General features: G+C 32.1%; 1 protein-coding gene and 1 long non-coding RNA gene across 2 annotated transcripts; both read right to left on the minus strand.

Annotated features, from left to right (window-relative positions):
• Positions 1–27,585: 27,585 nt before the first annotated feature.
• On the minus strand, positions 27,586–29,999 carry LOC111698357 (uncharacterized). The gene is made up of 3 exons (XR_002764522.1): positions 29,661–29,999; positions 29,024–29,130; positions 27,586–28,470 (listed from the first exon to the last, which is right to left on the minus strand). It is a non-coding gene; the product is annotated as an uncharacterized LOC111698357 (long non-coding RNA).
• A 13,998-nt stretch (positions 30,000–43,997) lies between these two features.
• LOC111698361 (uncharacterized) lies at positions 43,998–60,301 on the minus strand. Its single transcript, XM_023468675.1, has 7 exons — positions 59,955–60,301; positions 58,570–58,622; positions 57,477–57,576; positions 53,340–53,474; positions 48,973–49,047; positions 47,537–47,627; positions 43,998–45,088 (listed from the first exon to the last, which is right to left on the minus strand). The coding sequence occupies exons 1-7, from the start codon at positions 59,972–59,974 to the stop codon at positions 44,879–44,881; spliced, it is 684 nt and encodes a 227-aa protein (XP_023324443.1). The 5' UTR covers positions 59,975–60,301; the 3' UTR covers positions 43,998–44,878.
• Between the last annotated feature and the right edge of the window lie 1,313 nt (positions 60,302–61,614).

Below are 61,614 nucleotides of genomic sequence, written 5' to 3' on the forward strand. Positions count from 1 at the left end.
TGTTTTGGTAGGATATATATATATATATAGGATATATAAGTTGGGATGTAAAACTCTAAAAATTACTCGAAATGATTTCATAATAAAATGATATTACCTGATACAGGGGTGTTTAAAAGATGGCATGTAAGCCTCCATTAATTTTGAACACTAAAAAAAACAATTTTTAACGATTGAAAAAAAATGTATACAAACGATGAACAAAAAAAATGAAAAAAACGAACGTTTACATCTCTAGTTTCTGACCAAAAGATAATCGATGACTATAGGTTGTAATATCTGAATGATTTGTTTGATATTAATTTGATTTTTTTACGGTCTAAGTCGAATGTTCCAACTTCCTCAATTTGTATAGGCGCTACGCTCTTCGGTATGAGATGTCTTTATAAATTTTCTCCTTATAGACGCAACAGATAGAATTCAGATTAGACGCGATCAAAAGCGCTTTTTTATCGCATTAAGCCTATAACCCCTTTCATTTTTCGCGAACACTCCCTTTAATCACAAACCTGCAAGCCCAAGCCGACGCGATGCTTTGAAGTCAAGGCTGTCTAAACATTTGATGAATAACTTTAATAATTGTCTAGAGTATTGAATCAGTGTCCTTATCTGCAATTGCAAAACAGTAGTGCAAAAAATGAATACAAATTCTCAATCCAGATAANCCCGCTTAAAAAAAGTAATTTTGTTTGGTCTAGAATTGTAGAATTGCCTGGTATTGTATAAACGAGAAAAGCTAAAATAAATCTTTATAACTGCCCAACTACTTGGCTACAAGCTAGAACCACCTTATAGTTGCTCTAAATACATTTATTTCATTTTTTTCATGGAATAATCTTAGGGAAAAATGTTTCATATCGTTTGTTTTCTTGGGGATTTTAGAAATCGACCTTTTATTCACTAGCTTGGGAACGCAGCGCTGCCCAGGTAACGAAAAGTTACTCCCGCCGTTTACCCGCACTTGGACGATTTTACTTAGAAAATTTGTTTTCGACCTACTCAAATTAGAATCGCAAAACCAAAGTAAGAATATTCCCGTGGCTCTCCCAAGTTCCCCAATCACAATTTGAGGCAAATCGGTCCAGGGGTTCCAGAGTTATGATCAGACAGACAAACTTTATATATAGAGATTCCCATTCCTATGTGATAAAGTATTGGCTCGAAGTGACATAGCACGTTTAAACTCTAAAATCGGAAGAAAATTCCTAGAATTTCTATATTTCCACATCCTGCTGAGTTTGAACTGTTAGATATGAAGATTTTCTGCTATTTATGTATTCCAGCTGCAGAAACTAAACTTTTTATTAGGATTATAATATTATACTCTAAATCTGAATGTGTAGCAGCAGCTACTAGTAGAACATCAGTTCAAATCTCTAGGGCTGGGCTTATTTAACTTTTTCTGCATCTCCATTTTATATGTTTTTATAGCCTACCTGGCTAGACTGGACAATTTGTTCGGTTAAATAAATGCGCATTTCTGCCTGAGTGGTCCGTTTATGTATTCATTGGTAGGCCAATTTGAAATAAATGACTCAGTAAAACTTGGTTTTTGAAAAGCTATGTGTTATCAAGGTTCTAATGCAAGGAAAGTTAATTGCAGTTGCGTACGTATACTCTGCGTACATATTGAAACCAGTTCTCTGGGCGGAATTTGTAAATAAGAATAGATGCATCAGTGTTCGTTTAGTATCCGAGGAGGTTAAAAGCATTAAATTTTGATAATTTTAATAATTCACATAATAGTTTCCTATGACCAAAATATTTAATTGATTTTTTATGTGAAAGATGGATCCCATGGCAGGCTTCGACATCCATCTTGTGTTTACATTACCGCCCAGAGACATTACACTGCAGTACAAAAGATGCGCACACCTCTGAAATAATTTTCCTTGCATTATAACCTTGGATGTTATGCTGTCAAAGGTTATTGAAGAGACTGTAAGAGTAATTTTAAGTGATCTTTCATGTACAAATGGCAATGCCCGATTCACAACGGTACTTTTAATCTTTATATAATCAATAAGGAAGAGACAATGTTGTTTTTCTAGGTTTGCAAGTGTTTATTTCTGATAATTCCTATATGTTTAAAATATAAATTGAAAGTAATAATTACATTCATATCTAATCTACAGTTGATAAGACAAAGCTTTCCATTGTACCATTGTTAATCGTACATTGTCATCTTTGCAAAGAGGGTTACTTGAAATTACGCTTACAGTCCCTTTAAAAAAAACTTTTCGTTGATAAAACAGTCTATTTTATAAACTATAGTATGTAAAATTCAAAATTCTTCAAACCTCATAAAATATATTAACTTTTGGTCTACGATGTCATATTTTGTTTCTCATCAATGTAAATAAAGAATATATTTTGCAACCATGCATAATTTGCTCAAGAAACAAAATAAACTGTGAAGAGGGACAACTGTACTGTTGTTGAGTTGAAAGGGGGGCGGGGGTATGATCTCGAAATGTGCAGTGAGAACTAATGCAGTCAATTTTCCAGGCAATAACAAGAGGGTATATATTTCCCAAACCCAATGGTCCCGGTCAACTTGAGTTCTCGAATTGTAAACTGTAAACTGTAAACTGTAAACTGTAAACTGTAAACTGTAAACTGTAAACTGTAAACTGTAAACTGTAAACTGTAAACTGTAAACTGTAAACTTTAAACTGTAAACTGTAAACTGTAAACTGTAAACTGTAAACTGTAAACTGTAAACTGTAAACTGTAAACTGCAAACTGTAAACTGTAAACTATTCACAGAATATTCTTATTATACACTGTTTGACCCATAAGGCGATAATAAATTGAATCCATTTTTTCAATCCTGAAAATACATGTAATTATGTAATTAATGAGCTTACTAATTCTGGGTATTTAGGGATAATCCGGTTTTTGAACAGTGCTAAAACAACGTTTTATCTTCTGACATTAAATGACAATTGGTTGCAAAGATATGTGAATCACGAGTTTTAATGGTTTTTAAACTAAATTTGAATCGAGAGCACTGCACGTGAAAGTGGTGAACGTGAAAATGTTTGGTTTGGCTGCCGGAAAAATCTTGGTCAAAGACGACTTCACAACGGAGTAAGCTAATTGTTTAGGGTTAATTGTGTTTGTATACAGGAATTTACTAAGTTGAACAGTATGTAACAAAAACATAATCAAACTAATTTTTAACTCTGGCAGACGAATTACCTTTGGATAACAGCTTTCTTAGCAGGCATCACCATACTAAAGAACAAAATTACTTTCAAAAATACGATATGTTAAAATTATTCTTGACGGCTACATACATCAAAGTGGGGTTGGAGAAAATTACTTTAATTAGCCATTTTTTTCTGTTTTATTCATAAAATTTGGAAGCTATTTTTATACAATTATAACCAAAGACAATTTAGTAACAAAAGAGAATGCATTTTTTTTATCTTTCTGATCTGATCTTTTCTAATCCATATTGCTGTGCAATATCATGGATTATATAATTTGTTTATTGCAGTGAATGATGTTTTTTAGGAGAAATTAATATTTTTTAAAGGGTTATGCACTGTTAAAATAAAATTACTCATCGCAGCTGCACCAGTCAGATGAGATTGTATTGCATTTAAAATTCGGTGATGGTAATGGATAAAACCTCTGTAGAGTAAAATAAGTAGATGGTAGTTCCACATTTATTGAAAATATATTTCGGTCTGGGTTGACCCTCGTCAGTTCTAACAATATAATGACAATCAAAATGCATAAAAAAATAAAAATTATTAAAAATTACAAGAAAATAAACAAACAAAAAAGATTATTCAAATAAAAATTTGGGCTGTCAAATATAACGGAAACGAACTCAGATTATGAGATGGAAAAAAAGATAATTTGCAATTATTCACTTTTTAAAAATATGTTTTAAGACAATCATTATTCCTTGAGATTGTTTCTGTCACAAAGATTAAAAACAAACTATTCAGATGCATGTGTATAAAGTGGTGGTGGGGGTCGATCTAATTGCTTTAATCGGGGGGTGTATTGTCAATTCGAATCTGAGAAAGTCTGGAGATACTCTGGCATAGCACTGGTGAGAATGCATACATTCTCATCTAACGATAAGTAAGTAAGTTTAAAACAAAATGGTTTGGGCGTTACCCCCTTTGCCCCCATGCATGCACCCTGATCCCTTCCCACCCTTTTTGTATTTAAAACAGACAGGTTGTGATGCTTAATCATTTTCGATAAAAAAAACAAACAATATTTTTCTTGGGTGTAACAGTGTCAATAAATCTTTCCAATTGGACATTTACGTCAATTTATTTATTTCCAAACTGCGGGGAACTGTTTGGAAAATAAAATATCCAAGTTTGTCAAGAACTAAGCTTATTAGAAGTCAGACAAAGGTTTTGTGTCACATGCATTTCCCTGTTAACAAGACCAAAGAAAAACGTCAACTATATGCACCAAAACAATTTTTTTTTCTAAATTGCTATTTTTTAAGATAAAACTTGATTCTCAAAGTCGTCCAACTAATCCAGAGTGTTCTTGTTATCACTGTATATAATATTAAAATGACTGCACACACATATATTATATATATATATATATATATCAATATGATTTGTTTGCATTAGGCCACACTCCAGTAAACAGGGAATCTAAAAGTTATGCGTAATTACTGGTAGAGCTTTGCTAGCTCCTTTCAGATGTCGTAAACCTTCTTGTTCACAAATTATAAATTATTTCAAATCTTATGTTTACAAAATATCTGCCTTGATATCTAGAAATATCTGACTCAAAAATCTAGAAATATCTGCCTCGATATTTAGAAATATCTGCCTTATTCCTAGAAATGTCTGCCACGATATTTAGAAATATCGGCCTTATTCCTAGAAATATCTGCCTCGATATTTAGAAATATCTGCCTTGATATCTAGAAATGTATGCCTTGATATCAATAAATATCTTGCTTATATCCAGAAAAACTTGCTTTTATGTTTTAAAATATCTGCCTAGATATCCAGATATATCAACATAGATATCGAGAAATATCTAGATATATCTGTTCTAATATCTAGATATATCTACTTAGGTATCTAGAAATATATGTCTTTATATATAGATATATCTGCCCTAATATCAACATATATCAACTTATTTATCTATAAATATCTGCCTTGATATCTAGATATATCAGCTCTAATATCTAGATATATCTACTTCGATATATAGATGTATCTATCTTAATATCTAGATATTTCTGGCCTATTATCTATATTTATCTACTGAGATATCTATATATATCTATCTTAATATCTAGATATATCTGGCCTATTATCTAGATTTATCTACTGAGATATCTAAATATATCTATCTTAATAACTAGATATATCTGGCCTAATATCTAGATATATCTGATATCTAAATATATCTATCTTAATAACTAGATAATATCTAGATATATCTACCTAATATCTAGATATATCTGGCCTAATATCTAGATATATCTGCCCTAATATCTAGATATATCTGGCCTAATATCTAGACATATCTGGCATAATATCTAGATATATCTGGCATAATATCTAGATATATCTGGCCTAGTACCTAGATATATCTGTCCTATTATCTAGATATATCTGTCCTAATATCTAGATATATCTGGCCTAATATGTAGATATATCTGGCCTAATATCTAGATATATCTGGCCTAATATCTAGATATATCTGTCCTAATATCTAGATATATCTGGCCTAATATCTCGACATATCTGGCATAATATCTAGATATATCTGGCCTAATATCTAGATATATCTATCTTAATATCTAGATATATCTGGCCTAATACCTAGATATATCTGTCCTAATATCTAGATATATCTGGCCTAATATCTAGATTTATCTGGCCTAATATCTAGATATATTTGGCCTAATATCTAGATATATATGGCCTTAAATCTAGATATATCTGTCTTTATATCTAGATATATCTGCCCTAATAGCTAGATATATCTGGCCTAATATCTAGATATATCTGTCCTAATATCTAGATATATCTGTCCTAATATCTAGATATATCTATCTTAATATCTAGATATATCTGGCCTATTATCTAGATTTATCTACTTAGATATCTAGATATATCTGGCCTAATATCTAGATATATCTGGCCTATTATCTAGATTTATCTACTGAGATATCTAGATATATCTATCTTAATATCTAGATATATCTGGCCTAATATTTAGATTTATCTACTTAGATATCTAGATATATCCGGCCTAATATCTAGATATATCTGGCCTAATATCTAGATATATCTGGCCCAATATCTAGATATATCTGGCCTAAAATCTAGATATATCTGCCCTAATATCTAGATATATATGTCCTAATATCTAGATATATCTGGCATAATATCTAGATATATCTGCCCTAATGTCTAGATATATCTGCCCTAATATCTAGATATATCTGGCCTATTATCTGGATTTATCTACTGAGATATCTAGATATATCTATCTTAATATCTTGATATATCTGCCCTAATATCTAGATATATCTGTCCTAATATCTAGATATATCTGCCCTAATATCTAGATATATCTGCCCTAATATCTAGATATATCTGACCTAATATCTTGATATATCTGCCCTAATATCTAGATATATCTGCCCTAATATCTAGATATATCTGTCCTAATATCTAGATATATCTGGCCTAATATCTAGATTTATCTACTGAGATATCTAGAAATATCTGCCTCGATATCTAGATATATCTGTCATAATATCTAGATATATCTGGCTAATATCTAGATTTATCTACTGAGATATCTGCCCTAACATCTAGATATATCTGTCATAATATCTAGATATATCTGGCTAATATCTAGATTTATGTACTGAGATATCTAGAAATATCTGCCTCGATATCTAGATTCTAGAAATATATCCCGTAATATCTAGTTTTTTAGCTCTTTTATGTACATCACATGCGATACTGAAGAAGAGAGTGATGAGTGGGGGGACCTAAAAAAAGCCTCCTAAAGTGTTCCCGTCTTCTGAAAATATATTTGAAATGTTATTGTCCGGAGTTTAGAAGCCAGGGATTAAAGAAATCTCTTTAACTGCCTCTGTGTCTGTGTGTACTACTTGTCTACAACAACATTTTTTCCAAAGATTCTATGTTTCTTAACATTATTCTATTCTTTCCATACTAATATTCAATTTTAAGATTCATTGATTTCTTTAAATCAATTCATCCAACAAACCTAAATTCAAATCTATTACTGTTAAATTATAAAAACGTTTTTATAAATCAAAACTTTCAAATCCCAAAAAAAAATATATTTCTCCGAGAAACAAATTTCATTGTATAGTTAAACCCATTCCACTGCAGACCCCTACAACTTTAAATTTACATACAGTGATAACCAGAAATCTTTGAAATAGTAAGACGACTTTTGAATTCAAGTTATAACCGTATAATACACTTGTGCAGCGTATACAGACCCATTTCACAAAATCAGTGTATTGCTGCCATTTCGTCTTCATATTCCATTGTTTTCTGATTATCATTGTATAAAAAATTTAAGACTTTTTTATTTCGTTAATTTTCCAACCAATTTTGAACAATATGTTTCTAAATGAATAGTATATACACGTCCTTCACGATTTTTCCAATTACTTTTTATTGTTTATCTTTTACAAAACAAAATTGAAAATAGAGTCCAAAATTAAAGAACGAAAAGTTACGACTTAAATGTTAAGTTTTAGCTTAAATGCCACTTCTGACTTAAGTTAAACCTGAATTTTAGGATTTCAGCAAGTTAACCCTATTCTTGCTGGGGGGGGGGGTCAATTTGAGCCCCCCCCCCTCCGGTAGTTTTTTTACATAACTCAAAAAGTATTGGTCTGAGGCTGTTGAAATTTTCTGACTTTTCTTACATACCCAAAGCCCTCCCTTTAGGCCTAAAACCGGGCTTTAATACTAACTGCCTGAATGACTGCTTTTTCCTGTAACAAACTAAATCTTTGTTTTGACCCACTTCCACTTGTCAGATTTTAATAAAATTTAGCTTTTTGGAAAGCCTTTGACATAAGAAAACGAATTGCACAAGGTTTGCGAAAAAAAATTGCAAATTTTTTGCAAACAACCTGTCAAAGGAAATTTGCACATTTTTAGTTTTTCTTGATTAAAAATCAGGTTATTTAAAATTTTGCAAAAAAGTTTGCATATTTGAAATGGCATAGTCAAGGGCTTTTCAAAAGTGTATAATTTTTCATTTTTTGGACCAATTTTTTTGCAAACATTTTTACTATATAACTGGATTTTGCGATAAAAAATTCAATTTTTCCAAATTTGCAAATTTTTTTGCAGATTCTAAAAGTAGAGCACAAGAGATTTCCAATCATGTATCATTTGTCATATTTGGACATCAAACATGGGATTTAGAGGGGGGGTCAAGTTGGCCCCCCACCCAGCATATCCTAGTTTTCAAGTACCCCAGCAGAGATAAGGTTAAATTGAAACCCGAAAATACCTGCATGTAATTTTGCGATATTAAAATGCATGAAGATGGTTTAAACTGACGATACAATTTTTAAATCTTCTTCCATAATATGAAATAACTAAATACATCGTGTACCTAATAAGAAATTTATTTGTTGTATTTCGCGCTGTATTTTATTAAAGAAATTGACATTATGAGACAGCTGATGTTGTACAATCTGATCCGAAATCTCCGGTATTCTCGTAATCTGATTGGTTCATATTTTCCCCGGGAAATTTAAATTTCCATTTAGGGTTAATATTTAGTAGCAACTCATTATTTTTCAGAACTTTAATCCTTTAGTTGAAATTTCGCTCATTCTTTAGTTTAAAACTCAGGAATGAAATTTCAAATGCAGTTAAAAATAATTTATTTTTGATATTTGCTTACATACAGGGTGTCTCAAAAAACATGGGAATTCAGTGACGAATTTGATATCGCCTTTGTTATAAATTAGCAATGTAATTCCTAATTTCAAAAGCCATAATATTATTATGTCTGTTTATTTTATGAAAAGGGTACAAGACTGTAAAGATGTGTATGTAATGTCTCCGCAAGATGAAAAGTGAAGACGGACAAGTTTACTATGTTTATATACTATAATTTTCTTGTTTTACTAAGTACACGTCCTTATGCAGTCAAAACATAAACAAACAAAATGTAAACATAGCAGACGAAACTCTTACAGATTACAGCTTTCTCAGTCTGTATCACCATACTAAATCAAAGAATTATTCAAAAAGACGATATCGAATTCGTCACTGAATTCAAATGTTTATTGGGACTCCCTGTACAAGAGCTGTCATATCCAGGGCCGAATTTAATGAATTTGAATAGATCGTTGAACTACGTATCGCCGGTACAATTCCTGAATCACTGAATCATAGTTAAAAATTCATTGAGGATTTGAATCGGTGATTAAGGATTTAAACCGGCGGTAAAAAGTTCAGCGACCTCTCAAATTCATTTAATTCGGTCCCCGACCGTGGAAATTTATCTCTACGATTTTAAAATATAGAAATTACAAATTTCTAATAAAATTATGAATTTCATTGATATTTCTGATGATAAATATACTTCTTCTCTCTAAACCTTTTCTAATCCAAGAATTATTCCTGGTTTCTTTTGTTTAAAACCTTGAAGTAATTTATCTTCATTTTCCAATATCAACATTCTCCTTCTTTCATCTCCTTGTCCTCCAGCCTTCATCAGGCATTTTTGGTTTAACCCTAGACGGTATGTGTTTAAACCCTGATGGGGAATCCCCCCCGTCCACCCTTCCCTGCACTGTAATTTTTGAGCATGAATCCAATATAAAAAATGTTCGCTAATCAAAACTTTTGAATTCACTAATCATTAATATTAAATTATTCTAACGTAAGTATGGAGACAAAATTCATAGCCTCATTTCTCATTTTTTAAAACATTTTAAAACTAAAACTTTGAAGCAAAGACTTGCTTAAAATGATTGCAAAAAGGCATTAAGCCCTTTTACATGCACACTGTACTGACTACTGACTTCCCCTTATTTGATCGCAAAATTTTAACGCACTATAATGTCTCTGAAAAACTAATTTGTTACGCAGTATTTTGCTCACTTTATATTTAACGTTAATTTGCAAATAATTCGTTATTCTTGATATTATGCACACTTAAACATTATACTTTTCAACTTTGTGAAAACAAACTTGATAAATCTATAGAATTTTTCAATTTGCTGGAACATTAAAATTTTTCAAGAGCATTTAAAATTTTGGAAACGAGCATTCAAGGATTCAAATCTAAAATGAATCATGAATTGTGTTTAAAATATATAACTCGAATTAAAAGTAAGTTGCTCCCAATCTTTTTTAATTATAAAAGTTTAAGGGACTGTAAAGGTAAAATGAAAGGGGGTATAGGCTGAAAGCTAATCACATTAGCTCTCGATCGCGACTCATGAAAGTTTAATCTGATATTCCTGTCTCGAGAAATTGATATGAAACTGTGTTAAAATTGTAACGAAAGTTCATATTTGTAAAATTTAGAAAATCTTAAACTTAAATCACATGACCAGAACTATCACCAATGGCAGAACAATATACTGATCACGTGTCTCCGCCTGTATCACGTGACCAATTTACTGCACTGCCATTGGTGGAACTTCTGGTCAAGTAATACGGAAGTATAAATAATATTATGAATTAAATCTATTAAAAATAGAAATAACAAATATAAAATTAAAATTGGAGTAAACCTCAGTTACAATTAGCTTTCTCTGGGATATCATAATTTTCAGATTGGTTGCATACTGAATTTGATCTATTTAAACCCTCTACTTTTATACAAAATTGTATATATATTAATTTTCGTATAAATTTGACACAGTTGTATATCAATTTCTCGAGATAGGAATATCACAAATAATTTTTATGGGTCGTGATCGCGAGCTAAAGTGATTAGCTTTCAGCCTATACCCCCTTTCATTTTTCCTTTACAGTCCCTTTAAGCGTGAAATATCAGTCCGATAGAATCTAATAATTCATGAAATCTTGTAAAACTTTGATTAAAGAAAATGTGATTTGTAATTTTAAAACATCAAAAATCTTTTCCATAAAGTATCCATAAGGAAAAACTTGTTTTTATTTGTGAGAACAAGTTGAAAGGTAGGAGTCAACCAATTAGAAAAGAGCATTTTTGACACAAGTTTATGTTTATTTTGTTATCGTAGAATTAAAGTTTGAAAATAAAACAATCCTTTCAAGTTAGTTCTATAATTTATTCCACGTGGGCATTTACCAGGACTCCGCCATTTTGAATTTAAATCAGCAACCACCAGGTTTGCTTTACTGTAAATATATTCATCAAGCATATTCTTGTGTACTAACCAAGTATATATAAAGATATTTCCTGGGGGGAGGGGGAGGGTATTTATGCCCCTTTCGGTGTAGGATTTCCTAGGGTCTTGGAGGGTGGGGAGGAATTTACTCGTTTCTGTGTAGTATTTCCTGGGGAAGGAGGAGTATTGATGCCCCTTTCTTTGGAGTATTTTTCTTGGGGGGGGGGGGGGATTTACGTCCCTTTCCTGTATAGAATTTCCTGTATGGGGGGAAGGGGATTCTTGCCCCTTCTGGAAATGCTTTGCATAATCTCTTAGGAAGTTATTGTGTTGAAAATTTTTGCATTTTCTGAATACATATTTTTGATATTTAATTTTCAGCATCTAGTAGGCCAATTATCTTAATGGTGAAACATTTGTGTTGAATAGCTCTAAGCTTCAACGACTTAACTCCACGGCGTAAACTTTTCAATCAAGGCTTTCAATCAAAATCTATTTATATGAAATGCCGTATTATGGAGCTACCTAACTGAGAAAAGGATAACCATTGTACTTGCAAATCCAAACTATTGAATTTAAAAGTAAGTAAATACAGTAAGCGAAGTTGTATGCGAAGTCGTAAATTGAAATAGGAATACAATTTAATGTACCATTTACATGGCAAATTTTGGAATTAACATTTAAATTTATGAATATTTTTTTAATTTCTTTTTCACACTAACAAATTGTTTGTATCGAAATTTATATTAAATTATATGATTGTAAAAAATTAAGTTTTTATATTTGTAAACATTAAAATAATTCAACAAGAAGAGAAATTGAAATGATACTGAATGCGGCTGGGTTGAATTAGTCAAATCTTTTCTGTAAAAATACCGATTTACAACTAAAAACATCCCGAAACAGCGCAAAGACTTTGCTAATTATCACAAATTCAGCCATAATTCACCAGACGATCCTCATATCCAACAAATGATTAAACAAATTTTAAAATACAAATTAATATCATTAATTTTAGTTAACTTTCAGCACAAAACATTCACAATTGAGTTAAGTATCTAAGGTTTTAATGTCGATCGTTAGACTCTCAAACAACCAAAATAACCAATGACGTCAAAATACAGCTGTACAGGCGTACACAATAGTCGGATAAACTTCCAACGCCTCGTCTTTATAATTAGCAAAGTCTTTGATACAGCGTAGTTTCAGCATTACGTAGATTAGCCCGTAAAATTCAAATCCGTCCATCACTTTGTTGAAAAAATTAGCTCTTTCGCCGGCTGGCAAGGGCTATTCTACTATTCTTTATCTTATTTGCAATATCAATTGCTGTAGGATTCTTTCATAGTAATGGAGCTATCTTAAATTCAAATATTTCGGCACTTTTCCTTGAAAGGAATAGTACTTTGCATTGCATTACATTTTGAGTTGCTCCGCTGCACTGGTCTATTTCTTGCTAGTGAAATTTGTTGAAAATGGATTTTTATCAGTGTATACACATAAATTTTTCAGCTGTGTCCAGAAATGCATATTAACCTTTAAGGTAAGGCGGGGGGGGGGGGGTATGCAGATAATGCAACACAGTTAAATAAAGTTAATAATTGGACAGAATGGACAGAAAAGAAGAATATCGGGGGAAATGATTATCTACATTAAAAAAATGTATATTTATTATTTGTCGCTTAAAAATTGTAAATTTTCAAAATATGAAATTATAAATCTAAAATTCGTTTTTAAAAAGATTTTGTTAAATTATAGAATTTACTTCATGCTTTACTTCAACTTTCTTTTTACCCAGGCCGTTAGTTAAAGTTTGTTTGCACTTGTTAGAGAAGCTAAAAATGTAATGAGGTCTGGAAAAGGATTTTAAAGGGACTGTAAGCGTAATTGTAAGAAACTCTCCAATTATGCAGCATGTCAGATTTACCCTTTAACCCCTTTTCTGAACACACATTATGGAGTTATCTTCCATTTTCTATCTTCCAATCGGGCCTCTTTAATTACAGTTTTAGAAAATGTATTTATTTAAATTTTTAAGAAGCTTTAACTTGTATCAAAAACATATGTTTATATACTATTTTCCAAGTTTGTCTGAAAATTCTAAAGAATGGTTACTCGCCACTCAGTGACAAATGACCCGGATATGTCTCGTTAATTTTAGGACTTTCTTATTGCACTGTGTGTCAGGATTTTATTTTCTCAACAGAATAGATTTGTTTAGAGGAAATAATTGAAGAAAAAGGTTGTTCAGGGGTAAGAACTGCATAATAGGGCTGTTCGGGGGCAATAATTGCAGAATAGCGGTGTTCAGGGACAATAATTGTAGAAGATCGGTGTTCAGGGACAATAATTGCAGAATAAAGATGTTATGGGGCAACAATTGCAGAATAGCGGTGTTCAGGGACAATAATTGCAGAATTAAGATGTTCAGGGGGCAATAATTGTAGAAAACAGATGTTCAAGGGGCAATAATTGCAGATTAGAGATTTTCAGGGGCAATAATTGCAGACTAAAGTTGTGCAGGGAAATAATTGCAGAATAAAGATGTCCAAAGGGCAATAATTGCAGAATACAGATGTTCAAGGGGCAATAATTGCATAGAAGAGATGTTCAAGGGCAATAATTTCAGAAAAGGGTTAAGACTGTTTTGAGTTGCATAATAAAAATGTTCAGGGGCAATAATTGCAGAATACAGATGTTAAAGGGGCAATAATGCAGAGAAGAGATGTTCAGGGGCAATAATTGCAGAAAAGGGTTATTTAGGGGCAATGATATCAGAACAGGGTTGGTCTGTGGCAATAATTGCAGAAAAGGATTGTTCAGGGGCAATAATTGCAGAATAGAGTTGTTCAGGGGCAATAATTGCAGAATAGGGTTGTTCAGAAACAATACTTGCAGAATAGAGTTGTTCAGGGGCAATAATTGCAGAATAGAGGTGTTCAGGGGCACTAATTGCAGAATAGAGTTGTTTGTGGGCAATAATTTTTTTGTGTGAGGAGAAAAACTAGTATTTATGCTGATTAAATGAGCAAAGTTGTTTAATTTCAGAGTAATAGAACACTTACATTTGCCCCTTTAGTACAAGTAATTTTAATCTATGAAGATTAAAGTCTGACCGCGTCAACCACGTTGCACCGGCTAGTCCAACTGATTGTCTTCTTTACTAACCCAATGTCCGTGCGGTGCAGTACAAACTGGGACCGGAAAGGTTGACCTGGATCGGAAATTTGAATGTACTACGGCTGTCCGTGAGAAGTAACTTAAAGTGATTTTAAATGGTGCGGAATATATGATGCACAAAGGTACCCTTATACACTTTTACAATTAATCGATGAAGGAGATATCACTTTTGTTCTAACTAAAATCTAAATAAACTCCACAATTGTTGTCATAAAGTGTACAGTTGTATTGACTGAGATACAGTTCCATTAATAAATTGTATCATATCAGAAGAGAAAAGTTAAGTTGTTGGGAAGAGGGGGGGAGTAGAGTGGGTAGGTTTGGACCAAGTTAGTTACAGCTATCATTGATGAGACAAAAGTTTGGAATTCCTTTCAACAAGTTCTCCAGTGGAAAAGTTTTCTGTTAATAAAATCCAGATCTTCATATTGTCTTTGTGGGTATACTATCTTTATTATAAAACAATATATATGATGCCTATAGCCGGCAAAACGACTGGACCGATTGGGCTGAAATGTTTTGTGGACACTCAGGGGTGGCCTGGGGGAACATATTTCTCCATAGAAATTTGTCTATAAATCAATGCTAGAATCAATAATTTATTTTTCATCATTATATTGAATTCGCAGACTTCTACAAATTATTCAATGTTGTCTGTTCAATAAAATTATTCAATGTTGTCTGTTCAATAAAATTATTCAATGTTGTCTGTTCAATAAAAAATCCAGAAAATCTACAGAAAATGTTTGTGAAGAATGAGAGATTACAGAAAAAAAAACTGAATAAGATTATTTATTTTCCATGATGCGAGTTAATTTCTTTTTCTCAGCCTTTTCCTTAACAAATAATTTGTTTACTGTAGAATTTGATTTACTTTTTTTGTCGTCGTTATTTAATAATCTTTAAAAACCCGATTCTCTAAACGTATGTGAAGAATATTAAATAAATATGCACAATGCAGTAAATATTGAAAAATCATAAACCCTTCTATCTATCTATATTTCTTGCTTGTAAACAAAGGGGGGGGTCAAATTGCCCCCCCCCCAGCGTATCCTGGTTTTCAAGTACCCCAGCGGGGATAGGGTTAAACGATTCATGTTTTAAATCTTGAATTCCTGGCATTTACCTTGACTTTTGAAATGAAAAATACATCCTTTTTGTCTATATACTTCAACCTTTTTTAACATACAGTTCTAGAGACTGGTTAACCAGACGTCTAAAAAACTTAGTAAAAACTTACAGTCAATGCCTTGTTCCATCGACCAATAGTAGATCAGCATTGGACGTATAATCATGAAACCATTTCCATCGACCAATAATGTGATGTACAACCAGAATCGTAACCAATGAAACTATGTAAAATAAATCTTTGTATAGTTAGTATATATATATATGTTTTTACACAAACTGCAACCCTTTGTGATTTAGTATAAATACCATGTAAAATTTATGTATTGCCACTCTTCCATAAGTTATTGTGAAATATACTTCTGACGGACTATAACATCTTCTAAAAAGTAAGTCACTTTATAGATAACTATCTAAGAGTCTTTTAGTACTTTAGATTATCCAATTGTTGAAGATAAAATGTTAAACTATTAGAACGATCAATATTTAAGGAAGCTATTCTAAGAGAATTCAATTTAGTCTTGAAGAGTTACATAAAAGAATAACTAAGTTAGTTTAAAAATATTATGCTTAAAGCACATTAGAGATCAAAAGTACTAAAATCATAATCATAAAATACGTGCATTGTCACACGTACCCACCCAAATTGATGACTTTGCGCTCAAACTCAGTAATTTTACATCATTTAATTGTTTTATATGTCTCAAATAAATCCTAAAAAATTTCTCCAGAATAGTACATTCTCAGTTCAACTACCATAGATTGCAGGTCACTCCCTTTAAAGAAACAAAAACATGATGTGATTCGTGATCAGACAACGCTTTCAAGGGTACCGCTGTAGCATGGCACGGCATAGCATAGAGCTAGGGTCACTTGAAATTACGCTTACAGTCCCTTTAAAGGCACTGGATTATGTATATGATATTCCTAACTTTGGACTCTTAGAATATAATATTCATGAATATATGATATATTCTCGACTTTGTGCAAGCTTTATATTCATGCTGTTTTACCTCCATAAATTTAGTTAAGCAGGCCTTTGTAATGTTGTTATTTTATCATGTTCAAACACTTTGTAATGTTGTTATTTTATCATGTTCATATACTTTGTAATGTGTTTTATTTTATCATGTTCATATACTTTGTAATGTTGATATTTTATCATGTTCATATACTTTGTAATGTGGTTATTTTAGCATGTTCATATACTTTGTAATGTTGTTATTTTAGCATGTCCATATACTTTGTAATGTTGTTATTTTATCATGTTCATATACTTTGTGACGTTGTTATTTTATCATGTTAATATACTTTTTACAGTGTTCATAGATCACGGGCAGCCATAGTACATTTGAATTTCCGATCTGGGTCAACCTTTCCAGTCCCATTTTGTACTGTACCTAGCTCTATGGACAGGACTAGCCGGTGCAACAAGGTTGACGCGGTCAGACTTTATGATTCATATAGGTTGAATTTACTTTTACTAAAGGGGCAGATTTGCGTGAGATGAAATAAACTTGAACTGTTCTAAATCAAGCAATGATGTAAACATATTACTAGAAAATATCAAAAGAAAGTAATGAAATACAATTAAAAGAATGGAATAAAATAAAAAAGTTATGAGATTACAACGTAAAATATGTTATACAGTTTTACCCAGAACTTCGGAAACATTGATAGAATCTATAAAATGTCGTCTTGACAAACTTTGATTGGAAAACGACATTTTATAAATACTTTTTGTGTCTCCAAAGTTCTGGGCTAAACTGTACAATCAACTTTTTGCTTAAACATAACTTCCTGAATAATCAGGGCCGTTTAGCCAAAAGTAAATAATCAATTTTAGTGAATGAAAACAACTTTTCCCTTCAGTAATAATACATTTTTTTTTCGTCAACGTTTGCTTTTAAACTCATTTTGAAATCTTGAACTCAGAAATCAAACACCATGGATACAGAACTAGTTGAAATGAAATGAAAAGTTTCGGTTTGTTTATATGCTGAAACAAATTCGATCATGTCCTGGGGACAAAAAAATCTCTTTAAAAAAAAACAAATTAAACCAAGACTATAAACAATGTTTGTAAACGCTAACTGGTTTAACCAAATAGACTATCAAGTACAATAGATGGAAACAGAGAAATGGACCAATTATACACGACGTCACAAGTGTCAAATATAACAAGGAAAACGAAATTTTCTCACATAAGTTGACATGCTTTCCAAGATTAAATAATATAGTGTAAAAAAAAGAAAATAAAGAACACATAAAATTGTACTTATTTACTGTAAGATAAGCATTTTATTTTAAAATCATCACTATTACTAATGATTTTGTCGTGCACTAAAACTAAGATGACACTTGTGACATAAGAATACAGCTGTTCAGAGTGTACAAATTCTACGTTGCCATCTATTGTACTAGAATCTATTTCGGTTTAACGAACATATAGTGTAAGCAAGGGCATAGTGCAGACTTCAGCTGCAGTGTTATAGAGGTAGTATTAACACAGACAATTCAACTATCCATCCATACTCTTTATAGTGTTAAAACCAAGAAACAATTTTAGTGATAAAATACAACTTTGCCAGACAGCTATAATCAAGTTTAATGATAAATTAAAATTTGCCCTACAGTAATAATCAAGTTTAATGATAAATTACAATTTGCACTACAGTAATAATCTTTTTTGGTGATAAAATACCAATTTGCCCTACAGTAATAATCAAGTTTAATGATAAATTACAATTTGCCCTACAGTAATAATCAATCTTACGATAAAATATCAATTTGCCCTACCGAAATAATCAATCTTACGGATAAAATACCCATTTGCTATACAGTAATAATCAATCTTATGAATAAAATACCAATTTGCCCTACAGAAAAAAACAATCTTACGATAAAATATCAATTTGCCCTACAGAAATAATCAATCTTACGAATAAAATACCAATTTGCCCTACAGGAAAAATGAATCTTACGGATAAAATAACAATTTGCCCTACAGTAATAATCAATCTTACGGATAAAATACCAATTTGCCATACTGTAATAATCAAGTTTATTAATAAATTATAATTTGACCTACAGCAATAATCAAGTTTAATGATAAAATACCACTTTGCCAGACAGTTATAATCAATTTTAGTGATAAATACATCTTTGCCATACAGTTATAATCAATTTTAGTGATAAATACATCTTTGCCATACAGTTATAATCAATTTTAGTGATAAATACATCTTTGCCATACAGTTATAATCAATTTTAGTGATAAATACAACTTTGCCAGACAGTTATAATCAATTTTAGTGATAAAATACATCTTTGCCATACAGTTATAATCAATTTTAGTGATAAATACATCTTTGCCATACAGTTATAATCAATTTTAGTGATAAATACAACTTTGCCAGACAGTTATAATCAATTTTAGTGATAAAATACATCTTTGCCATACAGTTATAATCAATTTTAGTGATAAATACTTCTTTGCCAGACAGTTATAATCAATTTTAGTAATAAAATACATCTTTGCCATACAGTTATAATCAATATTAGTGATAAAATACATCTTTGACAGACAGCTATAATCAATTTTAGTGATAAATACAACTTTGCCGGACAGTAATAATCAATTTTAGTGATAAAATATATCTTTGCCATACAGTTATAATCAATTTTAGTGATAAATACATCTTTGCAAGCCAGTAATAATCAATTTTAGTAATAAAATACATCTTTGCCATACAGTTATAATCAATTTTAGTGAAAAAATTCATCTTTGCCATACAGTTATAATCAATTTTAATGATAAAATACATCTTTGCCTCACAGTAATAATCAATTTTAGTGATAAATACATCTTTGCCAGACAGTAATAATCAATTTTAGTGAAATAATACATCTTTGCCAGACAGCTATAATCAATTTTAGTGATAAAATACATCTTTGCCATACAGTTATAATCAATTTTAGTGATAAAATACATCTTAGCCTTACAGTTATAATCAATTTTAGTGATAAAATACATCTTTGCCATACAGTTATAATCAATTTTAGTGATAAAATACATCTTTGCCAGACAGTTATAATCAATTTTAGTGATAAAATACAACTTTGCCATACAGCTATAATCAATTTTAGTAATACAATACATCTTTGCCTCACAGTAATAATCAATTTTAGTGATAAATACATCTTTGCCAGACAGTAATAATCAATTTTAGTGATAAAATACATCTTTGCCATACAGTTATAATCAATTTTAGTAATAAAATAAATACATCTTTGCCAGACAGTTATAATCAATTTTAGTGATAAAATATATCTTTGCCAGACAGTTATAATCAACTTTAATATTAAATCAAATATCTCTGCATTTGAATTAAATTAATGTAATCCAATTTAAATTTCCTTTGATGATACAAATCTTTTTTCTTCAATAAGCTGAGAGTAATTCACTAAGCTTTCCATCAATCTATCTATCTTTCTATCTATCCATATCCAAGGTACTAATGCAAGGAAAGTTATTTCAGAGGTGTACGCATTTTTTTAACTACAGTGTACTGTCTTTTGACGGAAAAGTAAGCACAAGACGGATGTCACAGCCTGACATGGAATCAATTTTCACAAAAATAATCGATGAAATATTCGGGTCATAGGAAACTATTATGTGAATTATCAAAATTATCAAAATTAAATGCTTTGTTCCTCCTCTGATACTAGACGAACACTGATGCATCTATTATTGTTTACAAATTCCACCCAGAGAGAACTGGTTTCATTATGTACGCAGAGTATACACAACCGCAATTTACTTTCCTTGCATTAGTACCTTGTCCATATTTATCTTTCTATTTTAGTTTTTAACTTCACATTTAATTAAAGAAGAATCATATTAAACATAATGTTTCACGTCTCATGATCCTCAGTTGTCGAAATTCTTTGAACAACTCTATCTATCTATCTATCTATCAATCTATCTATCTATCTATCTATCTATCTATCTATCTATCTATCTATCTATCTATCTATCTATCTATCTATCTATCTATCTATCTATCTATCTATCTATCTATCTATCTATCTATCTATATGTATATCTATCTATCTATCTATATTACTATCTATCTATCTATAAAATGAATGTTATTGGAGAACCTAAGTATATTGACGGGTTCACTTTATATCTAGGATAAATGATGTAAAGTGCTGATCAAGAAGATATCTACCGATCTTTATATCTCATCTACATAATCTACTTATCACATCTATCTATCTATCTATAACCCGATCTTTATATTACATCTACATAATCTACTTATCATATCTATCTATCTATCTACCGATCTTTACATCTCATCTACATAATCTACTTATCACATCTATCTATCTATCTATAACCCGATCTTTATATTACATCTATATAATCTACTTATCATATCTATCTATCTATCTATAACCCGATCTTTATATTACATCTACATAATCTACTTATCATATCTATCTATCTATCTATAACCCGATCTTTATATTACATCTACATAATCTACTTATCATATTTATCTATCTATATACCGATCTTTATATCTCATCTACATAATCTACTTATCATATTTATCTATCTATCTACCGATCTTTATATCGCATCTACATAATCTACTTATCATATCTATCTATCTATCTACTGATCTTTATATCACATCTACATCATATCTATCTATCTATCTACAGATTTTTATGTCACGTGTCTACATAATCTACTTATCATATCTATCTATCTATCTACAGACTTTTATGTCACGTGTCTACATAATCTACTTATCATATCTATCTATCTATCTACAGATTTTTATGTCACGTGTCTACATAATCTACTTATCATATCTTTCTATCTATCTACTGATCTGTATATCACGTCTACATAATCTACTTATTATATCTATCTCTATCTATAAACCGATCTTTATATTACATCTAATTAATCTACTTTTATATCTATCTATCTATCTATCTATAAACCGATCTTTATATTACATCTACATAATCTACTTTTCATATCTATCTATCTATCTATCCATAACCCGATCTTTATATTACATCTACATAATCTACTTTTATATCTATTTATCTATCTATCTATAAACCGATCTTTATATTACATTTACATAATCTCGGAAAAGAACGATCGATCCACCAGGAACGCGCCCAGCCCTACACACGCCTTAGTAAAAGTAAATTCAACCTATATGAAGCATAAAGTCTGACCGCGTCAACCTTGTTGCACCGGCAAGTCCTGTCCATAGAGCTAGGTACAGTACAAACTGGGACCGGAAAGGTTGACCCGGCACGAAAATTCAAATGTACTACGGCTGCCCGTGAACACTTACCAAATAAGTGCGAGGACACAATGATAGAATTCCCTCCTTCTAAGGGAATGTTATTATAATTTCAAGTCACCACTATAGTTTCAGTAGAAGTAAATATTTCCATTTACTGATAGCGCCGATTGAAGGATTTATAACTTTGATGATGAGATAGATAGAAAGATAGTACCGACATACTAATATCTATTGGTTCAGAATAGACAACAAAAACATGACTGAACCCTGATTGGATCAGAGGCGCTAATGGACGCGGCATACAAGTGTTAAGAGAGGGACGTCCCATCAATAATATGGAAAATATAGAAAAATCATTGTTTCTCTTAATTTACACATATTTCATTATGACTATTTTCCTAGCTCCATATTGTGGCTCAAGCAATGCAAGTCACTTTTGAAACCACAATTAAAGATAAGCAAATTTCATAAAGATGACGATTGATATCAGACATTATCAATGCCACTGTATAAAATGAGTCATAGGAGAGTTGAAACCATAGATAAAGATAGATTGCGCATAAGACGACATTTTTCATCTTGAAAGATATAAATATACAGAGATGTTTTAAAGATATTCCTATTATATAGATTAACTAAGTCGATTGTGATCATTGGCTGTTCTTATGTCATTGAGTACTTGTGGTGTACATAGTTCTGTAGAGAGAAATTTAAGTTAGTTTAGTCATTCTCATTTCCTTCTTCAATTCTCGACAATATGATATATTGCTCAGTGAAATAATTTAATATTCTTAAAATAAAATTTTTAATAATTATGAAATTCATTAAAACACCAAACCACCCCGCTTATCATTGAAGTACACGTTGATCCCTAGAAGTATGAGTTCGCTGACTGTACAATTCTTGGTGATTTTGCGTACATAAGCTATCTATGTTTATTTATCTATCTATGGTTGAAACTACGTAGAAGTAACTGAAACATGAGTGGCTTCATGCAAATACAAAATAAATATAAATAGTTTCTCTTGTTGGCCAAATCATCTCTTTCCGTCACATTCCTAATTTGCGATTATAGGTATGTAAACATGTATACGTAGTATTTGATACGAAGCAATTTTGAGGGAGGGGGGGAATCTTTCATAAATGCTAGCCCAAGAATCAGGCTATATAAAGGACGTTTGAATAAAATTGTTTATAATTATCAAATAAAAATTTTGTTTTGGAGAAAAATGTTTGTAATTTTTAGCATTCATACACATTCCCTAGGGTCATGCAAAGTCCCACACAAAATGTGGGCCCGATCGGTTCAGCTGTTTTGACGTTTATTGGATACAAACGGACAGACAGACAAGCAAAGTATACATAGATATGTCTGACAAATTGAAGTCTGGATATATCTGTAGTATTTACAATGTTATATATTATCGTTTGCTTCCTTCCTTGATAAACACTTGGCAACTAACAAAGAGAAGAGATAAGTTTAGAGAGGAATTAAGTTGAAAAAAGTGAAAACCCGTAATTTTGTTGTACTGTTTCCATTCTGCAGGTGTACTTCACACATTTGTGATGAATAACCTTTTGGGCCCTGGAATTTTCTCTTAATTCCTTTTCTGACAACCATTTTAGCATAAACTTGATAAAAAAAAGAAAGTGTAACGGATATGTCTAAGGATACTGCATTATTGTGATAAGGATAAGGATACTGCGTATAACTTGTAAACTTTTTCATGAATTGTACACTTTGAACTCCTTTTCAGGCTGAAAGAAACTGGACATAACTCATACCGAGCGATCAGTCTTATTTCCCTTCTATTCTAATCTCTGTTCTGTTGCTACTAATAGTTTTCCGCACGGTTTCATAATAATACACTCAGATCAATTTATCATAGAAACAGATCCAACCAACTAGGATACTTCTTCATCTAGTTTCAAGACTGGGCTTAATTTTAATTGTTGCAAATTCACTATCGATTCAGAATCAAAAGCAGCAAATATTACCATTCACTATTAGCTCCTATTAAAGGATTCATATGTCTTATTGGTTAATGAGATAGATAAAGAACGATAGATGTTACCGCCATACTATTTCTATTGGTTATATGTCCAAAAAACATTGCCATCTAATGAATATGATTTAAAGGAAACTGTGTCTGATAAGCATACACATAAAAAGATAAGAATTTTGTACGTCTCTTTTTGGTTCTTAAAGGGAGTGTTCGCAAAAAAGGAATGGGGTTTACGTCGAAAAATAAGAGCTTTTTATCGATCCTAAATTTGTTTGATCAAAACCTTTTTAAATGGAGTGTTCGCAAAAAATTAAAGAGGGTATAGGCTTAGGTCGAAAAGTATTGGATTGTGACACCGCTCATACTAATCTCACTTCTATCTTTTGCGTCTATAAAGAGAAAATTGTTAAAAACGACTCACACCAAAGAACGTAGCGTCCATACAAATTCGGAGGGTTGAAAAACATTCAACTCGGATCGTAAAATAATCAATTTAATTCCAAACAAATCATTCAGATAGTCATCGGTTATTTTTCGACGCAATCGTATAAAGTTGATATTTCAAAATATTTTTGATTTTTTTTTTAATATTTCGCTGGCGCTGGATTTTCGAACATTCCTGGAAAATATGAAAATGTCATCTTTAATTAGTATGTTTTTCTGTTCGTTTTTTAATTGAAAATTGGCTCTTTATTTTTAAAACCTTTCGTTCCTAAGCAAATCGAATTCCTTGTTAAGAAAAAGGTATTCCATCCATAGACCACTAGAAAGAAATGGCTATACATGTATTCTATCCATAAACCTCTAGATAGAACTGGATGTATGGCAGGTATTCTATCAATAAACCTCTAGATAAAACTGTATGTATAGCAGGTATTCTATCCATAAACCTCTGGATACAACTGGATGTATGGCAGGTATTCTATCCATAAACATCTAGATAGAACTGGATGTATGGCAGGTATTCTATCCATAAACCTCTAGATAGAACTGGATGTACGGCAGGTATTCTATCCATAAACCTCTAGATAGAACTGGATGTATGGCAGGTATTCTATCCATAAACCTCTAGATAAAACTGTATGTATAGCAGGTATTCTATCCATAAACCTCTGGATACAACTGGATGTATGGCAGGTATTCTATCCATAAACCTCTAGATAGAACTGGATGTATGGCAGGTATTCTATCCATAAACCTATAGATAGAACTGGATGTATGACAGGTATTCTATCCATAAACCTATAGAAAGAAATGGATGTACATGTATTATATCCGTAAACCTCCAAAAAGAAATGGATGTATGGCAGGTATTCTATCCATAAACCTCTAGATAGAACTGGATGTATGGCAGGTATTCTATCCATAAACCTCTAGATAGAACTGGATGTATGGCAGGTATTCTATCCATAAACCTCTAGATAGAACTGGATGTTTGGCAGATATTCTATCCATAAACCTCTAGATAGAACTGGATGTATGGCAGGTATTCTATCCATAAACCTATAGATATAGATGGATGTATGACAGGTATTCTATCCATAAACCTATAGAAAGAAATGGATGTACATGTATTATATTCGTAAACCTCCAAAAAGAAATGGCTGCGCAGGTATTCTATCCATAAACCTGAGCCTCTAAATGAAAAATATCGGGTCTTCGACAAAATGTATCGATCTCCGATAGATCTCCAATGATATTAATTTATTTAGAAGTCTCGGAAGCGTTGTATTCATTTTTATTTTTTCAACATAATCTCATGAGACGGGGGGTGGGCATTAATTGACCCCCCCCCCCACGGAAGAAAAATTTACTTTTTACAGAAATACCCACTAAGAATGAGACTAACGACCCTCTGTAGTAAAATGCTGTCAATTTTTTTTTGGCTTTTGTTTTTTGCTTAACAACTGGTTTTTTTAAACTGTACACTGTAGTGTACAGTTTAAAAATATATTTGAAACATTTCTCTGCTCTGGTCACATATCTCAAGGATTTAGGTTTATAAAACATTGGTATTGGAAACCTGTCAGAACTATCAGATAATACATCTTTGATAACACTGTTCATAAATATAAAAAGTAATATATTCACTATTCACACTTATATATATATATATATATTGTAGAAGCCTGGTTTTTAGTTATAAGAAAATATATATAGATCTATATATATATTTGTTGTTGTTCAAAGAATTTGACTACTGAGGATCGTCATGAGGCGTGAAATATTATGTTTAGTATAATTCTTCTTTAATAAAATGTGAAATTTAAAAACTGAAATATATATACATGTAAATATAATAAAACTCCTATATGTAAGATGTTAGTTATAGCTGGCCAAACGGCTGGATCGAATTTGATGACTTTTTGAGGAAACCCAGGCAGGTACATTTATAAAAAAAAACATCGGACTAAGGAGGAAAAAATATATTTGAATTTTCAGATTAAAATTTTTGTAAATTCGCAATTTTTTCTCAAAAAAATTCCCAATTTTTTTTTGTTTAAAATTCATAATCTCACAAAGTCTGGATACATGGACGAGGAGACTGCTAACTATATTGAGGTCAAGTAGGGGGGGCGGCACCTGCTTGATTCAAATCAGTTTGAATATAGGGTTACAGAGAAGAAACCCAACAAAACCGATTACCAATGCATTCAAAGGAAAAACAATTCTTGTCCTGCAGGAGCAGTTGTAAATAATGAGAATGACAAGACATGAAGTTAAAGAAAGCTCTGGAAATATAGAAATATAGAATTCATTGTTTGAAATATCTAAGGTCTACAACAGCGGGTTGCAAAGATATAGGGATTAAACTGTATGATCTTGTAGAATTCCTAGTTTGCACTAGTCCGAAGTTTATACTAGTCCGACGTTTGTACTGGTCCGACGTTTGTGCGTCCGACGTGTGTACTGTCCGACGTTTGTGGCTTCCGACGTTAGAACTGATACCATATATATATATACATATATATGTATATATATAAATATACATATATATATATTTATGTATATATATATTGTGACATTTTTAGTTAATTAGTAATAACTTTTGGTTTGCTTTAAATAACTAGAAATAACCAGTAAAATCCTCTTTGTTGCCAAAAGAAACTACGTCCTAACTTTTACGAAGCATTCAACCCTCTATTGTTGCTAAAAAGATTTCTAGGCCTCTTCAGGCTGTATAGAGTACACACCCGGCCTTCTGCGCAAGAGAGGCATCATTGTAATTTCTCAACCATATATAAACATTGTATTTTTCATTATACTTTACTCTGTGACCAACCTGTAACAATCTAGGTCCCGATCAATCTCCCAATACTTGACTCTAACTCTAATGATCAGTCTTCCCAACTAAAACTCTAGCCAAAACCCTGTCTCTATACGTCTGTCTAAAACAACGATTGCTACTATACTAATTTATTGATACAGGTAGATATGGGTTGACCGGACTGGCCGGTCAGGGTCAAACAGAAACATTTTTTTGAGATTTAGATATTTATTATCTCCGTATCGAGATTATTTTAAATTTTACAAAATAGTTTACATGGATTAAATAATACAGTTTTACATCAAACTCGTTTACATATATTTTGTGAGAATTATATAGGAGTTAATTTACGGATAATTTTTAAATTAAAATTTGGTATCAATGCTACTTAGATTATTTAAAACATACGAATTGAGAAATGTACCAATGAAGTGGTGGAACATTACATGCATAAAATAGGTTGTTATTGATGAGAAAGGTTTATGTGGATTTAATAAGAATATTCTACAATTGTCTCGTTTACATATAATTTGAGCAAGTTATGTAGAATCAGTTTGCGTCTACATTTTACATTTTTAAGGTAAGGTTGATATCTAGGCTACATACACTATGTAAAAACATACAGATTGAGCGCTCTACCGACGAAGTACATTGATGGTTCTTCGTTGGTGTGGCTGCAAATTATTTTAACTATGTAGTCTTATAGTTATATAACCGACGTAAGGTAAGAAGCTATGTAATTAAGAACCATTCTAGCGCGGAAAATTGATGGTTCCTTGCTGCATATTATTTTAGGAGCTTTATAACCAACGTAAAGGTAAGAAACTATGTGATTAAGAAACATACTAGCGCGGAACATTGATGGTTCCTTGCTAATACAAAATAACTTGTTTCAGAAACATTAAGTTTCATTTCTTTCGTGTTTCTCTTGTCGTTTAGGCTGCATGAACACGGTAGAGGGAAAAATATATATCAGGGAACTAGACTCACTAGATTATGGTTTAATCTCTTCATATTCCTCATATCTTTAGGATTCTAGAGTGAAAATGTTGCTCGTTTGTATTGGGCAACAAATTAGATGGGACGACGTAGAATAGTTGTCCCATTATCTTGAGACATCTTGGTTTCTCAGCGATGAGGGTTTTCTCCGTTTTCCGCCAGTTCGGGAGGCGTTCTCTACGACTGAATTAGTAAAAGAGAACATTAGTTTATTTAAAAAGAAGATTCTGAGTGAGAAGAAAAATTCAGATCTCAGCTCAATTCCTCTTTATTTAGAGATCTATTTCGGAACATTATCAATAAAGAGTTATTAATTGAACCAAGAATTATTTGTAAGAACTAAATTGAAAAAAAGCTAAGGTTGGATATTTACTACGACTAGATTTTGCTGAGAGAAATATACTTCTGAATAGTTACGATTTTTGTAACATTACTTATGTGGAGAAGAACATGATGTTTAACTTAAATATTCAAGGCTTTTTATACCGAATAGTATTTTAGAAATACAAAAAGAGGTTATTAAATTAAAATAAATTAAACCAAAAAAAACCAAAAAGGAGTTTAGGTGAATAAGAAGATTGAGGTCGCTTAAATATGACAGTAACCTGTGTAAAGCAAGACTTATAGCAAATGAAAAAATGAGATCCATGTGCACGCCCCTGTTCTCTGTATAAAAAAGATTTGAGATTCAGTTGATGCCGGTTTTCTCAGGGGCTTGTGGAAATATGTTTTTTACCGTTATTTTTCGTTGAGGGGTGCAGCTATGAGGTCCGCCACATCCTCTGAGGTTCGCCGGATCCGAGGTCATTCTCTCAGTAATTTATCTTCCAGGTTTCAGTTTAACTAGATAAAGAGAAAACCACGAAGAACGAAAAAAAAAAGAATTTCTTTTCCTTAACAACTAGGCCATCAGGTTTATAATTATAAAAGCAGATTAAGTTCTAATTTTAGAGTTGCAATTATTACTGGGTTCAAATCCATAATTTAAACATTGAAGAATATGAATTAGATCTTAGATTTGGGGCATAATTTAATATCTTGAGATCTTATTAATAAGTATGTACATCAGATTCGATTCAATCGGGTTGAACCTTTACAGGTGTCAAACGTGACATTAAAGAATACTACGTCCAAATGCAGGTTATTCAAGTATAAGACTAGGAGATTTTCGATTTTAAGCATAATTTAAAAACTTGAAATCTTGTTAATGAGAATATAATAAGATACGATTCATTAAGGTTAAACCTTTACAGTCCGTTGTGGTTCGTGAGCACGCCCTTGGTTTCTGTATAAAAAAAAACAATATATAAGATCCAATGAGAGTGAAAGCAATCTGCCAGTTTTCCGCGGGGCTTTTTAGAAATCTTTTTTACCGTTATTTATCAGATGTAAGGTGTAGATCCGTGATCACCAGATCCGGGATCCGTCTGGCTGTCAGTTGGGTCCCAGGTTTCGGTTTAACTAAGCATAAAGAAAACCTTGAATTTTTTGCAATCAAAGTCATTTGGTTTAGGGCTTTAACAAAGTATTTTAATTACATATACTTGATATTAAATCAAATTCAAATTTTAATTTCAGACACGTGATATTACAGTTTAAAATTTTAAACTAAGCATAAAGAAAACCTTGAATTTTTTTCAATTAAAGTCATTTGGTTTAAGGCTTTAACAAAGTATTTTAATTACATATACTTGATATTAAATCAAATTCAAATTTTAATGTGATATTACAGTTTAAAATTTTGACAGTGAAAGAGTAATTAAATTAAATTTTGACAGTGAAGACTTTTAAATCTGATTTTCGATTTTCAGTAGGGAAGATAGTAGAGATTCTTGAAATATTATTAAAGAGTAATTAAGTTAAATTTTGACAGAAACATTGATAATAGATAAGCAAAACATAGATAATAAACAAAGTATACTAGCATAACCCCAAAATTTATTACAAACCTTTGTGAATAAGCTATTGGATAAGTAAGTAAAGTTTATTTTGTCTTAGAGTCTATGAGTAGTAAAAAAGATATTGTAATATTTGAAAATAAATACTTAGATAGAGGTCTGAATAAAATGGAATTAAAGCAAGTATGAAACTAGAAGTTCTGATCTAATACAGTAAAAAGTTAATATTTCTAGAATCTTTTTTGGACCCATATATTATATATATAAGCGAATTAGCGCAATATATAGATATATATAAACAAATATATATGGATATATTTATATGGATGATATGTGGGTGATATTAAGCTGATATCTAGATGATATCACCCACATATCATCCAGATATCACCAATCCAATCCAGTATTCTTTCTTCACAAATTCACCCTATTATCATTTCTCCATCTGTAATAATCTTAATTAACGTAACACTCAAACAGCATACATCTTTAACAATTACATATTTAATATATGTTATACTGTATTAACTTACCGTTATACATGTTACAAGACTGTTTAAGTGGAACTTCTATTTATAAAAAATCAAGAATTTACTGACATTGAATCTAATGAAAACATCGATTTACTCCCAAATGATAGAAATTTTGAAACATTGTATTTACCAAAATAGTTGTGTAAACTTTTTTGCATATCAATTCTTTTGAAAAAATCATCAAATATTATTAAATTCTCATATAGAGGTTTCATGAATATATTGACACAGAAACTGGGATTCAAAAAGTCGAGTTTAAGTCGAGTTTATGCACCCAGATTTCAACCAGTTGGTGACCATGGAGTTCAAAAGTGGAGTTAAAGTCAAGTTTAAGTGGAGTTTTGAAATCCAAGTTTTCACCCTGACTTGGTAAAAGTGGGATTCAAAAAGTCGAGTTTACGTCGAGTTTTTCACCCAGATTTCACCCAGCTTGTGACTTGGTAAAAACTGGGATTAACCCAGTTGGTGACTGAATTTCACCCAGTTGGTGACTGGAGTTCAAAAGAGGAGTTAAAGTCGAGTTGAAGTGGAGTTTTGAAATCCAAGTTTTCACCCTGACTTGATAAAAACTGGGATTCAAAAATTCAAGTTTAAGTCGAGTTTTTCACCCAGATTTCATTCAGTTGGTGACTGGAATTCAAAAGTGAAGTTAAAGTCGAGTTTAAGTGGAGTTTTGAAGTGGAGTTTAATACAACTATTTATCATCTAGTTGTATCATCCAGTTGTGTTTCCTGAGTTGTGTTACCTGATATTTATTACATGATGGCGTGTCTAGCCAAACTTTTAAAAAGGTCTGATCTACAACATCAGGTTGCAATGACATTAGGAGTTTGTAGCAAGTAATCATGGTTATTTTGATTCGGATTGATGCCTAAAGCAAATGTAAAGTCAATATGTTAGCTTTTGCCTGTGGGAATCACTGTACGATGAAATCTGAATATAAATAGACTGCTGCTGGATATAATTACATTTTACTTCTCAATAGATGAAAAAAGATCGATTTAATAAAATCTTCTAAAACTTTGATAGAACATTATCAAAATTTGATAGAACATTATAAAAATTGATAGAAACTTATTAAACCTTAATAGAAACTTATAAAACTTAGAGAAAAGCTTATAACTTTTTACAGTCCAAATTCAAAACACATATCTTCTATCTATATAAAATTGTAATCTCTGTTTCACACTAAACTAAGCCGGCAAAAGGTAGGGTACGATCCGGTTCAAATTCGATTTGACTCTAGTCCACTGTGGCTTGTTTGTCCGATCATAACTCAGGAACCCCTACACTGATTTGCTTCAAATTTTGATTGGGGAACTCAGGAGAACCACGGGAATGTTCTTAGACTGAATTGAGTGGATCGACTTTTATAACGAGAATTTAGTTTCCCTTTAAAATCGACCAATTGCGGGTAATCGGCGGGATTCTCAAGCTTGTATCTAAACAAAATAATATTTAAAAAGGTTGGATCCGTGTTGGATTTGGCTGGAAAAAAAAACCCGAGGGCGAGAACACATTCAAGGAAAGTAATTACTGAGTAAAGTCTAGTCTATTCTAAAAGAATAATGAGCTATATTGCGTAGTGTTACAAGTTTACATTTTCTTTTTCTCTTTTTCTCAACATTCATATTTATAGAGCAGGTATAGCAGGGAATTAGATTTTCTTCAAACAATTCTATACATATACACAGATACAACTAATTAAGTACTCACGCGGGCTCACTGTGATTTAAAATATGCAGATTGTGACGAGGATATTGCCTTATACTCCACGCACTTTGTAGCTTTAAATTACTTATTAACTATCAAAAAAGTATGATTGTGTTATTAAGTCCAAGCAAATGGTAAAGTCTTGATGACGCTTCAAAGCTGGCCCTGTTCTTTTGTATAACGTTCAAAACTGTTCAGATCAATGTACTCAAGGGTAGAAATTTTTGTGAGATATGGCATTAATCACAACACTCGATAGACACAAGATGAAACTTTCAATTCTAAGAGTAATCCAAATAATCAGCTGACATTTGAGGTTAAATCAACGAGGTTATAGTAAATAGAGTGACGCTTATCCTTTACTAATTGTACAGGCCATGTACTTTACTTCCAAAGGTCTATCTGTATATTACAGTACTCGGGGGTGATTTCTGAAAATATTTAAATGGAGAATTTGTTTTCCATGTAACTATTAAAATCCACTACTCCTTTATCGTGCTCAGGATTCCATTTTCACAAGAAGACGTACATTTACATCCTTTTAAAGAGCAATATTTCATCGTTAATAAACTGTTCTAAGAAAACTGAGTAAAATTTAGGATACAAAACCTCCCCAAACACTTGTACTCCGAAAGCGTACTGCATATTTAATATTTGTACTGTATGAATAGGCCATTAATCTCTTAACATCCTTTATCAGTAAATGTAATCTATCCCAAGTGTACACGAGGCCAATACACACGGATTGGGTTAAATCTATGCACAAGGATATGATATTATCAAGATCGTGTACTCTTGAAGGTCTCCATGAGTAAATGTTGTGTTAAATGTACATATCTATATTGTACATGGTATTATTAAGATCATGTACTCTTGAAGGTCTCCATGAGTATATGTTGTGTTAAATGTACATATCTATATTGTACATGGTAGTATCAAGATCATGTACTCTTAAAGGTCTCCATGAGTATATTTGGTGTTAAATGTACATATCTATATTGTACATGGTAGTATCATGATCATGTACTCTTAAAGGTCTACATGAGTATATGTTGTGTTAAATGTACATATATATTGTACATGGTATTATCAAGATCATGTACTCTTGAAGGTCTCCATGAGTATATGTTGTGTTAAATGTACATATCTATATTGTACATGGAAGTATCAAGATCATGTACTCTTGAAGGTGTCCAAGAGTATATTTTGTGTTAAGTGTACATATCTATATTGTACATGGTAGTATCAAGATCATGTACTCTTGAAGGTCTCCATGAGTAAATGTTGTGTTAAATGTACATATCTATATTGTACATGGTATTATTAAGATCATGTACTCTTGAAGGTCTCCATGAGTATATGTTGTGTTAAATGTACATATATATTGTACATGGTAGTATCAAGATCATGTACTCTTAAAGGTCTACATGAGTATATTTTGTGTTAAATGTACATATCTATATTGTACATGGTAGTTATCAAGATCATGTACTCTTGAAGGTCTACATGAGTATATTTTGTGTTAAATGTACATACCTATATTGTACATGGTATTATCAAGATCATGTACTCTTAAAGGTCTCCATGAGTATAGTTGGTGTTAAATGTACATATCTATATTGTACATGGTATTATCAAGATCATGTACTCTTGAAGGTCTCCATAAGTATATTTTGTGTTAAATGTACACATCTATATTGTACATGGTAGTATGAAGATCATGTACTCTTGAAGGTCTCCATAAGTATATTTTGTGTTAAATGTACATATCTATATTGTACATTGAAGTTATCAAGATCATGTACTCTTGAAGGTCTCCACGAGTATATTTTGTGTTAAATGTACTGAAACACTGCAGACATTGTCTAGTTTAATATATTCCAACAGATAAAGAGAAAACAGATAAAATTTCACCAAGAAAACTTTACGTTAAAACTTTGCTAATCGACTAAAGAAATCCCCGCATCAAACCCTTGAAAGATCACAAATACTCTCTTAAACATTAGGTATCCAGTATTAACGTATAGTTTATAAGGTGTCCAAAAAATAAGGAAATCATTTTTTTTCCCTAGCACTCTCATTTTCGACACTGTTACCGTGAAATTTGGTAACTTTAAATGAAGAGTTATTTAATGGATTTTTTGTCAAAAAAAAATTATTTTTTTTATTTGTAGGGTAGGGTACAGGGCGGGAAAAAGTCCGGTCTGTGAGCAAAAAATCTAAAATAGGCCATAACTTAATTGTGACTAAAGCTACAGATCTAAAAAAACTTTATTTTTGAAAACCCCTTAAGAAATGCACTAGAAACTTGTGTCAAACTTGGATATTTGTTTAAAATAAAAAAAATCATTTTTTTTGACCCTTTTTTTTGCATTCTTTTCAACCTTCCATAAGTTCTCAGTCTAATCGAATCGGTTGTTGATATGTGTTCTCGAATATGACATAAATATCAACTGTCATTTACTACCCACACGTTTATTGGGACACACTGTATAAATAGATATATAACTATCCGCACTCTAACACAAACAAAGACAAAAAGTTCTAGAAGTTTACAGAAATAACACCCTTGGAATGGTTTCAATCATTTCATTAAAGGGAGTGTTCGCGAAAAATAAATGGGTGGTCAGTCACGTAAAATTAACTACAATGAGGAATATCCTGAGCTTAAAACTTTAGAATTAGATACCCTTGACACCGCTTAATCTGAATCGGAAGTTGTTGAAACTTTTGATTTCTGCTTAAAACGCTCTTTTCCCCAACTTTGTATCTATTGTTATCAGAGTTGTTTAAAATATGTCGAAAATAGTATGAAAAATTGTTCCTAATAAAACTTCTATAAAACTTGTGAAATCGGTTTCCAAAATGATTAGGACTTATCGACTGTTTAGCAGGACCCCTGATTTACCATGAATGCTAAATCCAAATGAAAAGTCGGATTCAATTATTTTCAAACTGTTTTTTGTCTACCAAAACTTTTAGCTGCATAAAAAATTTTCCAAATGGCATTCTTTTAAAGGGACAGACCGGCTATGTAAGGTACTTGAACTGAGTATGCAGTGTTGTGAAAAAATTCTTTAGAATTCATTTGAGACATATTAAATTTTTAAAGAGCTTTAAATCCTGAGTTTGAGCGCAAAGTCGACGTTCAAAATCGTACTTTTGTGTGGATACGTTTTCAGATTTTTTTTTAATTATTAAATAACGACGACAAAAAATGCATACAAAATTCTACAGTAAACTAATTAGTTGTTTAGGAACAGGTTGATAAAATAAAAATTAATCTTATCATCGAAAATAAGTAATCTTGTTCACGTATTATGTTTCTATTTTCTCATTATAATAGTTTCTCATTATTCACAAAGATATTCTGCAGATTTTCTGGAACTATTATTGAAAAGACGACATTTGAAAAATTTGAAGAAATCTTCGAATAAATTCAAAGAAAATGAGAAATTCAATATAATGATGAAAATGAAACAATTGATTATAGCATTGAATTATTGACTTTCTTTTGAGAAATATATTCCTTACAATCTAATTAGATTACTGCATAATTTTTAATTTTATTTTTTTCATTGTGCTGAAACTCAGGATTTACAGATCTTTAAAAAGTTTTATATGTCTCAAATGAATCCTACAGAATTTGTCCACAACACTGCATACTCAGTGCAACGACCTTACATAGCCGGTCACTCCCTTTAAAGGTAGAAAATGACGACATCCTCTACCTCATTAATCAGATAAAGGTTAAAAGTAACACGACAATCATTAGGGTCAATTAAAAACTTGTTGACAGTCCCTTGATATATACTCTGTATGTGTATAGTTGACGCCCCTGGAGAAATAAAGAAAAAGTTTGATGAAGTTTAATTAGTTCTGATATTGAGATATCCTTGTTGTAAAACAACACATGAATGGTTAATGAACAAACATGCTTCTATAATATCATAGATTTAGATACAGGGTGTCCCGCGAAACATGACAGTTGGTGAATAGTTTAAAATGTCTTCTTACATAATTAGTTAAGCTGTTTGATATTAAAGAGAATGATGAAAAATATTGCATGCCAATTATAATATTGTAAAATTGATTTCAAAGTAAAATATATTTGAGAAAAAGATGTTTTTAACGAAATGACATGCAAGGAACAATGATTTCGTTTGTATTTTGACTACAGTGAAAAATGATTTCGTTCATATTTGAATAAAATGAACAAGATATCGTTCATATTTAAATACAATGCACAATGATTTCGTTCATAATTAAATTTAATGAACAATGATTTCGCTCATATTTGAATACAATGAACTATTTCGATGAACAGTGAATTTTAAAGAAAATTCCCCTGAATTGATCGCTCTTGAATACTTGAATATTGAGGAAATTAGAAAATAAAACCATTTTTCACAAACCATTAACCACAAACCATATTCATCCATATTCATCCATATTAATCCATATTCATCCATATTCATCCATATTCATCCATATTCATCCATATTCATCCATATTCACCCATATTCATCCATATTCATCCATATTCATCCATATTCATCCATATTCATCCATATTCATCCATATTCATCCATATTACAGCCATATTCTTCCAAATTTTCCATATTCATCCATATTCATCCATTTTCATCCATATTCATCCATATTCATCCATATTCATCCATATTCATCCATATTCATCCATATTCATCCATATTCATCCATATTCATCCATATTCATGCATATTCATCCAAATTCATCCATATTCATCCATATTCATCAGTATTCATCCATACTCATCCATATTCATCCAAATTCATAAAAATTCATCCATATTCAACCATATTCAACCATATTCAACCATATTCATCCATATTCATCCATAATCCATATGCATTCAGATTCATACATTTTCATCCATATTCATCAATATTCGTTCATATTCATCCGTATTCATCCATATTCATCCTTATCCTGCTTTTCAGTTCTACTCATCGTTATTCATCCTTATCGTTCTCTTCAGCTTTACTCATCCTTATTCATCAATATTCAGTCGTATTCGTCAATATTCATCCATAATAATCCATAATCTTCTCAATCGTCTGAATTCTTCAATAGAAATAATAATTATCACCCCCACCTGCCCCCCCCCCTCCCCCCGAAAATCAATTTGTTAAATTGTATATGATTGTATGGAGTTATAATAAGTAAATACTTCTCGGGTTCAGGCACTAGGTCTGAAGTTAGGCCCTGGCTTGAAATTGGTTTGAATTGTGTTGTTCCTGTTCAAGTTCTGCTCGGTTATACCTACCATAGTTCTAATAGTATTTGATAATAATATGATTTGATATTTGAATACTGATTACATTGGACTAATATATCAAAGTTGATTTATGTATTTGTATAATATAGGGATGTCATATATTCTTACTAAAGGGAATGGGCGCGAAAATATGCATAAATAGATTAAAGATTAAGCATTATTCATTTACAATTACTATCACTAGTATTACTAAAGACTACACCAACGAGGTTATTGTTTATAGAGTGATAACGTACCCTAATCCTTTACTGATTGTATGAGCGGGGAAGGAAGGTGGCCATAAGCCATAACGCTTTTCCCTTCCGTGCTACATATTGGCTTTTTTTGTCTTCTGGCAGTTACGTTTTTAAAAATATATTAAGTGCACTGAAATTGTGATTTTCAAAAATCGGGCGACATCATGCAAAATATAAATATGAAGAACTTTATATTCAAGTTTGAAATAATGACGATTTTTGAAACATTATTGTGGTATCTGGGAACCACAAAAACGTGCAATAAACTGGTATCTAAAATCTACACTTAATGAGATTTATACAAGTACTTAAACCTGTTTATATCTATCATTTGTGTAACCTGTTGACATTGCAGATCGGGTTAGTCCTATTCCGCGGGCCTAACTCCTCATGCGCTGTCATATATTTGTAACCTGGCATTACAATACTTCAGCTATCTCCATATATCGAGATAGCCTTATATGTTCAAATGCACGTACATAAATAACACCCTAATAATAAAGTCATTCACATGTATAAGTATATTTATTGTTACATTTAATCTTACATCTGTAAATGCAAACATATATATCATATACATAATAATAATAGTTAGACATAAGCTTTAGATCCCTTGGTATGGTTAAGGTCTCCTAGCTCTGTGTCTGATCGCTAGATCAGTCAGGACATCGAGTCTAGCGTGTAGAACAGCTATGACTTGTAATCCTTCGATTACCTTAATATCTGAATCTTTGCAGGTACCGTGATCAACTCGTTCCTGCATGATCTGGAGCATGTTCCATATCTGGTTATCTAATCTGTCCTTCAACCCTTTCCTGGTCGGGTTGGGGAACATCCAATACTCCTGCTCGATAGCTTTCCCTGTATCCCATATGTTGATATCAGGGACCGCAAGTGGTTGACGGGGATTGCTGCTTCCTTGCATGGTGGAGTTGAATGCTTGTATCTTCTCCACTATCTCGCCTAGGAAGTCATACATGTCCACCATGTCCTCTCGCTCTACTTCAGCTCTACTCATAGGAACCTCTCCACCTGCTTCCTCATCATCTGAAGCAGGAACTGTGGTTACTGGATCATTCCCACTTATAGAGGGAGCTGAGTCTGCTTGATCTACTCCTTCTTCATCCGGTTCTAGTCTACCAACATAGGCCGGGTTCCGTACTAGAATAGGAACTCAGTTCATCTTCTTCTATCTCGTTCGAAAGGGTTCTCTCTGTATGCTGTGTGTGCACTATATGTAGCACAGGTCCCAGGACGGCTATGTGCAGTGTGACTTGTGTCTACTCTGCAGCGGTCCGGGATGTACTGACCCATCTGGCTTCCTGTTGGATTCAAGGGACTGTTCACTCATATATCAAACAATCTGGAATACAACATTATGAACATTAAAATGATGAAGCATTACTTAGTTCAAAATGTACCATGCGACTGAAGGGTTTTTCCGATGCTCTAGCACCCACATACGTAAAGGGATCAGGCTGGCAAGCACATTTTCGGACTACTCTTAAAGTTCAAAGGGCACCTAAAACCGAAAATTTGCACTTTTTAACAAGAAAATTTCAAAATTGAATTTTTTTGAGGAAATCAGTAACACTTTTTTGATTTTTCTCCTTTTTTTTATTCTTTAGACTATCCAAAACAATATGTCTCGGTGCCCCTATGCGTACAGTACAGTACAGTACAGTACAGTAAAGTACAGTACAGTACAGTACAGTACAGTACAGTACAGTACAGTATAGTACAGTACAGTACAGTACAGTACAGTACATTACAGTACAGTACAGTACAGTACAGTACAGTACAGTACAGTACAGAATACAGTACTGTACAGTACAGTACAGTACAGTACAGTACAGTACAGTACAGTACAGTACAGAATACAGTATAGTACAATACAGTAGAGTACAGAAAAGTTGCAAAGAGGAAATCAATTCATTTAAAGTTGTTAAATTACCCTTGACCAAGCTGCAGAAGTTTATACAGAGTTTACTCTACATCCAGAAAAATAACATTGAACTAAAGTTCATTTAATTTTAGTTTCCAATTCATTTACTAGTTTTTTAAACAATTCAATTTCTGAATATAGATAAGAAAATTAGTTTCGAAATCCGACCCAAACCATCAAAATACAAATATACAATATTTCGTTGTTCACGTTAAGAGTAAAGTCGTTTTATGATTTCACGTGAAATAAGCAATTGAAGACGACTTGCACCTAGAGATGGATTTCGTTTATTGAAAACGAAAAGTAGAATAATATTGTGTAGCATTGTATGCTAAAATTAAAATAGGTAAACTTTTTTCCCAGTTATGTTCCCCAGTTGCTTTCAAATTTTAAAGAATAATTGGTCTATTAACATACTTAGCTATAACTAGTCTAAGTGTTATTGGTCAAAACATACTGAGCTATAACTAGTTTTAAGTGTTATTGGTCTATTAACATACTGAGCTACAACTAGTTTTAAGTGTTATTGGTCTAAACATACTGAGCTATAACTAGTTTAAAATATTAATGATCTAAACATTCTCAGCAATAACTAGTTTAAAGTATTAATGGTCTACACATACTCAGCTATAACTAGTTTAAATTGTTATTGGTCTAAACATACTGAGCTATAACTAGTTTAAATTGTTATTGGTCTAAACATACTGAGCTATAACTAGTTTATAGTGTTAATGGTCTAAACATACTCAGCTATAACTAGTTTAAATTGTTATTGGTCTAAACATACTGAGCTATAACTAGTTTAAAGTGTTATTGGTCTAAACATACTGAGCTATAACTAGTTTAAAATATTAATAATCTAAACATTCTCAGCAATAACTAGTTTAAAGTATTAATGGTCAAAAAATACTCAGCTATACCTTGTTTAAAGTGTTATCGGTCTACACATACTCAGCTATAACTAGTTTAAAGTGGCAATGGCCTAAACATACTCAACTATAAACTAGTTTAAAGTGTTTATCTTCTAAACATGCTCAGCTATAACTAGTTTAAAGTGTTAATGGTCTATAAATACTCAGCTATAACTAGTTTAAAGTGTTAGTGGTCTAAACATACTCAGCTATAACTAGTTTGAAGTGTTAATCGTCTAAACATGCTCAGCTATAACTAGTTTAAAGTGTTATCGGCTGTTTAAAACTCTGTAATTAAAAGATCTTCCAGTGGAAAGAAGTTGTATCACTTTCAATACAATCTGATTTATCTAATAGTATTGAATGAATAATATTTAGATTAAGTTATGTTGAAGTATAGATTCCAAATCAATTCAAACTCCATCAAAGGCGGCAGGATTATAAGGTGCAAAGGAATAGAATCTAACTTTCATTATACAAGAGTTAGGTTTATGTAGGGCTGGGCACGTTTTAGACATTTTTCTATCCATTTCAAATGCGTACTACAGATCTAGGTATTTTATATCTGTTCAATTTTAGCCAATAAGAACGTTCTAAAGTCCGAACTGTAGCATTGGAAATCTCGGTATCAAGAACTGATCTTTATGTTATGCAGATCCCACTTCGCCAATATCGTTTTTTTAATAGATAATACATTCCAGAGAATGCATAGACACAGAATTTCTTCTGGATACATTTACGACTCCATCTTTAATTCCAAGTGTGTCTCGGACATAGTTTTTCAGCTATCAACGAATGCTCACCACTAAAATTTCAGTAAAAGTTAATATTTCCATTTACTGTTTAGTATACCGATATAAGGATTTATCTCTAATTGGATGATGAGATAGATAGAAAGCAATATCTATTGATTCAGAATAGACACCAAACACATGACTCAACCCTGATTGGATCAGGCGCTAATGGAATCACACTCTCCATCATTCACGAAAACCAAATTGCTAAACTATTATAATTTTCAACATTTATTACTGAAATATCACTTTCATTTTTTACCATTTAACTTGTACCCACTAATAACTTTTGTAGGTTTAAATCCCTAGCTAATGACCATCCTTAAGTTTGTTAAGTTAGTACAGAGCGTCCCATATCATATTGGATTATCTCCAAGTTTTATTAACGCTGAAATACGCCCATAATACTCGAAAAACCTAGTATTTTCTGCATTCAATTTTTAAAAAAATAGAGCCATATTGATCTGAATTGATGTGGGACACCCTGTAGTTTGCTCGTTTCCAATGAAAAATAAACATACTTTGACTTAATCATTAATATAGCATTTGGTTTTCCTTAGGGTGTTTTGAATTCGTTCTTCTCAAACAAATAAGGTGAAGAAAACCAACAAACTACATTTCCAAAATAAATTTTAAAAATGAAATAAAACACAGAACAAAATTTATAAAACAAACAAAAAATGATTTTTTCAGTTACATACATATTCAAAACATGGAGGTCAGAACAAATTTGCATTTTGTGATTCTGTGTCTATACATTCTTTGGAATGTATAATCTATCCAAAGAGAATTTAAAGTGCTCACATTGGATATCGAGATCAAGAGTTTAAGATTAACGATACTCCGTACAATGGACATTACTGATTATGATGCCATATGAGACGATTTGAAGATGCTCGGACCGGTTTCATTACCCGCAAACTGTCCTCCTAAGTACACTGCCCCAGAAATTGTGACGTCATTTAAGGATTTAAACTTTCCAATGCTTTGGAGACGACATTTACTGTATATTGGAGCGCATCGAGAGTAAGCAACCTTAATAAACAACCTTGGTCTAAAATATTCTCTCTGTTGCCCGTAATGCCCCTGTTTGCATCCTGTAAAACCTGCTCTACACCAAGGTTATAATGCAAGGAAAGTTAATTTCAGTTGCGTATACTCTGCGTACATTTTGAAACCAGTTCTATCTAGGCGGAATTTGTAAACAAGAGATGCATCAGTGTTCGTTTTTATCCGAGGAGGTTAAAAGTATTACATTTTGATAATTTTGAAAATTCACATAATAGTTTCCTATCACCAGAATATTTCATTGATTATTTATGTGAAAGATGGATCCCATGTCAGGCTTCGACGTCTGTCTTGTGTTTACAACCTTGCATTATAACCTTGCTCTACACTGCCCCAAGACTGGTACTTATAGGGACTGTATCAGGGAATAGGAATAAAGGGAAGGACAATGGCTCTGGTCTGGCATGAGAAAGCCATTCGCACTGATTTGCAGACTCTTTTGGTACAGACACACAACATGACTTCAGTCAAGGAAATTGCAGAAAATGTTGACAATTATAATTAAGCTTGAATAACGAATATATTTATTGTAACTTTAATCAAATTATAGTCTTTGCATAAAAATTTGGCTTACAGTGAATTGACTTAAATATATAAATGATATACTACATGTATATTAAACTTATTTTTTAAGTAAACAATTAACAATAAACAGATGTTCTCCCCTTGACTGAACAAATGCCGATTTTCTTATTTCCTGTATATACCAAAAGTACACGGCTTCGGTTCGTTATCACTTTTCGTTCGTTATCACACTCTTTTGGTACAGACACACATACTTGACATTTCCGCCTCTGGACTATAAGCGTAATTTGTAGTGACCCTCCATGCAAAAGTGACAATGCCCGAATTATAACGGTAACCTTGATATCTTAATATGTGCAAAGAAATGGAAGATACCGTCGTTTTTGTTGACTAGAAAAGTGTAATTATTTCTGGAAGTTTCTTCATACAGCTTTTTATATGACAAGAAATATGCAAGTAACATTCGCAGAGAAACCTAAAATAAAAATAAAAACAGTTTTTAAAAAACAGAAGCATCGATAGCTAATTAATACTTAATACAAAGCTTTTACGGGCACTGTTGTAGATCGGGCGTTGACATCTTTGCATGGAGGGTCACTTGAAATTACGCTTACTGTCCGGGGTTTACAGTGCTATGCACAGCTCTTTAAATAAGTTTATATAAGTATAATAGTGTATACCAAACTTTAATATATTTATGACTTTAAACAACTTTTCAAACAACCAAAAAAAAAGAATAAACTTTTAAAATTTTACGAGATAATGATTGTGTATTTGAGAAAAAATTTATTTCCTGAAACAAAAATAATATAATCCATGGATTAATACGATCAGATCTTATTTTGGTGCACTATGAAACACCTTTATGTTAAAAAACATGTTTGATATCTTAATAATTACACTTTCATATTGTTTTGAAGACAGTTTTCGGTGGCATACAGAGGAGCTTATGGGGGAGGGTAATGGGGGGACGTCCCTCCCTTGGGAAAACTTTAGGCTTTATCCCCCCTTTTGAAAAAATAAAAGAAAGACCAGGCATCTTTTAGCCCTTTAGTGTGATTTTTAATCTAATCGAATAGATTCAAAAAAATTTCCCTCCAAAAAAAGATTAAAAATCGAAATCTTGCTTACACATTTTCTACCTTCCACCCCCCCTTCCCCACCCTCTAGCGGATCATGGTTTTGGCGTAAAATTCAAAATTCAAAATTTAATTGATCTTTCTAAGTCAATACAATCCTGACCGTAATAAATTTTCAACATAATGTAAAACTAACAGCTACGTTTTTGGTATTAGGGAATTTCCTAACGGAATTTTTCTAAGGGCGACTTCCCAAAGAACAATTTCTCTAGTGGCAACTTCCCAAATATGAAATATCATAAGCGGCAACATCGAAAAGGTTATGTTAGGTCTTCTCGAGTCGCCGCAGGCTGCAATGGGGGTCGAGGCCGAGCGCTATGGCTAGAACAGGATAGGGGTCCAAGCGCTGCTGTTAGGACAGACTTTAAAAGCTTCCATTTGGGAAATAGCACATTTGGGAAGTTAACGCTTGGGGAAATACCCTTGGGAAGTTGCTGCTTGGGAAATCCCTTTTCGAAAGTACCTAACATCGTTTTCTTTGGTTTAAATCGTTCTTAAACTCTTCTAATTAATCCGTCTCTATCGAGTTCGGATTCTCTTCTCTGAGAATTCTAAAAATGGAGAAAAGATAAACAAGTGGAAGACTGGAGAGAAGAATTTGAGAGAAAAGTTCTGCTGCTATGATGATAGGGATGAGGGAGGGGGGAGGGGACGGGGTTTCCTCAGGCTGGCTTGTAGTTGTGGTTCCCCATATTGGTTTCACTGTAACCCGAACATCCTAAACATTTAATTTTCACTCATTCATCCCTTCCTTCATCTTTCATTCATCCTAAATATTTCATATTCACTCATTCATCCCTTCGTTCATCTTTCTTTCATCCTAAATATTTCATATTCACTCATTCATCCATTCCTTCATCTTTCATTCATCCTAAATATTTCATATTCACTCATTCATCCCTTTGTTCATCTTTCATTCATCCTAAATATTTCATATTAACTCATTCATCCCTTCGTTCATCTTACATTCATCCTAAATATTTCATATTCACTCATTCATCCCTTCCTTCAGCTTTCATTCATCCTAAACATTTAATTTTCCCTCATTCATCCCTTCGTCCATCTTTCATTTATCCTAAATATTTAATTTTCCCTCATTCATCTCTTCATTCATCTTTCATTTATCTTAAACATTTTATATTCACTAATTCATCTCTTCCTTCATCTTTCATTCATCGTAAACATTTTATATTCACTCATTCATCCCTTCGTTCATCTTTCATTCCTCCAAAATGGTACATCGAGAATCCCTGATCTATAAGTCCCAAAAACTCAGCTGCTCCATTCTTTAATTCAACCATCTTTTCATTCATTTATTAATTCGTGCATACTTTCATCCAGTCTGTAGTAAATGCCGTACTCTTAACTTCGTCCCAAACTGTATCAGTCCAGGTACAATCCGTCCGCCATCAAAGTCAACCAGGACACAACACAACCCACCTGGCTCTAAATGCCACACAGGGACACAAGCGTAGCTATTTATCAAAAATGCCACACAAGGACACAAGCACAGCTTTCTGTCAAACAAGCTATTTATTACTCTGGCTCTAAATGCCACACAGGGACACAAGCGTAGCTTTCTATTAAACAAGCTATTACTCAGGCTCTAAATGCCACACAGGGACACAAGCATAACTTTCTATCAAACAAGCTATTACTCTGGCTCTAAATGCCACACAGGGACACAAGCATAGCTTTCTATCAAACAAGCTATTACTCAGGCTCTTAATGCCACACAGTGACACAAGTGCAGTAGCTTACTCAGGCTCTAAATGCCACACAGGGACACAAGCGTAGCTTTATATCAAACAAGCTATTACTCAGGCTCTAAATGTCACACAGGGACACAAGCATAGCTTTCTATCAAACAAGCTATTACTCAGGCTCTAAATGCCACACAGTGACACAAGCATAGCTTTCTATCAAACAAGCTATTACTCAGGCTCTAAATGCCACACAGGGACACAAGCATAAAGTTAAATAACCTACAAACCAAGCCAATTTTTGCTTATGAATTTATTTTTCTTGGATGTACACATTAGGTTTAGTTCTCAATGTGAATTAATTAATATTTGGTCAAGAAAAGCATAAAATGCATTAATTATTTCATTTTACTTTTTTTTAGCTGGAAACAAAAAACAAAGCTAATTATAAAGAAGAATCTTCATTGAAAGGACCGCTAAGCCTTTTAACAACGCAAACACTATTTGTTTGTTGCATTAATTAATTCATTTATTTTTTGTTTATAGTTAGAAACAAGAAACAAAGTTAATTATAAAGAAGAAAGAAAGTATCAGTTTTCAAACTTTTTAATTTAATTTTTAATAAACTGAAACTAGTAAAACTTCATAAAGTTTTGAAGAAGTTCTTTCTGCGGAGGCTTTTGTTCTCTTAACTTTGTATTTTGTAAGCACATTTCTTAATAAAAGGACTGTAAGCGTAATTTCAAGTGATCTTCGACGCAAAGATAGCGTTGCCTAATTAAAAACGGTACTCTTGAAACATTAATCTGATCAAAAACTGCTTATTTTAGATCGTCTCACTATTTATATGGGTTTACAGTGAATGCACTGTATAAATGGGTTTACAGTGCATGTACAGTATAAAATGGGTTTACAGTGAATGTACTGTATAAATGGGTTTACAGTGCATGTACAGTATAAAATGGGTTTACAGTGAATGCGCTGTATAAAATGGGTTTACAGTGCATGCACTGTATAAAATGGGTTTACAGTGCATGCACTGTATAAAATGGGTTTACAGTGCATGCACTGTATAAAATGGGTTTACAGTACATGCACTGTATAAAATGGGTTTCCAGTGCAAATGGGTTTACAGTGCATGCACTGTATAAAATGGGTTTACAGTGCATGCACAGTATAAAATGGGCTGTAAGCGTAATTTCAAGTGACCCTCCATGGAAGATGCACAACGGTACACATAAAAGCTTTGTAGGAAAAAGATTTTGTAATTTTCAAAAAAAATATATTATTAATTGTGGTTTCTTTACAAAAGTGGATTGCGCATTTCTGCTGCAGAAAAACGTTTAAGAATTATCAGTATTAAATCTTCAACATTATAAATCAGATAAAGGTTTCAAGGGTACCGCGTTGGAAATCGGACATTACAACTTAAAAATACACGTACAGTTCCTTAGGATCTATACCTGATAAAGAGGTGAAAGTTCTGTATTGTTTACATTATGACAATCCCACGAGGAACAGAGTACAAAGGAATAAACAACATTGTACAGGAAACTGAAAATATATTTAAATATTGCAATAAAAAATATTGTAATACAATAAATAATAGATATTGTTATTAATTGTACCTACAGTAAAAAGAAATATTATACTGAAAATATATATTAAATATTGTAATTAATTGTACTTACAGTAATAAGAAATATTGTACTGAAAATACAAGGTTACCCACAGAGGATGAGACTGTAAAGACGACCCAAAACTCGTAAAACATGGCGATTTTAAGCATGATTTTTTTGTCTCTACATTAAATTGCGTATTTTGATATTTTATCAAATGATTAAGCACAGAAATAAACCGGTTTTGACCTTCAAGGAATTCCGAATATGAGACTAAACAAATTCCGTACATTCGTCTCTTAAGTCTAATAAAAAATATAATGTTCTACTGACAATATAGAATTACAAGGCTTTCAGGATGCTTCGCAACTCTTTTCGTATAACAATATTTTTACAGTAATTGTAAATCTCAAAATGTTGTGGATGTGTCTGTTATATAACTTGATACAATTTTGCAAAAAAAATTTAATTTTTCAAGTACAAATTTTAATTTCTTCTGGTCGTAAACCTTTGCTGTGGTCATGTGAGATGTTGCAAATAAACAAGGCCTGATCGGTTCAGCCGTTTTGACGTTTTCGCATTAGAGGACAGGTATGAGAACCTGTGTGTAATTTGTAAATTGTAAACTCTCTGTGTAAAAAATATACATCCCTGTTTATTATATTTATACGTAATATAACTTACATGTCAATGTAAATATAAATTGTAAATCCTCTGTGTAAATGTTATATCCCTGTGAATTATATTTATACGAAATATATCTAACATGTCAATGTAAATATAAATTTTAAATCCTCTGTGTAAATATTATATCCCTGTGTATTATATAAGTACGTAATATATCTTACATGTCAATGTAAATATAAATTGTATATCCTCTGTGTAAATATTATATCCCTGTGTATTATATAAGTACGTAATATATCTTACATGTCAATGTAAATATAAATTGTAAATCCTCTGTGTAAATATTATATCCCTGTGTATTATATAAGTACGTAATATATCTTACATGTCAATGTAAATATAAATTGTATATCCTCTCTGTGTAAAGGTATATCCCTGTGTATTATATGTATACGTAATATAACTTAAACATGTCAATGTAAATATAAATTATAAATCCTCTGTGTATTATATTTATACGTAATACATCTTACATGTCAATGTAAATATAAATTGTAAATCCTCTGTTTAAAGGATTTATATCCCTGTGTATTATATTTACATAATATTACTTAATTGTAATTATTTCAAATGAAACTGAATATATGTATTACCTGAAAATGATATGTAAAATAGCAAGGATTGCTAACCGACGACTAGAGGCGGCAATAAACTGTTCTGTTATTCTTCTAAACAATACAAATTTTGTAGTTAAAGATGAAAAACATCATTTCTGGTTTTACTTTGAAAGATTTTAATAAAAAGTATTTTACTAAACTTTTAAACAAGTTAAGAACATACTCCTGGTTGTAATGGTTCTTATCAATATATTGCGTAAATTAGTCAAGGGGTTCATGAGTTATGATCGGACATACAAACAGACAAACAGAGATTTCTCCTTTAAAAATATACCAGCTTGGGAACCCAGCTTCGCCTAAACTAAACTTTCCTGATAAAAGTACTTTTTATTTTTAGATTTGCAAATTTTTGAAAATGAAATGATTAAATTTTCATGTTGGAACTGAGTGAAATTGAAGATTTTTTTGGGAAAAGTATTATCTCCAGAAAATTTAGATTTTTCTGGAGAAAAAATGCAATATTTTATGTTTTATTAAACTGATTAATCATGCACTTCCAATTAACGTAAATTTCGCTTTGAATTTTTAGTATGAAATATCAAATAAATTAATAAATTTACTTTTCTCAGATGTCTAAGGTCTAAAATCAAAAATGTCACAAAAAAGTTTAATTATTGTTTTTTTTTGGAGTTTGCCTCACGTCTAGATTGAAATGTAATATATTTTTGATTCAACTTAATTATTACCAACCAGGAGGGCTGATAGTTCTCTACCTTTGTGCTCTGTTAGCTCTACTGTGCACATACAATTGTTTACTAATATTGATATACTATAAGTTAAATCTTGGAACATTCAATACGATCTTAAGTGAAACTAACCATATTTGAGCTGACTCAAATTCTTTAAATTCGGCCTCAGAATCAACTTAAAATAAACAAATATGCAGTACGCTCTCGGTATAGTTTATCAGACTAAATAAATCATTAGCTATTTTCACCATATTTTTAGTCAAAAACGTACAAATCAGACTAGCAAAATCTTGTTCACTTCAATCTCATAAATATGAAAAGTCAGGCTAACGAAATCTTGTTCACTTCAATCTCATAAATATGAAAAGTCAGACAAGCAAAATCTTGTTCACTTCAACCTCATAAATATGAAAAGTCAGGCTAGCAAAATCTTGTTCACTTCAATCTCATAAATATGAAAAGTCAGGCTAACGAAATCTTGTTCACTTCAATTTCATAAATATGAAAAGTCAGACAAGCAAAATCTTGTTCACTTCAACCTTATAAATATGAAAAGTCAGACTAGCAAAATCTTGTTCACTTCAACCTCATAAATATGAAAAGTCAGGCTAGCAAAATCTTGTTCACTTCAACCACATAAATATGAAAAGTCAGGCTAGCAAAATCTTGTTCACTTCAACCTCATAAATATGAAAAGTCAGACTAGCAAAATCTTTTTCACTTCAATCTCATAAATATGAAAAGTCAGGCTAGCAAAATCTTGTTCACTTCAACCTCATAAATATGAAAAGTCAGACTAGTAAAATCTTGTTCACTTCAACCACATGAATATGAAAAGTCAAACTAGCAAAATCTTGTTTACTTCAATCTCATAAATATGAAAAGTCAGACAAGTAAAATCTTGTTTGTTTCAACCCCATGAATATGAAAAGTCAAACTAGTAAAATCTTGTTCACTTCAATCTCATAAATATGAAAAGTCAGACTAGCAAAATCTTGTTCACTTCAACCTCATAAATATGAAAAGTCAGACAAGCAAAATCTTGTTCACTTCAACCTCATAAATATGAAAAGTCAGACTAGTAAAATCTTGTTCACTTCAATCTCATAAATATGAAAAGTCAGACTAGCAAAATCTTGTTTACTTCAATCTCATAAATATGAAAAGTCAGACTAGTAAAATCTTGTTCACTTCAATCTCATAAATATGAAAAGTCAGGCTAGCAAAATCTTGTTCACTTCAACCACATAAATATGAAAAGTCAGACTAGCAAAATCTTGTTCACTTCAATTCCATTATAATAAAAAGTCAGACTAGTAAAATTTGTATTCACAATGAGAAAGATAACACTGCAGGTTAATATTTCTTCATTATATCTAGAAAATTCACAGAATAAAACTGATAAATCGAACTTGGATTTCTGGAATTTAGATTATAGTATTTTAGATATTGGCAAATATAAAGAAATTGAGTCCTTGTCACAAACTCAAATGTTTAATCCCTATATCTTTGTAGCCTCATGGGGTGTGGCTTCAAGCTTAGATAATTTGATCTAACAGAATTCATTATTCAAAATATCTACTGCCCCCGTCATTGGTTTGCAAAGAAATAGGGATTGGAATATCAGAGTTTGTCGCAAAGACTCAATTCCTTTAATATTAAAGGGACTGTAAACGTTATGTAAAGTGAACCTCCATGCAAAGATTGTAATCTCTGATTTACAACGGAACCCTTAAAAGCGTTGTCTGATCAACTATGAATTTTTTTTTGAAAACCGTTTATTTGATTTGTGGTTTCTCTAAATGCATGTTTTGCCTGAAACTCATATTAAAAATTAAAATTAACAGGACTACATATTTTTCGACTCGGAAAAACGACGCTATCTAGTTTGCTAGTTTTCAAGGATATTGTAGTAAATCAGGCATTGCCATTATTTACGCTAACAGTCCCTTTAGTTATGTTATAACGTGGTTGATAACCCACAACTGATAAATGCAGATGACGTATAGAGAGAGAACATGTAATATGACGTAATATATATATATATGTAATAAATATATTCTGTAAATTTGCAGTACGTTGTATATTATTCATTATCTTTGTTTGTAAACTTCTACGTAAAACCCATTATTCATTTGAACTGTGTTTCAAAAAATATGTAGCATAGCTAGCATAGTCTAGGGCTGGGCGCGTCCTGGTGGAACGATCGTTCCTGAGAACAAACAGAACATTCAAGAACGATCCCAATTTTTTGATTTGATCACCTGAACCCACCCATCACGGTCCTTCCCCTTCCTACCACACTAAACCCGCCACAAACCCCCCCTTCCCCGGCCTCTGCTAAACTGACAACAGACTATAGAGCAGGTTCTAGTTTAACTTCTGTATATTGTACATATTAAGGATATTAGGACTCCTGCCCCTCCCCTGCTCTCACAAAATTATACGTTGCCAGAAATTATCTAAGCTTATTCTTTTAACCCTAAATTTAAAATATATAATTTAAAGTATATTTACAGCCGTGAGGAACTTTTTATTATAAAATCGTGATTTTGTTTTTACCTTTTAACCAAATCTTTTCTATAAAACTTTTGTCTTGGATGGAATTTTTTTTAATAAGAATGGAATGGGGGATGGAAACATTCTTGACTAAGAACAGAACAAAAGGGATGGAACCGTTTTTCAACTAAGAACGCCAAGAACGGATCGGAACGGGATGACCATTCTTCTACTCAGAATGGAACAGAACGAGAACGGAACGATAAAAAAGAACAAGAACAGAACGATTTAGCTGAAGGCCCTCGTTTTAAAACTGAACCGAACGATTTCAAAAAAGTCAGAACGTGCCCAGCCTTAGCATAGTCATGTGATATCTAAAATTGCGACTATTTCTAAATGTGCTGTCATATGTAACATGATTGCCTTAATCATGTAAAATAGACAACAACGTAGGAATAGTAAATACATGTATTAACTTTAACTTGTAAGATACGAACCTCAAATACATTAGTTAATATAGAGACTCCCCTTTGATTACAGTGTTGGGAATAATATGGTTTTCGTTGAAACATACAATTGAGATCAGTCCTATTTGAAAAATTGATCAATTGATTGCTATTGTCTGGTTGACATAGCTAACGAGATCGTGCCCAGTGGTAGTGGTGTTGATAGTTCACAGGATTGTAGCTGTGAGGATTTTGTCCTCTTTGAGACATTGATCAATCGATTGCTATTGTCTGGTTGACATAGCTAACGAGATCGCGCCCAGTGGTAGTTGTGTTGATAGTTCACAGGATTGTAGCTGTGAGGATTTTGTCCTCTTTAAGACATTGATCAATCGATTGCTATTGTCTGGTCGACATAGCTAACGAGATCGAGCCCAGTGGTAGTGGCATTGATAGTTCATGGGATTGTAGCCGTGTGGATTGTATACTTTTGAGACATTTATCAATTGATTGCTAGTGTCCGTATAGACACCGATAGCTAACAAGATCTCGCCTAGTGGTAGTGGCGTTGATAGTTCACGGGATGATGATGATGATGATGATGATGATGATGATGATGATGATGATAATGATAATGATGATGATGAAGATGATGATGATAATGATGATGATTATGATGATGATGATTATGATTATAATGATTATATACCTGCCAACTCTAATGAAGAAGATAATGAAGATGAAGAGAGGAATGATATTGATGATGATGAGGAGTATGCTGGAAATGAAAAGATGAAGTCTGGTTGATCTAGTTGTGTCTACAACTACAAAGGTCCGGCACAAGCTGAAATCAAAGAGAGTTCAATAACATTGTTCCAAAGGATCTGAAGACAACTTGAGCCAACGAGATTAGTGTAAACGAGTGCACCAGGTGCAAAAACAAGTCGCATTTCCAAACCAAGAATTTTACTTTTAGAATAACATGAATGAGAAGAAATGGCGACATTTTTTAATGGTTTTTTTTAAGCAACATAGTTTAAAAGGACGGAAGGTGCAAAAATTAAAAATTTATAAAAGTAACCTTTATCTTTAAAAGTTAAGTCAAATATAAAAACAGATATTTTTCAAAATTTGACTTTTGCTTAAATGGCAGATTCCCCCCCCCCCCCCCCCCCTCAAAAAAAATACAAACCTTTAAAAATTCTTGAAATCAATATGAACCTTTTAAAGACTTTCATGTAAAAGTTTGGTTTTCTAATAATTTCTCCATTGTTTCCGAAGCAACTGCAGCCAATAAATGCGCAAATCACTTTTGTAGAGAAATCACAAATTAAAAAATCTGGTTTAAAACAAAACAAAAAAATGAATATATATTTTATATATATTAGGCAAAGATTTTAAGGGTAAACTTGTAAATCGAAAAAGGCCCCTCTGTCAATTGAGGGATTCTTTAACGTTTACAATTCCTTATATTTTTTTCCAGATATAGAGACACCAAATATTGAATAAAAACAATCCATTTTATTATTTTCCATATTTACAGACACCATATATTAAATATATACAATCCCTTTTACAATCCCCCCCCCCCCCAAGCCTATATTAGACAAAAATAGCCCAGATGGGATAGGGTTAAAAGAAATCCTAACTTTCTGTTAGATGTATCGACCAATGAGTCCTGCTCGTTAGCTGGATATATTGCATGTCTAGTTGCTAACAGGTTATATAGAAAACAAACTTTTAGAAAATACGAACATATTGTTAATTTGCACTGTATCTCAATTCAACTGCTCTCATTTTTCTTCATTTTCTCTGAACTATTTCTTTTTTATTTCTGCGTTTCAAAATTTTACTTTTTTATTTTTCCCTTGTGTTTAAATTGAATTTTCAAATAGAATAATAAAATAAGGTTTATGTTATACAGACACAGATAATATTTCATTGAAAATTTGTCACGATGCTGTATCAGATTGTGTTGTAAAGAAGATTTATATCCTTTTGTTCAACAAAATACAGATGGAAACTTTTAAATTAAAGTTAAAAGGACTGAGGTGGATATCAAGATTAATGCTTAATCTCCTGATTTTACTAAACCCAAGATTATGTTAAAACGCATTCAATATCCAAGAAAGAAGTTAAAAATTTAACCAATCAGCGTGTCATGTTAATATGTACTCTTTAACTTTTGAAAACCCGGTTTTGATTTCTGGTGTTGATGGTGTCATATCAATGAACTAAACATCAATTGAACAAACGTAAGTTTTGGATTTTATCTGAAATTGCATTTTATCTGTAATTGTTATCAAACGTACCTTTTACACAGTAGAAATATCCAAAAAGAGGATTATAAGAAGAGGATCAAAAGTGTGTACATTGGATAATCAGATAAAGTGATCGTGATTAAGTATATCTCATTCTAAAGGTTTCAGCTCTGTACACTTAGTGACGTTCCATTTTTAAATTAGCGAGTAAATATTCACAAATTCTCCCTTAAATTCTCCCTTAGTAACGTTCCATTTATAAATTAGCAAGTAAACATTCACAAATTCTCCCTTAAATTCTCCCTTAGTGACGTTCCATTTATAAATTAGCAAGTAAATCACAAATTCTCCCTTAAATTCTCCCTTAGTGACGTTCCATTTATAAATTAGCAAGTAAATATTCACAAATTCTCCCTTAAATTCTCCCTTAGTGACGTTCCATTTATAAATTAGCGAGTAAAAATTCACAAATTATCCCTTAAATTATCCCTTAGTCACGTTCCATTTATAAATTAGCGAGTAAAAATTCACAAATTCTCCCTAAAAACTTCTCTATGAATCAGAATGAATGAAATATCCATGTTTTTCTCATAGAAAATTGGTGAAATCCAAACACGTTTTTATGTAACAGGTACTTGCAGATTTCTTTAGAAACAATGGAGGAAATTGTTAAGTTAGATTAAAGTAATTCTTATTCTTAACATTGTTTTTGGTAATTTTAATATTTAATTAAGTTATGATCGGACATACCAACAAACAAACAGAGATTGCTAAATTATATGCATACTTGTTAAAACAAATTCGAATATAAGGAAGACGATTGTGCCGACTCAAATGCCGATGTTAATTCTCTGGATGTGTGTGTACTCAGGATCCATTTCCGCATTACAACACACCACACATGTCAAATCCCCGCTCACCCTAGCTCCCGCTTCACCCAGCATTCAGCTATAAACACTCAAGACATGCACAACTCCGTCTCAACCCTGGCTCCTTCATGATGATGATTCAGATACAGAACTAACAGCAGAAGACACTGCTTACACCTAGCTCCGCGCTCCACAATGTTCCAGAGATCTGGGCGGAACCAGACTTCCTTCCATTATCCTGTATACACGATAAGTCCGCAATCTCTCTCCCTTAGACTAAGCCTAGTTGTGAGAAAGCCTGCCGTCAAGATTGATGATCTGCACCACCATCATGAAGTTCTACAAACACCTTCTAACTGATATTCGTCCATAGTTTCTTATTAATTTCTAAACCAACCAATTTACAATCTTTGTGTCTTGGTCAAATATTTCAAAACAATATTATTTTTCTTAAATAAATGTTATAGAATATTTGGGTTTTTTTCTGATTTCTTTATTTGAATATTTTCTGACTTTTTTAAAGGTCAACAATACTAGCTTGGGAACCGGAACCCAGGGTAGTCATAGTTAGTCCCACTGTTTACCCGCGCTTTGTCGTAAATTACTATATTAATTATGTTTCCTTATCAAGTGGACCTACTCAAATTAGAAGCTCAAAACCAAGCTAAGAACATAGTGGCTCTGTCAAGATTCTCCAATCAAAGTTTGAGGCAAATCGGTCCAGGGGTTCATAGGTTATAATCGGACAAACAAACAAACAGAGATTTCTAGTTTAAACCAAACGAACAAAACTCGGCTGAAACTCGACTTTTTGGTACCATAAGTCGACTTTAAAAGTCGAGTTAATGTCGACTTCTTGGAGTTAAATGTCGATTTACAGTCGAGTTTTGTTCCTTTAATAACATTGGTTAAACTGTAAATCAATCATAAATCACACTGCGTCCTGAATCCCAACTCCCCCCCCCCACCCCCCACCCCCTAAAAAAAGATATGTTGAGAAATAAATTCAATGGATATTGGATATATACAGATGAAAGGGATTGGTTTGCACAAGTATAAACGAGGTAATCAAATTTAATTTGGAATAAATTTGCAATTCATAGACCTTCTGTTTATCCTTTCAGACCTTCAAAGGATTGATAGAATTTTCCAGATACTATTTTTTTAGCGGTAATCTTAAATTCGCAATACAGCCAGTCCCATATTAAACTGAAGTATCTTCACGCTTAAATGCCAAAAAAGGGTTGGATAAATATATTACCTGACTCCTAGAACAAGTAAGGTAGGATGAACTAGTGTTGGATAAATATATTACATGACTCCTAGAACAAGGAAGGTAGGAAGGGTTGGATAAATATATTACCTGCTCCTAGAACAAGGAAGGTAGGAAGGGTTGGATAAATATATTACCTGACTCCTAGAACAAGGAAGGTAGAAAGAACTAGTGTTGGATAAATATATTACCTGACTCCTAGAACAAGGAAGGTAGGAAGGGTTGGATAAATATATTACCGGACTCCTAGAACAAGGAAGGTAAGAAGGGTTGGATAAATAGATTACCTGACTCCTAGAACAAGGAAGGTAGGAAGAACTAGTGTTGGATAAATATATTACCTGACTCCTAGAACAAGGAAGGTAGGAAGGGTTGGATAAATATATTACCTGACTCCTAGAACAAGGAAGGTAGGAAGAACTAGTGTTGGATAAATATATTACCTGACTCCTAGAACAAGGAAGGTAGGAAGGACTAGTGTTGGATAAATATATTTATCAAAGTGTTGAGTTGGAAAAAATTTCAGCTTCAGAATCGAGATAACTAAATATAAGCAAGGGTAAGGGATAGAATCAATATATAATATTATGCAAAACAAATATATGTTATTAATATCAATAATCTTTTTAATGATTTGTATTACTATTTTCACATTATTTATATTCACTAAAATATTTTGGAAATCTTAAATTCTTTTACAAAACGAAAATTTTTTTTAGATTAAAAAAGTTGAAACCCCTTATGCATCAACAACACCCAATTCAGTAGGGTTAAGTGTTTTCAATTTAAAGAAAAAATTCAATTACAGGAATGAAAAGAAGTTTGATTTGCTGTTAAGATTAGCTGCTGGGAACTAAAATTCCTATTTTGTTATTTTTTTAAACGAAAACTTTGGGATTTCTTTTCTTCAATAATTGCTTTCTTAAAATCATTTTCTGTAGAAGAAACCCTCTAAATTAAAAATTCTGCTTTTAGTTTTAATCCTTTTCATTTGTAATGATGTAATATGACATTTAAAGAACTTGTCAGAAAAAGGAGAAAAATATTTAATAATAAAATAATCCAGTGTTTCAACTGAAACTACTGCAATCCAAAATAATTTTAAATGTATGCTACTGCTATATCTTTGCAACCTCGTTATCCTTCCAGAATTGATTTTGCACAAAACCCTAACACGATTGGGGGGGGGGGGGGGATCCCTCCACCCCGTTTAGTTTTTTTCTTTATTTAACTTAAAAACGGCTAACAATAGAAAGCTCAAACTTATTTACTTTTCCAAATTTTGTTATGCATGGGGAAGGGTGAAAGGCGGTAAAATGGCTGCTCGGTGTTTCAAAAAGAATCGAAAAATAGTCAAAAACTTATATATTAACTAACTTATTAATTTGCAACATATAAAGTCTCCGTTATTTAGAAAAATAATTTACAGAACGTTTTTTTCAACTTAATCTAAAATGAAATTAAATTTTGTTTGGAATGTTCAATGTTTTAATTAGATTCAAGATTTAAAAATTAGGTATTTAAAGAATTTGTTACCTAATGAATAGAGAAAAAGTGTGTACAAAGATCGGCTGAGATCAGTCAGAAGTCTGAAAATTCGGTTGTAGATATACTTATATAGTCATTATATAGTACAATCAGTACAGGAAAGTTAAGTACAGTACAGTACAGTACAGTACAGTACAGTACAGTACAGTACAGTACAGTACAGTACAGTACAGTACTGTACAGTACAGTACAGTACAGTACAGTACAGTACAGTACAGTACAGTAAAGTAAAGTACAGTACAGTACAGTACAGTACAGTACTGTACAGTACAGTACAGTACAGTACAGTACAGTACAGTACAGTACAGTACAGAGGGGGACTGGACCAAACTTTTTGAAGTCATGATAATTTAGAGTTAAACCGCGATGGGTAAAATACTGTAGTTAGATGCGAAATTCTCCCTCGCCCAGCTGTTTATTTAATTGTTTTATATCATAATATCTATGCGTTGGCATAATGCCTTTTTCAAAATGTTTTAAAAATCTAGATTTCCAAATTTCTCCTACGTACGTGTGTCAATATGTAAGATCCTAAAAATATTTTTGAGAAAATACATGTTTTTTAAGAAAACGAAAAAATCAGTTTGTCTGCATATTTGGGGTTGCCTCTTATAAATCCCGAATCCGAATATTAGACAGTGTTAGAAGAAGAAGTGCTAAAAGTTAATATTTATGTTCCAAAACTCTTCAAGTTAACTTCGGGAAAACTAATCTCCTTCTTCTTCAACTTTTCTACAATATTCATTTCGATTGGGGGGGAGGGGGGAGCTACTCCCACCTCATCATCAAGGGTTACATGCATAGGATTAGACTTCAAAGACGACCTAAAACTCTCAGAAATAACGACCCTGGAGATTTGATTTCTATTGCGTGTGAAAATGTGCAATTTGCTTTTTTGAGTGACGCGGATGGATTTTTAAAATCAAACTTTAAAGGCCCAAAATGTAACAAAAGTAGTTTTTCCCGGAAGAAACAAATGTGGTGGCGCGGAAGAGGAAATTGTGGTGGCTCATGGCTTCCGGAAGAGAAAAAGCGAATATGTGGCCCGGAAGAGGAAATAGTGGTGGCTCATGGCTGCCGGAAGAAAAAAAAGCGAATATGTGGCACGGAAGAGGAAATAGTGGTGGCTCATGGCCGCCTTCTTTCCTTCGCTCATACAACTTGCATTAGCGATCTATTCTAGTGAATCTAGGAACCCTGTCTTAAAAATTGATGAGACTTTTTGTAAGCAGGCTGAAGCTAGGTGAATAGTCTTTTTTCCACAACTTCATGGGTCCCTCTGTACTGCGGGTTAAAAGTCTATATTTTCCTAGTTGGAAAAATGGAAAAATGCATTTACTATTGTAGTATATTCTAGATATTCATTTCCTAACCTGTCAAAGAGAAGATCCATATAGACCTGTCGTAACTTTTTCTATCCTGAAATATATTTAGGGGACTGAAAGCGTAATTTCATGATCCTCCATGCAAAGATATCAATGTCCGTTTCACTAGCTGTACCTTTGAAACCTTTGACTGATACTGTGGAGGCTAATTGTCGTTAATCAAGTTTAAAGGGACTGTAAAGGAAAAATGAAAGGGGGTATAGGATAAAACCTTAAAATCTCAGGTTGTGAACGACACTTCAGTTAATGGCAGTGCAGTATACTGGTCACTTGATTTCCGTCTGTACCATGTAAGAACGATACTGCACTGTCATTTCGTGACGTAATACGGACTATACGGACTATATGTAATAATATTATCAATTATATCTATTAAAAATGCAAAAATCAAAAATGAAAAATTATAACAGGAGCAAACCTGATATTTTCAGGCTCCTGTGGGATATCGTCGTTTTCAAATTGGTTGCGAAATTGTTGAATCTGATCTGTTAAATGCTACAACTTTTATAAAAAATCTCACATATGTCCGTTTTGGTATAATTTTGACACAATTTTATGTCAATTTCTCGAGACAGGAATATAAGATAGGTATCGTGGAAAACCTGAAATTTTCAAGTTTTATCCCATACCCCCTTTCATTTTTCCTTTACAGTCCCTTTAAAAAGCTAAATTCTGATAATTCCTATATGTTTTCCAGTTGTAAAAAGTACAAGTCACTTTAGTAAATTTAATCCACAAATTCATGGATATCTTAATCTATGCTTGACAAAGCTTTTTAGATGAATCGTGAACCCCATCTTTGCATGGAATATGCCTTGAATGTCGCATACAGTCCCTTTAGAAACCTGCTAATTACCATTTTTTTTATTTGATCAATATTTTGATTTTGGAAATATAATTTCTTCAGTGCGTATAAATACAATAGATATGTTTTCGTCATAATATAAGTCAGTTTTTATTGTTGTTTTTAACCTTTGTGACAGAAACAATCTCAAGAACTGACGAGGGTCAACCCAGACCGAAATATATTTTCAATAAATGTGGAACTAACATCTAATTTTTTTGTCTACAGAGGTTTGGTTCATCACCATCACCGAATTTAAATATTGTTGTAATATATAGTATGCTTAATCAAAAAAGTATCTATATATGCTTTGCTTGTATGTTTGTCTGTCTGTCAGTTTGTGCCCAATAAACGTCAAAACGGCTGAATCGATCGGGCACAAACTTTTTATGGGACCTCATGTGACCCCAGGGAAGGTTTATGAATTATCGAATTTTCAAAAATGTGCCATTAACAAAATATGACCTTTGAAAATTTTGAAAAGCCACGAAATTCTCATCATAAAATCCAAGTAATTTTTGTTTGTTTTTGTTTTACAATGTAAACAGAGAGAAAATGTTAACAATTTTGAAAAAGAAGATGGGCGCGAAGTAAGCGCCCGAAAGTCCTAGTATATAGATATATAGATAGATAGATAGATATATAGATAGAAATATAGATATATAGATAGATATATAGATAGATAGATATATAGACAGAAAGATAGATTATAGATAGATAGATAGATATATAGATAAAAATTTAGATAGATAGATAGATAGATAGATATATAGATAGATAGAAAGATAGATAGATAGATAGATA

Source organism: Eurytemora carolleeae, unplaced genomic scaffold (assembly GCF_000591075.1).
Source record: "Eurytemora carolleeae unplaced genomic scaffold, Eaff_2.0 scaffold295, whole genome shotgun sequence".
NCBI classification, from domain to species: Eukaryota; Metazoa; Arthropoda; class Copepoda; order Calanoida; family Temoridae; genus Eurytemora; species Eurytemora carolleeae.

Excerpts from the sequence above, each read along its gene's own strand:
- LOC111698361 (XM_023468675.1), bottom strand. The coding sequence starts at position 59,974 with ATGGATCTTCTCTTTGACAG. Across the intron at positions 58,623-59,954 it reads ATGGATCTTCTCTTTGACAG|ACTTCTGACTGATCTCAGCC; the intron begins GTTAGGAAATGA and ends CCGAATTTTCAG. Across the intron at positions 45,089-47,536 it reads AACTTTCACCTCTTTATCAG|GATGTTCGGGTTACAGTGAA; the intron begins GTATAGATCCTA and ends TTAAATGTTTAG.